Genomic DNA, 71,162 nt, shown 5'->3' with positions numbered 1-71,162 from the left:
TACAGTGCTCACTATTTTTTGTTACAAATATTTGCACTGTAAAAATAGTATGTGGTGAACTGAAAAATACAAGTACTGTAGTGCAATCTCTTTATCGTGAAAGTGCAACTTACAAATGTATTTTTTTGTTACATACCTGCACTTAAAAACAAAACAGTGTAAAACTTTAGAGCCTACAAGTCCACTCAGTCCTACTTCTTGTTCAGCCAATCGCTCAGACAAACAAGTTTATTTACATTTACGGGATAGGATGCTGCCCGCTTATTTATTATGTCACCTGAAAGTGAGACTAGGCATTGGCATGGCACTTTAGTAGCCAGCATTGCAAGGTATTTATTTATGTGCCAGATATGCTAAACATTCGTATGCCCCTTCATGATTCGGCCACCATTCCAGAGGACATGCTTCCATGCTGATGACACTCGTTAAAAAATAATGCATTAATTAAAATTTGTGACTGAACTACTTGGGTAAGAATTGTATGTCTCTTGCTGTGTTTTACCTGCATTCTGCCATATATTTCATGTTCTAGCAGTCTCAGATCATGACCCAGCACATTTGATTTAAGAACACTTTCACTGCAGATTTGACAAAACACAAAGAAGGTGCCAATGTGAGATTTCTAAAGATAGCTACAGCACTCAACCCAAGATTTAAGAATCTGAAGTGCCTTCCAAAATCTGAGAGGGATAAGATGTGGAACATGCTGTCAGAAGTTTTAGAAGAGCAACACTCCAATGTGGAAACTGCAGAATCCGAAACAAGAGAAAGTCAACCTTCTGTTGAAATGATGAAAATTAACGTGTATCACTCTGAGCTGCTTTGGATGGTTATCGAGCAGAACTCGTCATCATGGATGCATGTCCTCTGGAACGGTGGCCAAAGCATGAAGGGACATATGAATGTTTAGCATATCTGGTACGTAAATACCTTTCAACGCCAGCTACCAAAGTGCCATGCCAATGGCTGTTCTCACTTTCAGGTGACACTGTAAATAAGAAGCAGGCAGATTATCTCCCATAAATGTAAACAAATTTGTTTGTCTTAGCAATTGGCTGAAAGGACTTGTAGTCTCTGAAGTTTTACATTGCATTCAAAAACAAAACAGTTGTGTAACAAAACAAAAAATCTACATTTGTAAGGTGCACTACAGTACTTGTATGCGGTATTTGAAAAAACTATTTCTTTTTTACAGTGCAAATATTTGTAATAAAAATAAAGTGAGCACTGTACACTTTGTATTTTGTGTTGTAATTGAAATTATATTTGAAAATGTAAAATTAGAATGTATTAACTGATTAAACGGAAATTAATTTTTTGTAGTTAATCATGTGAATTAACTGTGATTAACTGACTAGCCTATCAACTACAATTGGTTAATAACATAGTAAAAGCCTCCTGATTAATTATTAAAATCACACATTTTAATATCATGTGCTGCAAAGAGCCACTTAAACAGAGGCTCCTGAGCTGCAAGTATTGCTGATTTATACCATTCTGAACATAAGATAGATATAATAGTTTCTGCCAATTTTTGTTGTGCCAGAACAGTGCTTCAGATATGAAATAATGGTGACAGGGGGGCTTGTTTAATCTATTGACTAGAATGAACTTTAGGTTCTGACAGGCAGGGCCTTCAAGCCCTTAATAGTAACTTCTTGGGTTTACTAAGATATAGCACTAAAATTTGGCAAAAGGTAGCCTTAAGGACTTGGAACAGAAGTTATCCTTGATGACAATGGAAGCCACAGGCTTGCTAAATATGGAGAGCCAGGTGAGCCTTACATATTCCGACTAAAGGTGAACTGAATTGGAACTCAGCTAAAAATAGAAAAGTGTTTATACAGTGCGAACACTTAATACTGCTTTAATCACTTTGAAAAGCTGCAGATGAATTAAAATGTTCAATAGATGACTCAGACGATAGCATAGTCATATTTTCTGAAGAAAAATATATTAGAAGAAAAAATTGTTTGTTTGATACATACATTGTTTGCAAGTCACTTCCTTCTTCAGCAGGAGGGTCCCAAGAATGCAAAGCAACCTTCCAGAGTCTGATCTGCTGGTCCCAGGACCTACGGCTATACTTCTTAAATTTATTTGGAGTTCTGGGATGGACCCCTGGTACTCGATGACACCTATTTATTTAGAAAATTGTCATGAAAATTCCACTATAGCTTTTCAAATAATCTTTAAAGTGATTGAATTTGTCTAACACTGGAAGCCTATTAAATCCCATTCTCAGAATATCTTGGGTTGGTTCTAAACCCAGGCAGGTATTTAAGACAGTTAAGCCTCTTGATTATTGTGCGACTCAGGTTTCTCCCTCCTCCACCCCAGGAAGTTTGGTCTATAAACAAATTTAATAAGTAATCAAATGTGAAGAACCAGACATGCACAATGTTTACATATTTATAGTACACCACTGAAACTTACCTTGGAACTTCTTTAATGTATCTGTCATATGCAATTGTGTTTTTTCCATAATTTATCTGTTTTTGCCTTCTCATCAGAACCACTTCATCTGTCTCAAGTTCTACTGCTACAGTGGATTCCTTTGAATCAGAACTAAAGAAAAATATATCTAGATTTGAATTGCATTATGATCTTGTGAGAACCAGAACACACAGCTGCAGCAATCCTCAGACCTGCTGCACTAATTCGGTTTATCTCTGAACTGTTCAGGATTTTGTTGAATTAGCATGTTACAAGGTGAACTTGTTAAAACAAATTACCTCAAGTTGATTATTTACAACAAGAAAATCATGGACATGCAAGGAGTTTAAAAGTAACTATTGCAGGATATTTTTCCTTTGATCTCAAGAGATGAATTTACACTTACCTTCCAGAAGAGGACTTCCTTTCTCTTGCAAATTCATTTATCAAGAGCTTTCTTTTGTATCTAGAAAAGACAGTTTATTCAGTATAAATACTTGTTTAAAATATAAGAAAAATGTATGTTACTTTCATAAATTGTTTCCACTGCATAATTAATGTAACCTCTATTAATGTTCATCTTCACTGCAACATTGGCTGGCTGGCCTTGCCCACATGCTCAGGGTCTAACTGACCGCCGTATTTGGGGTTGGGAAGGAATTTTCACCAGGTCAGATAGACAAAAAAACCCAGGTTCCCTGCCCTTTTCTGCAGCATGGGGCACGGGTCATTTGCATGTTTAAAGTAGTGTAAATGGTGGATTCTCTGTAACTTGAAGTCTTTAAATCATAATTTGAAGACTTCAGTAAATCAACCAGAGGTTAGGAGTCTATTTCAGGAGTGGGTGGGTAAGGTTCTGGGGCCTTCAATGTGCAGGAGGTCAGACTAGAGGATGAGGATAGTGGGTTCCTTCTGACCTTAATCATCAGTGAAGTTCAAATCATAGGTGCACGGTAAGCATTTTTCCATCATGGAAATGGGTCCTTCATCTCTCTCTTGGAATCTGAAGATTCATCTTTCAAAACTCCACCTCAAGTCTTATCACAATAATTACCATGCAAACAGATGAGTAGTGGATGGAATGACATTCAAAGAGAGTCAGTCAATCTCACAGCAAGCCAATCCTGTATCTGCTAGACTGTTGGCAGATCAGTGATGTTGGTCACCTCCTTCAAAAGGACTACATCACATCACTTTTACAGTATTTCTAAGTCTAAGCTGGCCTGGGAACAGAAATCAGAACTTGTCCCTACATATGACAGCCATAAGTGATATTTCATTATTGTACTGCTATAATACCGAAGGTAAAAAAGCAGCTATGACTAGAATCATAGAATATCAGGGTTCGAAGGGATCTCAGGAGGTCATCTAGTCCAATCCCCTGCTCAAAGCAGGACCAATCCCCAATTAAATCATCCCAGCCAGGGCTTTGTCAAGCCTGACCTTAAAAACTTCTAAGGAAGAAGATTCTACCACCTCCCTAGGTAACGCATTCCAGTGTTTCACCACCCTCCTAGTGAAAAAGTTTTTCCTAATATCCAACCTAAACCTCCCCCACTGCAACTTGAGACCATTACTCCTTGTCCTGTCCTCTTCTACCACTGAGAATAGTCTAGAACCATCGTCTCTGGAACCACCTCTCAGGTAGTTGAAAGCAGGTATCAAATCCCCCCTCATTCTTCTCTTCTGCAGACTCAACAATCCCAGTTCCCTCAGCCTCTCCTCATAAGTCATGTGTTCCAGTCCCCTAATCATTTTTGTTGCCCTCTGCTGGACTCTCTCCAATTTATCCACATCCTTCTTGTAGTGTGGGGCCCAAAACTGGACACAGTACTCCAGATGAGGCCTCACCAATGTCGAATAGAGGGGAACGATCACGTCCCTCGATCTGCTCGCTATGCCCCTACTTATACATCCCAAAATGCCATTGGACTTCTTGGCAACAAGGGCACGCTGCTGACTCATATCCAGCTTCTCGTCCACTGTCACCCCTAGGTCCTTTTCCGCAGAACTGCTGCCTAGCCATTTGGTCCCTAGTCTGTAGCTGTGCATTGGGTTCTTCTGTCCTAAGTGCAGGACCCTGGACTTATCCTTATTGAACCTCATCAGATTTCTTTTGGCCCAATCCTCTCTGCAAGAACAGGTCTTCTTTGCAACTCCAATCATATATAACCTATGGTACCTTGCAATTTCTTTATTAACATTGGTCCTCATTTCATCTTCTTCAACTACAGATCCCCAGTCTGAACATCTTGAAAAGGGCCCAGGACCTTCTGGTGTTGTAAAACTGAAAAACAAAATCTCTGCATGAAAACTGGAATGTTATCCCAATTCCCCCACCTAATTAATCTCTAATTTGGTAGCTAATTAAAAGTATTTTCAATAGAACTGCTTACTCATTGTATTCCTTATGTGTATCCAATCATATATACATGCACTAATAAAAAAGTTTCAGGCTAGTTACCATTGCAGAGCTTGTACAGCTTGTGACACTGGATAACCAGGTCATGCGGGAGCATATTCAGGTCAATTCACTTGTGTACAGCAAAGTAATGGTTAGATATAAGCATGTATTCAGATTTTTAAACTTCTTGAAAACTAGTGGAACGTTACTGGTACTGTTTTCATTTATCTATTCCTGTCATAATGTACGTAGTAGCAAACATTTACACAGTAAATACCCTGATAAATAAATTACCCATCAAGGAAATTTTGTAAAATGCTAAAGAAGGACTTAAAGACTTTAACAGAAAATGCTAATTTCAAAGTGAGTGGCCATTATACATATGGTGGGAGGTCAAAAGTCTATGTGCACTTCTCACACCTCGTCTTCAAGGGAAAAGCTCAGGTGATAGACTGTCAGCTTGCTTTTGTGTAAAGGAGCTATAAATATGGATTCAAGAAATGAGCCATCATCTCTGGAACGTTTGGATTCTAACAGGGCAGAATAACTGAACGAGAAGAGGGAGATACCCGGAATTAATCTGGGTAGCCCCAAAAGGCTTTTGGGAAACTGGAAGTTTATTACATCACTGTCACCATTGGAGTTACAAACTGATTTACCTGTTATATTTTACCTGCTTTAACCTCTCAATAACTCTTTTTTCTTAAGCTAATAAACCTATAGTTAGTTTACTACAGAACTGGCTGCCAGCATCGTCTTTGCTCTAAGATCTGGAATATCAACAGATCTGGTGTAAATGGGCTCTTGGGACTGGGAGAAACTGGATCTGGTGTGATTTTAGGTTTTAATAACCTTTTATCACAATGTTCAGTTTGTCTGGATGGCAAGATAGACTGGAGAGGCTAAAGACTGACTCCATGGCAAGACTGGTACAGTGATCCAGGTGTCCACCCTGAGGTAGGCACTCGCTGTAGGCAGTGTGACACAGCTAAGGGGGAAAGATCTGTATTCTGTTATGTTTTTGGCATCAACAAATTGCAGAGCTGATAATGGGACCATGCAAGTGTAATTTAAGGCAATGGGGATGCACAGGTGAGAGAATCTGGCCTGCCAACAGACAAGGCACAAACAAAGCTTGACTTTCAACTGCTAAATTGAGTTTGCAGGGTCATAGGATAAGAAACTTCTTCCTTGTAAACGGAGCACATTCTGAAGCCTTGAAACAGAAGTGGGACACAAACACTGAACTCAATGACAATTCACTTTTCAAAATACCACATTTCAGTAGGTAGATTCTCATTTATAATGCCGGCCTCTGCAGTTAAACAAAAACTACAGATTGTAAGGTAGGGAAGGAAAAAAATAGCATGCTTTATATTACATTAAAAACCACTACAAGCAGCAGATCTGACATTTTGCCTAAACTCTGAGTATATTTCTGGTTACTGCAACTAGGAGGCTGAATAGTCTATCTTTCCTCTAATATGGTGTCCAAAGTTGTGCACAAGACTCCAGGAGTGGTCTGCGGTAAAAATCAGAGATGGGAAAAGTCCTTTTAGACAATCTAGTTCATCACTCTGCTGATGCAAGACTACTTCTTAGAGCACTAGTTCTCACTGTGGCCCTGGGGAGGTAGGGGGATCACAATTTTTTTATTTATTTTTTTTTAAATTCACAGCAGGTCCAGGTTTAGTTAATGAGACCAGGATCCATCTCCCCACACTGATAACCCCACTGGAGAAGGGGACCCACACATACCTGCTTGTGTCCCAAGCAATAGTGGCCACTATGCTGGGGTGTGTGGACCCACTCAGTTCCTCACCAGATAGCACTGTGGTGTCTCCCCAGGGCCTGCGTGGGTCACTCTGGGGTTGGCTAGGTCAGGACTTCTAATGGCCACCTTGTCACTACCACCCCCGCATCCTTGCCAGCCAGCAAGCTGCAGCAGCAGCCGCCGCCGCCTGGATGTTGGCCACTGGTGAAAGACGCTCCCCCTACCCTCTAGAATAGGACCAGCCTGCCACCTCTCCCCCACTGCCCCACTAACCTCTCCACCAACGGATGGGTCCTCAGTGGGGAGGCAAAAGCAGGAATGCCTGCTTCCACCACCCAGCCGTTGGAAAAAATGGGCTAATTTCACAATTCCTGTGCAGCAAAAAAAAAAAAAAAAAAACAATGATTTAAAAACCCAGATTTTTTAATTTAAATCAGATTTTTTTGATAAAATGCTTTTTGAGGAAAAAAGCAATCTAAAGATAGTTTTAATTAAGATACATTATAGCTCAAAGATCTCATCATGGAATAGGGATTATAAATTCTAATTCTATAGTATGAGACAATATATTCAGGTAATGTTTAAGAAAAGTTTTGTAAATGACTTCCAAAAGTTAATGGATTAGGGACCCAATGATATGGGGTTCCACAGGCTTCTGTATAGATTATTTAGGTTAATCTCTCTATTTACCTAATGGGACTCAGTACTCAGTCTAGAAGATACCATCAGAAATGCTTAATTTTGCAGTTCTCAAACTGTGGATGTGTGTCTTCAGAGGTAACATGCTTGTTAACAGCAAAAATGTTTTCAAATAAATAGAGAGGTGAGAAATAACAGACCTCAACTCTATTGTCCCTCTGTAAATATGTGTACACAGAGTCAATCCCTTACCTCTCTCTAAAAGTGCAAAGTTTCAAAAAGTTCAATGAATAGAAGATTGTTGGGTGCAGAATAGACTTGGACAATGAGAAGAAGTCTGGAGATAAATGTGAGAAGCGAGGGACATAGGCTTGTTTTTGTTAAAATATTATATGTTTGCTGTTGAAGAAAAAAATCCAGAATACTTAACAGTTGTTGTTTTAGTTAAATAAAACAAACTGAAATGTCTGTCTGGTGATGTTCTCCTCCTAATACAGCACAGCAAGAAAAGCCTCATAATATTAATGATTAATCTGTTGAACTGGAGATAGTTCACCTTCCAGTGACTTCATAAATATCTGATTCAATTACCTTTGTTAAATGAAATAACCAAACAATCATTCATTTTCTGATATAGCTGTAAAACTAATCTGAAAAGTTTTCAAAATAAATCACTGTTTAAAAATGTATAGTCTGTACCTTCTAAAGATGAAACCTACATCTATCTCTGAGTTGTAAAGAGTGTGTGTTAAGGTTATAACCATGAAGAATGCACTTTTATGTAGAAAACCATGATTAAATCGAGTCTTCCTGACCAGTGATTTAAACCAAATCCACCCTGCCATGCAGTCTGTGAAACCACAATTTTCACAGGGCCCTATCGGTAGGCAATTGGCAGTCTGCAGAGTACTTCTCCGTGACGTACAGAAGTAGTTTCAGGACTTTTCTAATCTTTCCAGGGGCTTTTCCAGGCATCTGAATTTATACCAATACAACCATGCTTGGTGTGTGTATCATGCATGTTGGATTTTTTTTTTTTTTTTTAATATTTTTAGTCACAGAATTGTAGGACTGGAAGGGACCTCGAGAGGTCATCTAGTCCAGTCCCTTGCACTGATGGCAGGACTAATTATCTAGACCATCCCTGACAGGTGTTTGGAGATTTTTGAGAACAGGTTAGACAATGATAGAGATTCCACAACCTCCCTAGACAATTTATTCCAGTGCTTAACCATGCTGACAGTTAGGAATTTTTTTCTAATGCCCAACCTTAAGTGCCCTTTTTGCAATTTAAGCCCAGTGCTTCTTGTCATATCCTCAGAGGTTAAGGAGAACAGTTTTCCTCCCTCCACAAGAGCATTCTTTAATTGACTGTGTCAATTCAACTACACAGTTTACAAAAAAAAAAATAAAATAAAGGAGGATGTAATTTACCTGTCACAGAAAGGCAATATCAACAAAGTGCATTTTCCCCACCTTTGTTTACTTAATGCTTGCTTTTTCATGTAAGCGAGCTCTAGAGCTGCCGCAGCTCACAAAACTGCATCACGATATGAAACTTTGGATCTATGGCATTACAGTATGTTGTCCAGTGCTCTGTCCAGACCAATCTTAAATACTTTAATCAATGAAGCCACAATCTCCCTTTTGACTATTGTAAAACCTAACATACCTCACCATGAGAGCATGTTTTCCAATATGCAGCTCAAATTTACCTTTTCTAATTTTATCCCAATGTTCCTACTTATCAGACCTATTTTGCTGCTCAACTGACGTTTCCCATCCTGGTGGATCAGGGCAAAAAGTAGCAGCATGAACAGGGAACAATGTATGATCTCAAATTGATCCCCTGCATGCACTCTTCCAAAGCTAAAAGTAGCTCCTTGGAAAGCCATCCACACTGCTTCCCTGCTCCTGCAGTAGCCCTAAAGCATCCAGTCCTGGGAACTGCTCCCATGAGCTTTAACTCATGCCACTCCCTCAAGTCCCTCTTCTCTGCTCACTCATCTCAACCATAAGGTCACATGATGCAGATAATTTAGCTTTGAGAGTCTGTGCAAGATGAGCAGATTCAGGCCTTCCAGCGATCAGGGGTGCCGTTAACAAAAAACAGGGCAGAAAAGAACAACCCAGCTATTTATTCATCACAGGAAGTAGCTCCAAGATAAAAAGGTACAAAGTCACTAAGCAATGTTTTTCGCTCCTTGGTTTTTACACCCTACTAGTACTTTAATCCCTGTCTCTCTCTCCCCATGCTCCTCCTCCCCCCCCCCCCCAGGTTACTAGATAGTGATATATCACAGGAGGGTTGGAAAGTGAAAATATACTGGTCAGTTTCACTGTTTCTCATGCACAGGAAGCACAAGCCTGTTTCAGCTGCATACTCTATGAACAAATCCTTTATTAAACATACCTATCCAACCTGTTGTCAGAGGGTCCATACTTGTTTTCATCATCAAAAACGGACGAATCTGCATCATTCTGTTTTCTGCGTTTCCCATCTGCTCCACGTTTCCTTCCTTGAGACCAACGAGCTGGGTGTTGTGGGCTGCTGGGAAATAGGTCAGTCTTTAAAAAGTGAAACTTACATGCTGGCTTTGTAACCTTTTACAGCCACAATGCAACAAAGATTGCAATAATAAGCATACAGGCACCACTTTTACCTTGAACGCAACACCCAGCAGTTCCCTATTTTGTCCCTGAAAGGCTTCTCAACCCGAATCTGCACAGGAACTGCTGTCTTCCTGGAAGGGGATCTAAAAACCTGGGTGTCCCCTCTCTCAAATCTGCATCCCCTCCCCCACTTTTCCCGTACCGGGAGCCTATGCCAAGACCATGTGTTTCTTCGCCCCCTGCCCGACCCTTCCTTCACTTCAAGCGAGCCCGCAGGATACCCGCCCCGACTCCGGGTGGCGCTTCTCTTCATGAGACGTGACACCCCCCGGCCCGCTTTCACCAGCCCGGGGAAATGCCCCGGCCCTGGGCGCCCTCGGCCGCCCGGGTTCGAGGGAGGAGTCACACCAAGCCCGGTCTGTGGACGAGCCCAGGGGCTGCCCCCGAAAACGGAGGCGGGCGGGCGGGCTCGGGGTCACCCGGCCGCGCTGCCTCTCGGCGGGAAGCTTCCCCGCCGCTCTGGGGGGCGGGAAACGGCTCCCCCGCGACGCTGCCGGCAGCGGCGGGACCGGAGACACCTGCCCCCGCCACCGCCCACCTGCTCTCGCCGCCGCCGCCGCGGGGGCTCCTCTGGCGGAAGGACATGGCGCGCTGAGGGCTCGGGGCAGCGCTGGGGCCACAGCCGGTATGCGCGGTGACGGGCCGGGGGGGGGGGGGGGTCGCTGTCGCAGCCTCCTCAAGTCACCCCGCTCGCGCCTCCCGCCGGCACAGACTGACCGGGAAGCTGCGCTCCCGCGCGACACACGCCCCTCGCCCGCCTCCTATTAGAGCGCATGCGCTGGCGGCCAGGGCCCGACCATCGAGGAGAGGGGCGTGAGTTTGTGACGAGAAAGAACCTGCTGTCTCAAGCCGGGAGAGCCCCCTCCCCCCCTTCAGCCCGGGAAGTGATCCTGCCCTGTCAGCGCCGGAGGGGAACATGGAGGTTCGGAACGGGCACAAGTCCTCGCACGGGGGAGGGGGGCATGTTTCTCTATCCCCCCCCCCCCGCCATGAGTGCCCTTGTGGGCTCGTCCTGCAGCTGGCGCCGCGCGCCCGCTCCCTCCTTCCTCTCTGAGGGGCTCCGCGCCCAGGGGCGTGTTGGCGGGAGAATCTGAACCCGGCAGCGGCAGCGCGGAGGGGGTGGTACTGTTGCAGCCCGTGGCGTGGCGGCTGTACATCGCCCGCCGTGCATTAGGGGGTATTGCGTCACGGGGCTCGTGCTACAGCATTTCCTTGCACCCTGCGCGCCGGTCCTGCGTGACACGGCAGAGCGCGCTGTCCATTGTTTTCCTCGGGTGCCACTGCGTTGCCTTGCTGGCGTTTTGTCATACCACCGTGGGTCCCACTGAAACCTATTTTAAAACCCTCCCAGTCCTGCACTGGCCCGTCACTTTCTCACCACCAAGCTGGTGTTTTTCTAAGGGACCATGTAGTAGCCTTGTTCAGCAGTCACAAGAGCTCTCCCCCACAGCGGTCATGGAACCTGCTGGGTTCAAGAGCATTCTGCTCCTTCCCCTGCTTACACAGGTCTCACACACAGCACCCTGTCCGCTGTCTGAATAGCGAGATGGGGAGAATTACACCCCATGGTGTACTCTGGGATACATGCGGTATTTTCTTCTGCTTCTGTCGTGTTGGGAGTGGCACCTTGATGTGTCTATTAAAAGCTAGAAACACTGCCTCTGGAAAGTTAGGTGCTCTCTTTGCATATTTAGCAGTATGGCCAAGATTTGTCATAGCGGCAAAATGGCATAAGGCTAGCTTCGTGCTATCTGAACAGCTTCTATAAGATTTGTTTGATATCCTAATAAAGAGCCTTTATTTGATAGTTAGACTGACCTAAAATGGACAAATATTAACTAACTAGTAATATGACTGGAAAGTCTCTTTTTAAGTTACGTTTACTTGCACAGTTCAGGTTGCACTGATTATACATACTCTGATTGTAAATCTGTTTCTTTTTCAGTGCAAAAATCCCAGGAGTCAAAATTAGTCTTTCAAGATTGGATCTGCTGATTCTCTACAATGTATGACTGAAGTCCTTGTTCTTTAATATTTCTTCTATACACAAAGATAGACTAGATATTTTCAAATATTAAATTAGCACTTTTAAAAACAATTAAAATCTACCTATTTGGCTGTCAACTGGAAACCTGTTCCTTAAAGGCCTGATGCAAAAACCACTGGCATTCTTGGGAGTCTTTCCACTGACATAACTGGTCTCTGGAGGCCAGGGGCCCTAAATCTCATTGTTAGAGTGTTTTGGGCTTTGCTGAAACACACCTAACCTCTAAAACTGATGCATTACCTGTAATATCAGAAAATACTAACTCAGCACCAGATTTTTAGTGGGCTGTAATATTAACATCCTGTATTATGCACTGAGAAAGGACTGTCCGCTTTTTATGGATATAAAGTTATATGATGGAATAGAACAACTAAGTACAAGAAGCAGTGAGGCAAAAAGGCATTCTTTAAAAACAGGAAGTTAAATCCTATTGAGAAAAATAGAAAGGAGCATAAATTCTGGCAAATGAATGTGTAAAAATATAATTAGGAAAGCCAAAAAAGAATTTGAAGAATAGCTAGCCAAAGACTCAAAAAGTAATAGCAAATATTTTTTGTAAGTACATCAGAAGCAGGAAGCCTGCTAAACAACCAGTGGGGCTACTGGATGATCAAGATGCTAAAGAAACACTCAAGGACAATAAGGCCATTGCGGAGAAACTAAATGAATTATTTGCATCAGTCTTCACGGCTGAGGATGTGAAGGAGATTCCTAAACCTGACCCATTCTTTTTAAGTGACAAATGTGAGGAACTGTCCCAAATTGAGGTGTCAATAGAGGAGGTTTTGGAAAAAACTGATAAACTAAACAGTAATAAGTCACCAGGACCAGATGGCATTCACCCAAGAGTTCTGCAGGAACTCAAATGTGAAATTGCCGAACTATTAACTGTAGTCTGTAACCTCTCATTTAAATCAGCTTCTGTACCAAATGACTGGAGGATAGCTAATGTGATGCCAAATTTTGAAAAAGGCTCCAGACATGATCCTGGCAATTACAGGCCAGTAAGCCTAACTTTAGTACCAGGTAAACTGGTTGAAACTATAGTAAAGAACAGAATTGTCAGACACATGGATGAACATGAGTTGTTGGGGTAGAATCAACATGTTTTTTGTAAAGGGAAATCATGCCTCACCAATCTACTAGAATTCTTTGAGGGGGTCAACAAGCAAAGGGGGATCCAGTGGATATAGCATACTTAAATTTTCACAAAGCCTTTGACAAGGTCCTTCACCACAGGCTCGTAAGCAAAGTAAGCTGTCATGGGATAAGAGGGAAGGTCCTCTCATGGATAGGTAACTGGTTAAAAGATAGGAAACAAAGGGTAGGAATAAATGGTCGGTTTTCAGAATGGAGAGGAAATAGTGGTGTCCCCCAGGAGTCTTTACTGGGACCAGTACTATTTAACATATTCATAAATGATCTGGAAAAAGGGTAAACAGTGAGGTAGGAAAATTAGCAGATGATTCAGAACTACTCAAGATGGTTAAGTCCAAAGAAGACGCAAAGAGTTACAAAGGGATCATAGAAGATTAGGTTGGGAAGAGACCTCAGGTGGTCATCTAGTCCAACCCCCTGCTCAAAGCAGGACTAACCCCAACTAAATCATCCCAGCCAGGGCTTTGTCAAGCTGGGCCTTAAAAACGTCTAAGGATGTAGATTCCACCACCTCCCTAGGTAACCCATTCCAGTGCTTCACCACCCTGCTAGTGAAATATAGTTTCTCCTAATATCCAACCTAGACCTCCCCAACTGTAACTTGAGACCATTGTTCCTTGTTCTGTCATCTGCTACCACTGAGAACAGCCTGGCTCCATCCTCTTTAGAACCCCCGTTCAGGTAGTTGAAGTTTGGTATCAAATTCCCCCATCACTCTTCTCTTCTGCAGACTAATTAAGCCCAGTTCCCTCAGCCTCTCCTCGTAAGTCATGTGCCCCAGCCCCCTGATCATTTTCGTTGTGCTCCGCTGGACTCACTCTAATTTGTCCACATCCTTTCTCTAGCGGGGGCCCAAAACTGGACGCAGTACTCCAGATGTGGCCTCACCAGTGCCGAATAGAAGGGAATAATCACTTCCCTCGATTTGCTGGCAATGCTCCTACTAATGCAGCCCAATATGCCATTAGCCTTTTTGGCAACAAGGGCACACTGTTGACTCATATCCAGCTTCTCGTCCACTGTAATTCCCAGGTCCCTTTCTGCAGAACTGCCGCTTAGCCAGTCGGTCCCCAGCCTGTAGCAGTGCATGGGATTCTTCTGTCCTAAGTGCAGAACTCTGCACTTGTCCTTGTTGAACCTCATCAGATTTCTTTTGGACCAATCCTCCAATTTGTCTAGGTCACTCTGGACCCTATCCCTACCCTCCACCGTATCTACCTCGCCTCCCAGCTTAGTGTCATCCGCGAACTTGCTGAGGGTGCAATCCATCCCATCATCCATATCACTAATGAAGATGTTGAACAAAACTGGCCCCAGGACCGATCCCTGGGGCACTCCGCTTGATACTGGTTGCCAACTAGACATCGAGCTGTTGATCACTACCCGTTGAGCCCGACAATCTAGCCAGCTTTCTATCTACCTTATAGCGGATAGAATTAATCCAGTCCATACTTGTTAACTTGCTGTCAAGAATACTGTGGGAGACCTCATCAAAAGCTTTGCTAAAGTCAGGGTATATCACGTCCTCCGCTTTCCCCATATCCACAGAGCCAGTTATCTCATCATAGAAGGCAAACAGGTTGGTCGGACATGACTTGCCCTTGGTGAATTCATGCTGACTGTTCTTGATCACCTTCCTCTCTTCCAAGTGCTTCCAAATGGATTTCTTGAGGACCTGCTCCATGATTTTTCCAGGGACTGAGGAGAGGCTGACTGGTCTGTAGTTCCCGGAGTCTCCTTCTTCCCTTTTTTAAAGATGGGCACTATATTTGCCTTTTTCCAATCATCCAGGACCTCCCCCAACGAGCTTTCCTTGCTTGGAGAAGCACCCATTTTAAATCTGACTCTGTCCTGTGTTTCTGCAGGTGCTGCAAGATGGGGGAGATCCAGGTTGCAGCCCCCAGCCCTGCGCTGTCAGCTTCTATATAGAGAAACAAACTCAATGACCCTTCTGGTAGAAAGCTCGGGAAGTATTGTTCAGTTCAGTAGCCCTTGTCAGGGTTCCTTCCCCACTTTGAACTCTAGAGTACAATGTGGGGACCTGCATTGTTAAGGAAAAGTTAGCACATGTGACTCCATTTTGGTTTGGGGCCCACCATTGTTTAAATGCCAGCACATTATACACCAGGAGGAGTAATCCTTAGATATTGAATCCCTGTGAAAATCCTCCTCCTTGTCTCCAGCCTGCCTTGACTCCCAGTATCTGGTTTTTGTCAGTCTCTAACTCCCTGTCTCTTGGCCTTGATGTGAGGCCTCCCATCCTGATAATAAAAGTTACTGATGCATGGCTTTAGGATCATGCTGTGTAATTAACATAATGGTATAGCACGAGGAATGCACCAAGCAGGGATAGGTGGTAGATAAGACAAGGGTTTGTTTATTGGCTAAGGTTTCTGATGCACGAGGGCAACATGCTTTGCTAAAAGGTATATAACTTTTGTATAATCTGCATTCAGGGTCCCCTCCTGACTAGCAGGGGGGCACCACGCTCGAGCGTAATAAACTTAGTGTCTTTTGGGAACTCTGAAGTTGTGGACTTTGTTTCTGTGCCTCAGCCTAGATTCGAACTGTGCGTGACCTATCAGGTATAATTCGCAGCACTGGTGTGCGTGTCCTATCAGGTATAATTCGCAGCACTGGTGTGCGTGTCCTACCAGGTGTAATTCGTAGCACTTGTGTGCGTGTCCTACCAGGTGTAATTCGTAACAGCATGAAAGACCCCCCTAAGCTTATTTCTACCAGCTTAGGTTAAAACTTCCCCAAGGCACAAAGTCTTTGCCCTTGGATTAGGTAAACGCTGCCACCACCAAGTGATTTAACAAACAAACAATCAGGGAAAGGACCACTTGGAGTTTCTATTTCCTCAAAATATCCCCCCAAGCCTTTACACCCCCTTTCCTGGGGAGGCTTGAGAATAAACAAGATGAGCACAGACCAGCCTTGGATTTTTAAGACCCAAAAAACCCAATCAGATTCTTAAAAAACAGAACTTTATTAGGAGAACAAAAAAGATAAGAGAACAACTCTGTAAGATCAGAATGGAAGATAATCTTACAGGCAGTCAGATTCAAAACATAGAAAATCCCTCTAGGCAAAAATTTAAGTTAAAAAAAGACACAAAAACAGGAATACACATTTCCTCCAGCACAGCAAATTTTACAAGCCAAAACAAAGAAAACCTAACGCATTTTCTAGCTAGATTACTTACTAACTTTACAGGAGTTGGAGGGCTTGCATCTTTGATCTGTTACTGGCAAAGGTATCACACAGACAGACAAATGCCTTCCCCCCTCTCCCAGATTTGAAAGTATCTTGTCCCCTCATTGGTCATTTTGGGTCAGGTGCCAGCCAGGTTACCTGAGCTTCTTAACCCTTTACAGGTAAAAGGATTTTGCCTCCGGTCAGGAGGGATTTTATAGCACTGTATACAGAAAGGTGGTTACCCTTCCCTTTATATTTCTGACAGCCCTTGATTGCTATGTCACAGATTTTCAAATATAGTCTGTTCACTGACTGTCAAGCCTGTGATACAAAATGGATGCTGTAACACGTAAAGAAAGCTACCATCATAAATGTCATTCACAAAACAAAATGGAGTTCATAATTTGATAATTTCTCAAACTGAGTCTGGTACTCCCTTGCTCAGGCATTTACCTATCAACTGGGCTTTACAGCCTTAGCCAGATAGCACGATCCAGTAGATAGCACACAGAAGAGGAAATCAGTGAGACCTAGGGTCTTATCTTGTCTCTGCCACTGATCATCTATCTTACCTTGGGCTAGTCACTTCAACTCCTTGTGCCTCTGTTTCCCTTTTGTCTGTCTTGTCTATTGAGAGTATCAGCTCTTTGGACAGGGACTAGCCTAGCATAGTCGGGTCCTGATCTAGGTTGGGATTGCTACTGTACATGTGATATTAAGAATAGTGTTGCCCCTTTTTGACTTGAGAACTTAGTCAAATTTTGGGGCTCTGGGGATGTTCTAGTTGGGATTAGAAATTGGTCATATTTGGGTATTTCTTTGCAGTTTTTTTAATTTGCAAAGAATGTACAAAGTCCTGTGTCTGCACATGCAGAATCAAAACCAAAAGGAACAGTTTAACATCTTACAGCTTAAAGCCTCTTTAGCTAACAGAGCCAAAGGCCCTCTCTCCAGCTTTTCCCAGGGTCATACTTTGCTCACAGGCTGCTGCTTGGTTCTCTTGTTTTTCCCTTTGCTGTTCTGTCTGTTCTTGTCTGTTTTCAGTTTGTGTGTTGTGTTCTGTCCCACACCCACCTGGTTGTAATACGCAGTGGAACTCTGTGCCCACAAGGTGCTAATTTCTGGGCTGACTCTGAGAATACAAGAACTGGGGGTCACCAAATGAAATTAATAGGCAGCAGGTTTAAAACAAACAAAAGGAAGCATTTCTTCACTCAACACATAGTCAACCCATCAAACTCTTTGCCAGAGGATGTTGTGAAGGCCAAGACAATAACAGGGTTCAAAAAAGAACTAGGTAAATTCATGGAGGATAGGTCCATCAATGGCTATTAGCCAGGATGGGCAAGGATGGTGTCTTTAGCTTCTGTTTGCCAGAAGCTGGGAATGGGTGACAGGGGATGGATCACTTGATGATTACCTGTTCTGTTCATTCCCTCTAGGGCATCTGGCATTAGCCACTGTTAGAAGACAGGATCCTGGGCTAGATGGACCATTCGTCTGACCCAGTATGGCCATTCTTATGTAATATACAATGGAAAACTTAGTTTAAGATATACTATGTATTAGCCTTTCACATGATTTTCAGATATCTTTGCTAGTTAACACATATCAGAAAAGATTAATCTGTAAAGGAACAAGTTCTCGAGTAAACCACATAATAGTGCTATATGTTTAACTTGAAGATTTGTTCCTTTACAGACTAATCTTTTCTATTTGATACTGCAGAGAAGTGATAATGAATTAGAGAATTTTCATTATGGTCTATTGCTGTAAAAGCTGGATTGTGATGTCATTGCAGAATGAAGGGAAGTGAGCACACAGGAAAGCCACTATTGAAACTATGTTGTCAATAGAGAATTAAAAAATTCTCCTTCTTAGTAATAAGGTTAAAATGTACACTCTATTGATGTGTAGTTGAATGGATTATAAATAATTTGACTTCCTAGTCCAAAGGATAGAAATACAGTGGATTCAAGTAAAGGTAAAAAACAGTACTGTATTGACAGCACCATTCGGGCTATTACCCATAAGAACAGGCTCTGCAGAAAGCCTGCCCAGCTTCCCCTGCTTGTCATGGATGAGATTAATGTAGTGAGTTCCAATCCAGACCACAGACTGGCCTACTAATTGCCTCACTGGAGTAGTAGTACTGGGAGAGATTAAATTTTTCATTCTCCAATTTTATTTTTTTAGTCATCTTTAAATACACACTTTGACAACAGCATGTTTTACTGCCATGCAGGAGAGGAATTAAGGAGAAATTTCTTGTTGAAATCTATAATTTTGTTTGCTCAGCAGTAGCAACACCCAGCTACTTAAGCTGCTGTTGACTCATGTTAAGGGTCATGCACTGTGAGATCTTCTCATTTCAGGCATTGGGATAAATGCACAGGAACTGAGAAAAATATTGACCACAGAATAAAGGAATAGTCACAGGAACAGAATATTTATCTGGCTAGACTGGCCAGAAGTTTGGAGTAAACAGTTAGTTCATAGGCATCCCCAATCCACAAACAAAATATAGTAGGAAATTTAAGTAATTAAGAACTTGCCTTACTATTTTATATTTGCCTCATTATTTTATCTTTAGCACCCCCACTTCTCTGGTCTGAATACATTGTAAGGGGTATATGGTCTTCTGATGTGATAAAGCTGACAAATTTTAAACTCCAAATAAAATACGGTACTCTTATACCTCAATTTCCCTCCAAAAGTAGCCATAGACTGTTATATTTGGTTTGATAGTCTGGCTAAGCACTAGACTTGTGCTACTTCTCCTGCCACTAAAATAAGTTCACCTGTACGGTGAAATACAGTAATTGTTTTATATCACATTGCTTCCAGCATTAAATGAAGAATTCCTTCTCCAATTAAAACCAGAAGCGATTAGCAGCTCATTTTGGGTAATTTAAGTCAAACACAAACTCAAACTCTTCAATCAAATAATCATTTCTGTAAGATGCTCCAACGTGTAGGCTGCACTTCATACCTCTCCAGGTTGTAGTCTGGATGTCTGTACCAGCTTTTGCCATCATCAGACATGAAGGAAAAGAATCATTCTGTTTTCTGCATTTCCATACTGGGGAAGGGGTACTGCAAATTTCTGTAATCCACATTTGTTACATTTATTTCTTTTGCACTTTCCATTGATCATTTGAGGTATGTGATCTGGGTTTATTTTGTAGACCTTTTTCATGTGCATTTACTATCTATGCCATTTAGGAGTTTTCTACCTACTTACAGCATGAAACTCAAAAAATAGCTGGGGAAATACTGAAGAATATTTTGTGTTATTTTCTACCCACTTAACTGTTTTTGAACAGGATCATTTCGTGGCCATGAAAAAAATTTGTTAACTCAGTTCATTTGCTGGTATACAACTGTCTACATCAGAGAACTCACCATCACCAGACTTGGCTTGCAAGCTAAACTACTCTCAAACCTGCAGGCAGTCACTTTAGCGTCAGAATTAAGGCACGCTAATGGACTATGCAAGGAACCTTACGACCAGTGTCCATCCTGTTCTGTGGGGGAAGTAGGGAGGAAGAGTACTATTTATCCAAGGCTGTCACTCTTGCTCATTAAAGGTGCCATACATTTGGCAGTTAAGATTCAAGGGGTACACACCCCCTAGAATTTTACTACAGAAAGATACAACTATCCAAAATGCTTCCCTTATCGATGGTTAATTATACTGATGTTTAATACTGGTATTGTGTCACATTCAATACTTTATACTAAAAGAGGAGAGCACATGCTGCAATGTGTCTAAGCACAGAGTTAAAAAATCGGGCAGTTATGGCCTGCATTCCTTCCTATATTAAACTGCTTACTAATACAAACTGATGACAGCAGCCTGTTTTGGATTGTTGCAGTAAATCCAACAGGAATTATATTTCTTCAGTGTTTGTATTGATTTTCATATAAATTTCTTTTCTGCTTTTCATCAGACATTGAAGAATCAGGGCCATCCCCATGTCTGCAGTTCCATTCCTGAGAACTGCCTGAAGGTACTGCACTACTGAAAAACAAAAACCAGTAATTAGGAAACGACATGAGTACTTGCCTGTCAGCTTTGCCCAACACGCTACTGGAATTGCAATAACAACTAGCTCCCATTATAATTCCCGAGACTGAGGGAGTGGTAATGACAAAAAATGGTACGCAGATTACAGCACTGCTGCGGAAGTGATTTACAAAATACAGCGGCAGAAATGAAAAAGACACAATCCTGATCATACTTCTCTCAATTAACTAGCTCAATTCCAACAAATATTTGGAAAGGCTGGCTTTATTAGCCAACATCTTATACAGAGACTCAAACTTCAAAGTTCTTAATAGTGGAAAAAAGCCCAAAAGAAATTCTTCACCCCAAGAAATATAACAGTTCATTCACTTCAGTAGCAATTACCATTGATCAGTCTGGATAAAGAGATCAGCATCAACATCTCAGTGATCGTTCTAAATGTCTCCTAAAATTCTCTTATAAATAAATAAGAAGGGCGGAGGGCAAAATAGTTCAGAAGTTCCCATGGCCTGACTCATGTGGAGAAGAGGGGCACTTTACCATCAAGGCCCAATGCTGGGGAAAGGCAATCACCAATTCAACAAAGCTTCCATGAACTTGCAATCTTCCCCAGAAAAGCAGAGGAACTTTATCTTGCTGCCACTGGGGCAGAGACACACGGAAATGGAGCTAGCTACTGTGGGGGAGCAAAGGCTTCATTCCCCGAGTGATTAGCTGGGAAAAAGTCTAGGGTTAAGTGTTGGGAAAAGTTTTAAAATTGTGAGAAAAGTAGACAATGAAACAAGATGCCAAAGGAGATTGTAGAAGATCCCTTCTAGGAAGTAGTCAAGACTTGGACTAGCTCTCTGCCCCCTCCAGGCATACTTTACTATGCCCCTTTCAGAAGTCTGATTTGTCTTTCTGTTTTTCACTTGTGAGCCTTGTCTGAAGCCAGAGCCCTGGGCAGCAGTGCTAAAGCATGTAACTTAGCTTTGCGGAGCCCCTTGTGGCATGAGACCCAGGGCAACTGGACTGCTTGCCATCCCTTAACGCCGGCCCTGCATTTGCGACCCTTCTAAACCCGTCCTGTAACTCCCCTGGAATTGCAACCCCCTGGCTGAGAACCACTGCTTTAGGGAAAATAAGACCAACCCTGCTGTGAAGCAGTAGATTAGAGAGAGTGCAAATTGTGTGATCTATACGCATGTTGGCTGCAGATCTCATTTTTCTTCAGCAGGTGGGTCCCAAGCATGCAAAACTATCTTCCACAGTCTGATCTGCTGGTACCAGAATCCCCGGCTGTACTTTTCTTAGATGTGTTGGGAGTCCTAGGATGAACTCCTGGTATTGGTTGGTTGCTATATATACACACACAATAATGTTAAAATTTTCACCCTGCAAACATGTTTTAAATGCGTTAACTTACCCAAGCATCAATAACCTATTAAATCACATTCTCATTAAACCTTTATGGCTTAACTGAAATATGCTAAAATTGATCCACCACTAGTAGTGTCAGAAATATGAAATAGGATAGGAGCACATGGTTAACAGTTCGTATTAGCACCGCATCATACAAGAAGTTATTATAAAGATTGTTACACTTCCTGCAGCATGGTGTCCTTTAAATGGGGTGGGGGATTTCAGAAGACTACCAAGATGCTGTGGACAGTGGTGTTGGCAATTCAGTAGGTGGCATGCTTACCAATGAGTCAGCATTGAACAAGTGCTCCAAGAATGGTGTTAGGAAACATTGTGAAGCTGGATGGGACGTCTTTCATGTAAGATCTAGAACTGGAAAACTGCCCACTGATGATCATTGGGGAGCCAAAGGCACTCTTTAACCTTTTCTCCACTACAAAAATAAAAACCATGTTTAAACATGGCTGTAGCCACATCATGTTAGAGTAGGATTCATGCATAGGGAAGAAAAGGTTTAAAAAGGAACTAGATAAATTCATGGAGGATAGGTCCAGCGATGATCTGCCAAAATCTTAACAACGGGTTCCCTCCTCACCCCACGAGGGGGTCATTGCCCACCCCCGCCCCCTGGGACTCCTGCCCCATCCAGCCCCCCTGCATTCCTTGACCCCCCCCCAGGACCCCTGCCCCATCCACTCCCCTCCCTGTCCCCTGACTGCCCCCAGAAATGGGCAGGAGGGTCTCGTGGGTCACCATAGTGGGTGCCCACCCCACCCCTAAGAGCCAGAGGGACCTGCCGGGGGGCGAGGTGGGGAGTCCCGGCGGTGCTTACCTGGGGCAGCTCCCAGGAAGCATCCGGCAGGTCCCTCTGGCTCCTAGGGGTGGGGGAGCGTAGCTAGTGGGGGAGCAGGGGGAGCGACCAGTCCCCCCACTGATCACATCAAAAGTGGCCCCTTAGGCGCCAACTCCATGGGTGCTCTGGGCTGGAGCACCCACGGGGAAAATTTGGTGGGTGCATAGCACCCACCGGCAGCTCCCCGACCCGCGCCTGGCCCCAGCTCACCTCACCTCTGCTCCGCCTCCGCTTCCTCCCTTGAACGTGCCGCCCCGCTCTGCTTCTCCACCCCCCCCCCGGCTTCCCGCGAATCAGCTGTTCCCCTGCGCACACACCCCCAGGTTACCTGCTGCGGCACGGGCGGCCGTCCTCGCGCCCCTCCCGCCCCAGCTCCTCCGCCTCCCTGGGCCTGAGTGCGAAGCCGCCGCCTGCTTCTCAGCCCGCCCCGGCTTCCCGCGCGAACAGCTGATTCATGAGAAGCCTGGGCGGGAGAAGCAGAGCAGGGTGGCGCATTCAGCGGAGGAGGCGGAGGCGGAGCAGAGTTGAGCTGGGGGTGTGGCGGGGAGCTGCCAGTGGGTGCTCTGCACCCACCAAATTTTCCCCTTGGGTGCTCCAGTGCTGGGGCACCCATGGAGTCAGCGCCTAAGGTGCCACTTTTGGCCGGTTGTTAAATTTAGAAGCCCTTTTAGAACCGGTTGTCCCTCACGGAACAACTGGTTCTAAAAGGGCTTCTAAATTTAATGGATCACTTGATGATTATCTGTTCTGTTCATTCCTTCTGGGGCAGCTGGCATTGGCCACTGTCTGAAGACAGGATACTGGACTAGCTGGACCGTTCATCTGACCCAGTATGGCCATTCTTATGTTCTTACCTCAAGAAAACAAACTTTGTAAAGGCATGTTATTAACTTGTTTAACTCTACTAGCTACCAAGGCTAAAGCATGATGATGTTTTATTCCTGTATGACTGGATACAAAAAAAACCCACCTTCATAACGTTTGGCCATAACAATGTTGATTATGGTTATTTTTATAAAGAGCTATTTGTAAAGAATAGGGGAGATGAACTTCAGTGTCCTGTCCAAATTTCATCTGATATTTTTTTTCTGCCTATACAGCTTACCCAGCACATTTTACTGAATATGACATTCTTCACTTCCTGCCCTCAAACTATCAAGTAGCATTGCTGTGCTCAGTTAAACAAATGCCAGATTTCACCCTGGAGCTAGCTGCCTTTCCATAGCCGAAATGATCTCGTCTGTACAGTTTGTAAAGCACTTTGAGACCCTTTGGGAGAAAAGGTTTCATATGAAGCCGTGCCCATCATCATATTGTGGAAAACTTTCAGGTTATTTACAGTACCTCTCAGAGGATTTGTATAGTAATCTTTTCTGCCTGGTGTCCCAAGGAACTAAGGTAATACACAGAAATATTTGTTTAACCGGAAGGTTTGCTCTTTTCCAGCCTTACTCCTCTTATTGATCCTGCAGTGGCAACAATACATTACAGACAAGTGGGACTTATAATACATGATACAATTGTGTTGCAGGATCAGAAGAGAGCAGCAGCAGTAAGATGTCACCCATGCACAAAACACCTGCATTTCCACGTGTTCCTGCTTACTGGTTTCTGAGCTCTTCCGCTGATTGTTTACATAGAGGACGGGGCTGACTGGAAATCCACATTTGGATGGCATGACTTACAGGCTCTGGTTCCTCCTTTTGCTAGGTTAACAAACAGAAAGGAGCAAAAGAATTAGGGCTTAATCTATTGTGGTATCTACACTGAGCTTGTCTACATTTCAGTGCTAAACCCTGTTCAGCCTCCAGTCAGCTAACGTGATTGCTGACAATCATGTTCTGACACAATTGTATACTGCAGGCCAGGCCTGCTAGAACAGAAGAGTCACAGGAAGCGGGATCGAGCACAAAAATATTAAAAATCTTCATTATTAGCAAAATAGACAATAAAATGTTCTTTCTCCAGCCAAATTTGCTTATGTGGAGAATTTCTCTTTAGGTTTGCTATTTGAACACAGTTCTTAGTCAAGGATTTATTCATAAAACGTATCAAATCAACCTAATGGAAAAAAGCAAGCAGTGCACTGAACTGAATGCATGAGTTGCAAATATTCACCTAACAGGGATTTGAAATGCACACAAGTTATTTTGGAATTTCTTTAACGTGTCTGTGATATGCAAGTGTGTTGTTTCCAAAAGTGATCTGTTTTATTCTTCTCATCAGAATAATTTCATCCATTTCCTTTTCCTCTGATCTAGTAGAGTCATTTAAAACAGACCTAGAAAAAGAGTTAGAAATCTTTTTTTTTTCAAATGGTGCCAGAAGTCTGATGTTTAGGTGCTAGAACTATGGACATTGTTTGGGGCACTGGGCTAAATCTTCTTTCATTTTCACCTGTGTAGACTAGGAGAATTGAAGCACATGGAGCTACACAGTGAAAAACTAAAATGAGAAGAGTCAGGCCCTCTCCATTTTTATCAAATTTATTGGTTAAGTGATTGTTTAGTTAACATGTTTTTGCCATTTGCAGTAGTATGGACATCTTAATATCAGAAATTTATGATTAGATCCAAAATAAGGAAACCAAGTAATAGCTAATTCTAGCATGCGTGCATAACCTCCTTCTTGAAATACAAGTTTTTGGGCTCAATATGGGGGTAACTGGGCAAAATGTACATGAGATATACAAGAGGTCAGACTACATGATCTAATGGTCCCTTCTGGCCTTAAACTCTATGGATCTATGAAAAGAGAAAGGAAAGAGTTCCTTTTTGTATTGGAAAATACTTCTGGAAAATATGAAAAGTTTACTCTACATAGAGGTTATGCAATTTAGTGTTTACAAGCAAGAGCAATTAGGTGGATGGTGTCAGCAGCTTCTGAAGTACTGAACAGGATTTTTTAGCTCTTCAAGTTTCCTTTTAGACTTGGGAAGAAAGGCTGGGCATTTGGTTTCGGCCATGCTAAGTGTAGCCTGATGGTGAGAAATCTGGAAGGAGATGTTGGAGAGGCAGGATAATACAGAGGTGTTTACGAGTCTTCACTAGTGCATGTAAAGTGCCTGAAAATCATGAGACAGAAGGCACTAGAAATGCAAAGTATTATTATTAAATAATCACACAGCACTTACTTGGCAATTTTTTTATTAATTGGTGTCCTTATTGTTTTGCCTTCCTCAGTTGTACTTCCCCAGTCTGAGCAATTTGAAAGGGGCCTAGAGCCTGCGGATGTTGAAAAACTGAAAAATAATTAAGCCTCCACACTGACATTTGTTCCTCAATTTCCCCTGCTAATTTATCACTTAACTGACAGCAACCTAGCCTATATTTGACACCCCAGCTTCATGGCAGTGTCAGGTAGTACAGAACTTGATATTACTTCAAGTCAAAGTGATGGTATCCAGGCTCCTTACTGCATCTTGTCATTTTCAAAACTGAGCAGCCAAGCAAACATAGACTAAGGAGAGAGAGGAAGGTTTCTTTATGAAACAGTGTTCTCACCATTTGAGCAAATTTAATTGTTAACAGAATACCAGTTATGTTTCATACTTTTCCTGAATTTCTTTTCAGAGTTGGAGGCTGTATGATTTGTCATCTAAAGCAAAATAATGGGAGCTGGGAAATTTCTACTTCAGTAAGTGGTTGAGCCACTAACATCCCTGTGACCTTGTAGAAACTCACCCAACTCCCTAATGTTTAAATCAAACAAACTGAAAACTGGGTAGTGTTGCAATAGGTTAGGACAGTAGGAGGCCATGTGTCCTAACTAGACCTGTTCACCTTTGTTGTGTTAGTACCTCATAAATGCCATCCATGCCTGTGTCCTTTAGTGTTATACATTATAACCATATCCTCTCAAGTCCTTGTATTTCAATACATTACAGTTGGTGTTGGTAGTAATACAGTTAAAGTTGCTCAAGTTACGTATAACAGAATGATTCTGAGTGGGTGTACAAATAGAGTCCTCCTAAACTATTTCACATCTCTTTCAACTCCTCCTACCTCTCAAGATTTGCAGGAAGGTCTCTAGTTTGACCTGTGACACAATATTCAAATAATTAGGATATTCTTAATGTGGAAACTGCTCTCCAAGACATTAGTACCTCTACTAGCATAATCTTGATTTTCCTATCTTCTCCTCAGTAATAATCCAAGAGACCCTTTTATTATCTTTGTTGCCCACTTTGATACCCACTTTTCAGTTCAGTAAATTTCATGTACCATGGTCCTCAAAACTGTACAAAATACTCCTAGCCTTTTGTTCAGCAATATCATTCATGCTCTCTTCCAGGTTGCATTCCACTTATTTGCATACATTCCAGCACTTTGTTTGCTTTTGTTTCTGCTGCCAGACACCAGGAAGTATATGCTTATCTCCACCATTTCCCTATACCCGCTCTTTTAAAATTTGCAACAGTAAAAACACAGAACACTTTGGAAACTAGTTACCACATCTGATCTCATTTTGAGTTGTCACCAGTGAATGACAATAAATACTTACTACCAGATTGTGCTATCACTGAATGGGTTGAACACGTTAACAAAGAAAGAGGTTTCTATTTACACGCAATGTGACTGTCCACACTCATGGCAAGGGACATATTGACAAAGTACAGAATTTAAAACATATGGCTTCCCATTACTGCAGAAGAAACTTTTCAGGATTCCAGCAATTACAGTTTCCTCAGTTACTATCTCATCAAGTAATTTTTTTTCCTTTTAAAATAAAGTGTTTGCTGATTTTATTACATTAACTTAACCTATTATGTAGCCAGACTGAAAGCTGTACTCCCGTATAATAGAAGTCAAATAGATAGATCATCTTTTGCTGGTTTGACACTATTAGATTAAATGTTTTATAATAAAAAGTTCAAGGCTACAAATTCAGAAAGTTGTATTCTTATTTAAAGGAAAAAAGGGACAATGGCACCTCATTGTGTGTTGTTTCAATGTCAAGCACTGAATCTGTAGAATCTTCAGATGCCCCTACATGCAGTCTATGCCATACTGGTATTCATCAGACATAAGGAATCTGAATCATTTCTGTCTTTGCAACCAACAAACTGGAGGTTGTAAACTGCTGAAAAGTTTGAAAAATAAAATAAAAAGTCTTCCATTAGCAATCAAGTTAAATGTCACTGCAACTTCAACCTACCAAAATGCAACTAAAGTGGCAGCACTACTTGAAGGTTATCATCAGTCAAAATTCCCAAATAAGGTAAGATTTGGTATAAAGATTTTTTTAATAGAGGGCTGTAGCACTGTTTAAATGATCTGAACAATGTAACTACAGCTCTAGGGAAATACCATTCTAAGGCTATGTCTACACTACACAGCTTTTAATGTCTAACAAATGTCTAGACATTAAATAGTCACACTATGGTAGTGGCACAAACTAGTGTAACTAATGCCTGAATTTTCAGAAATGCATGCCCAACACTACTGTGCATGGAAACTGGGGATTTGCATGTAAATATACAATACCTACTGTACGGATATTGTGTGTGCACAAGGGAATGTAGAAGTGCACACACACTTTTTAGGATTTCCACCTTCAATCTGTCTCCAGGAAATTATTATTCTATAAATAAATATTTTATTTTACAAAATGAGTTTGGCTATTTTTAAAGATGAACAGTAAGAAGAACTGTTCTAAATATTGCTTTTATGCTTACACATGTTAACGGGACAGGGTGGATGGAACATACTTTTAAAGTGATTCTTCAATGCAAGTTATTACTTTCCGTGGAAGAGAGAAAAAGGACCTTATTTCACCATATACTTCTCAGGCCATCGACCTGATGAAACCACAAAAATGGATGTCCATTTCTACACTATATCACTTAGTCTCCATTAAAGTATGCAAGTCAATTAAAAAGTTAGGGGCGTTGTGTAGTAAGAGGCCATTGGCCCATTGTTCATTTTCTACTAGCTCTAAAGGTAAAGCTCATTGAGGTTTGAAAACACTCGGTTCTCTAGTCTAACATATCCAATAAGATGTCTGCAGAACTTAGAGACATGTTGGACTCATTCAAACAATCTAAACTTCAGAAGTTGTTGGTTTTAGGAATTTATGTCAATTAGTATTCATGACATTACAAAAACCACTTTATTTAGTAAATATTAGTGAGTCTTCTAAGACAGGGGATCTCACAACAAATTTTTGATGGCCTCAGAGTGTGGCCACCAACTCTTCCTGGTGGCTGGTCTGACAAATTTTCCTAAAATACTTAATTAACGTTAGGAAAAACAAATAAATAAGCACATATGCATGCCCAAATCATTGTAATTTATTTATGTAGGGTTTTTTCCCCCTGCAGACTCAATAATAAAAACAATGTACAGTTGTATTTTGGTGTCTCAGCCCCCGCTGCCATCCCCAGCCCCCCACAGATCCCTCCCCAGGCTCCCAATCACCCCCCTGCTCCCCTGGACCTCACATCCCAGGCTCATCCCACTCCATGCCTCTTGACCACGGTGTCTGGTAAGGCCAGCACTGCTGAAGTGCCATTGCCCTGGGCTGAAGCCCAGAGCGGGAGCCCTATGGCTGGAGCCAAGGAAGGGTCCAAGGGGGCCTGAAGCTTCACCAGCCGGCACGGGGGAGTGAAGCCCAGAGCCCCCGAGCTGAAGATTGGCAGGGGGAGGGGCCAAAGCATGGAGCCCACTGTCAGAGCTCCAGGGCTCAAGGAGGGGCTGAAGCCCACTTTTGGCTGAACCAGAGGAGGGGGCTGAAGCCCACCTCTGGAGTCCTGCAGCTGAAGGGGGAAAAATGTGGGCTGAAGCCCTCCCCTGGAGCATCTGGACACTGCAGGGATGCACTTCTGTTTGACCCCTCCCCCATCTCTGCCCAGGAGGCTGTCATGGCCACAGGAAAACACTCAGGTGACCGCATGTGGCCACAGTGGCCGCATTTGAGAAACACTGTACTTCTGTAGATACAGCACTACCCTTAAAAGATGCAAGAATATTTTACATTTATGTGTATTAGTGCATTTGGTATACTACAATATTATAAAGTGTTACTAAGCTCTATTCTTATGACACAAAGATCCACTGAAATTAAAACTTCCAGTCACCTCAAAGAGAGGCTTTTTATAGTTAAAAAAGTAAAGAAATATATAGTGAATCTACTGGGCAAGCTGCTCAGATAGGAAAGCTTGTATTAAAAAGACATACTGGCAATCATCTTATTTTTACTTTATTAAAAAAATACTCTGCAGTTCTATAGTGCTTTTCATCCAAGGATCTCAAATTCCTTATGAATTAAGCTTCATAACACCTCTCCAGTAAAAGATTATTATTCCAAGTGGGAAAACAGACATAGAAATTGAGTGACTGTCAGTGAGAAAGCCACGGTCAGACTACCCATTTCCCTGCTGCGCCTACTCCATTAAAGACCACACCTCCTTACCATTGTGTTATGCAAACTTGATTAAAATAAATACTAAATTATCTTTATTTGCAAAAATTATTACAGAAGGGAAATGCACGCACCTATCTGAGAGCAGAATTCAGCCCACTAAGACTGTGTAATGTAGGCTGAAAGAATACTGTAAATGTCACTTCAAAATAACCTCCCCACAAACTCATACTCACTTGAGCATGCATCATGTATTTTAAATTATTAGTGTCTTGCTTTTATTTTTTTTCAGACTTAGCACAAGCCTGAAGCTAAGGAATTCAATTGGATTCTGGACAAATAAAAAAAAACAACTGATGTCAGTTAGCAATTTTTTATGAAAGAGATTCAGATCCACATGGCCAGCCTCTGTATCAAGTTTCGATTCCATACGATCTGAAACAGCTGAGATATGAAACCCAGGAAAATCATCATTAATTAATTAATATATAGTATAAAGAGTTGCCAGTATTTCATAGTAAAGAGTGCATGCCTAACAGCATGCTCAAGTGAGTACTTTCCCCAAATACAAGTAATCTGGTAGTTTATATATATAAAAATTAAAACAAAAAAGAGGCCTATTTGTCATTTCTAAGTGTCCTTAAACCCTGTCCACAATACAAGTTTTAACCATATTTGTAACCAGTTCTTGACATGCCTGGCTTGTGTCTACACACCACACAGGCTGTGGCTACACCAAAGTTTAAATGAAATCTCCCACTATTGCAGCTCATTGCTTGTATTATTACTATGCTTGGCAGAACTGACTATTTTTAAAAAAATAATTTTGGCAGATAATATAGAGGTTTATTTTTAAGCATTTGTTTAGATTTGTATTTATTTAAATTTTCATCTTTGCAGGAAATTGTTAGGGGTGGGTGGGGGGTGAGAAGAGGGTGGTGGTGGTCCAGACAATAATTATTTAATGACAGTAGATGTTGAGATGCAAAAAGTTAAAGCTACCTAAATGGCATCCCTGCTTCAGCTCCGCTAAGCCAGCATTGCAACACGCTTTATACACATTGAGGTGGGACTCTAATAAGTTCTCAAGCAGCATTTTTCTCATTTTGCCTATCTATAAATTTCAGTTAGTATTGCCGGAAATATTATTTCATCAGTTTGTGCATGTCTGGTGAAATCAACGTTTCCTGACATTTACCAATAAAAATCTAATTCTTCAAAGCATAATTGTTACCAATGGTGGGAGCTCGAGTGTAGAGTGGCTGCTATAATTTTTTACACTACGCCATCTACTTCTGCTCAAAGTGGTCCTACATGACCTACAGTGATTCAAATGCTGGCAACCACTAGCACCTTGTCTATACTCCCACTGCTACTACCTACCCCTTGTGGAGCTGCATCAGTGGGAGGTTTTAAGGAAAGTGCCAGAGTAGACAAGGCCACACAGTTGACGCACTAGTAATACGGTCTTGTCCGCACCAGGAAAATCTCTCTGCTTTTCTGCACTGGTGCAGCTCCATTGTGGAAGCTGTGGTATAGGAAAGCACCAGCATTTTTACCACTGTGTTGTCTAACCCACACTCTGTCTATACCTGAAATAGCCAGCATGGCGACACGTCCTTATCCAGTCCTGACACCCCATTCATTTGGAAAAGCAGTTGCCGAGGAAAAAGCTACAGGTTTTGACACAGCCGAACATTCTTTTGGATTACTCAGATAATTGAGAGGATTGCTGCTCTCCGTCCAAATATGGATAAGTCATGCTTAACATTAGCATTAGCTGGAGAGTGCTGAGACTCCGAACAGGGAAAAAGTAGCTCTAGCTATAAGATGCTCTACACAGCACCAGCAGCACTTCAGATTAATGAACTAAATTAACCACCCTTTTTGACTGACCTTCCTTGTATACTAAATATATCTGGAAACAAACTATTTTCTATTCTTCTTTGCGCTAAACTCCCTGCAGAAGTTACAGCGTAATTTCCTAGATCTCTATAGTAGTTGATCTGTGGGCCTGTTTTGGTGGAAAGGAAAAACACAACACTGAGACGTCTGTTTTGAGGAAAGCCCACAAAAATTAAAATGGACTTTACAAATGGATTCAAGATGAAGAAAGGTAGGCTGCAATTTGAGCCAACTATCCTTAGCAATAGCAACTTGCTTAGTACATCTTATTATAAAGGAAAATTAGCCCTTAGCTAAAGAATCATTAAACACCCATGCTTAATCCTGTAACTAAAATAGCACTTAAGATATAGCTAGTTTACCAGGATTTCACCTATGATGTAAGGGAAGCAAATGGGCCACTCTTATTGGTTTAAAGTGCATCCAACTGTTTGGAAATGAAAAGCAAACCCCCCCCCAAAACTCAACAATCTAAAATTTTAACTACGATGTTAGTGAATAAAAATGGAGAACACATTTTGAGGAGTGGGAAGAAAAGGAAAAGAAAATGTTGGGTTACCATTTTCAGGGCTTTGAAGAAGAAAACTCCAGAGCTTTTACCTCTTCAGAAGCAGAAGAGCAAGAAACAAATCTAATGGGGCTCGCATCCAACCCTGCTGTGAATACATTCAGATTTCAAAAGGTAAACTGTACCAAGATATTATTCATTGTATTATGCAAACATCTAAAATGCAAAACTTTGCTCGGCAGGTTGGACAAGGCACTTGGCTTGATAGCCAGGTCTCTGGGTGCTGCTGATCCTGCCGGCTGGCAAACCATTTCCCCATGCAAGTCAGGCACCACATAGGACGACAGTAGCATTGCTGGCATTCTCCTTCGTTTGGCTCTTGGCAATTTTTAACAAGCTTGATGTTTGCATTAGTCTGCATACACCCTATACATGGCTCCAGCTCCTATAGAAAGAGAAAAAGGGTAAAAAAGCATAACCGTATAGAAAATTATTGCTCTTCAATAACATTTACAAAGGTACTTGAAATGTAATGTTTGTTATGTAGTCTCCTTCCCCCAAAAGGAAGGAAGATATATTGGGTGAAATCCTAACTCCAATGAAGTTAATGGGTGTTTTTCAAGACGGCCAGGATTTCACCCCCTGGGAGTTTTCCAGCAAATTTTGTATAACTGAAAAGGACAGACTATCTGGGCATTAATCCACAGTTAGTCATGTTGGGTGTGCACCTGCAGCCCCCTTGAGAAGGTGCAGGCTGGAAGAACAGTTTTTAATGGTTTTATTAACAATAATATTTTGCATCGCCACTGGGCTTTCCAGCCCAGACCCTCAAAGCATTTACGTGGTCCAGCAGATAGGGCACTAAACTGGGAGGATTACACCTGAGTTCTGCTCTCAGCTTTTTCAATCATTAGTGTGGCCCTCGGCAAGTCACTTAACCACTCAGTGCCTCACTTTGCTCATCTGTAAAATGGCCTTTATTATACTTACCATACTTTGTACAGCACTTTACTCTATAAATGAAAAGTGCCAAGTACTATTTACAATCAAATTAGCCTCATAATTCCCCTTCAAGATATTATCTACATTTTACAGAGGGGGAAAGCTCAGGCACAGAGGGATTCAGTACATTGGTTAGAGTCACGCAGAAAGTCAGTCTCAAAGCTAGGGAGATATCCTAGATCTCCCAATTCCCATTTCTGTGTTTTAACTCCCAAATCATCACCTCTCTTTTTCAATGTAGACCATTACTTATGGTATCAGTCAGTATCAAACCAAAACCCATAAGCACAAGTACTTTATACCTAAAGATACCACAAGCTAAAAGGACTGAAATAAAGTGATTCTCTCTCAACCCAATAACTGTACAGTTCTGAGCCTGAAGGTTTGTTTCCATTGACACTTGGTCCTTATTATTACCGAAGAAAAGATTCAAAATATTATTTATAATGAAAATAAGATCCAGATTAGGAATCATTTCAATACATTAAAGGATAATAGCCCAGATCAATAAAGATGTTTAGGCACCTAATTTCCATTGATTTCAAAGGACATTGCGTATTTAAAAACCTTTAAGGATCTGGGCCCAGATCTAAAGTAACTTAGCTCTCCAGAAATACAAGATGTAAGGTGTGAGCTAGCTAAGGCAAATTGTCAAGACAGGGTATGCGCATCAATTTCAATTATTAATAGGAGTTGTGACTCTAGCTCTCTAGACAACACATGGAAATGTAACTCCATCATTTCCAAATTCCCCAGGTAAAATCCTAGCGTTGACATTACATTAAAATAAAACTCCTTATTATGATATTTCCCATCCTCCCCCAAACTTAATCCATCAATGGCTTCTCTTGGAGCAAACACCAGAAAAAACAGCCAGGTTTACTTTACTAAATATTTACTGAATTGTAAGATAACCACTACGCAAACACAGTAATCATAGATTTGACTAATCCAGAAACTACAATTATTATAATGTCAAGTGATTAGAAACTCCTACCTGATTGCTGGGAACAGGGTATGTCTGATTAATTTCCACCAGAGATGTAAAGGTTTCCAGAAACAAGTCACTGAGGCTCTGATGGATCACAACGTTAGCTGCATTACGGATCGGAGCATGAAGTTTCTCTCGTAGTTCCCCATACTCTGAGGAGTTCAACCTAAAGAAAGGATGGAACAGAATGTCACCTCATCATCCATTTAAGTAAGAAGAGAAAATTTATCTTGCTTGCTACTTTGAAGCATAACATGAAAGAAGTGAATACCTAGAAAAGTTGTGTAGAGTGGTGCAGTCTGGTATCTAGTCAGAATAAATACACTTTGGGCTTTTTTTTTTTTAATAGGTAGTAAAAGGAAAAACTTTATTTTCCTTTTCCACAGGTCAAGACAAACCCTGAAACCCTAAACTCGTTCACTCTTTTTTTAATTGTTGTGGTTGGTTCATGCGGGACCATATTTTCAAAACTGGCTTCTCGTCTTGAGTGCCTAACTTGAGACACCTTTGGCTTGTTTCTTCAGAGATGCTGTGCACCAACACTGCCACTGATTTCAGATGGAGTTGCAGGTGTATGACACCTTGGAAAATCATGGCCAAGTTCAGTCAAGCTGGGGTTCCAAAAATTGGGACACCACAACCCTGAAGCCACTTCTGAAAATGTTGGTCTTAAGCATGCATGAAAGGGGTTAGTCTGACAATACTGAAGGGTGAAGCCATCCCTTTAACTACAGGGCAGATATAACCTGGATAGTGTGTGCTTTTCACACTGGCCATTATCATGCCTCAACCAGACCGAGATGCACGGCTACTAGGGCCAAGAGTGTAGTTTGGACTTCATGCCCATTCAAGTCCTTGGCTTCTTTGCCAAGACTGCCAATAGGGGCCATACAAGAGATGAATTAAAATATTACATAAAACCAAAATAAACCTTGTTCATCAGTAAGTGGAAACCAACTTACTGAGTCTCTGCAGGATTTACATATGTTACCTTGTCCAGTCCCTCCCCCGCCCCATTTGCACTCACTCATTTACATCACGTCTAAATTCTAGTTTGTAAGCTCTCTGGGGCAGATATCAGTTTAGTTATTGCTCCTTTCAGGCACATATCACATAGCTAGGTGCAATATAAATAAATAAATTAGGGCTGTCGATTAACTGCAGTTAATTCACGCGATTAACTAAAAAAAGAATCGTGATTAATCGCAGTTTTACTCGCACCGTTAAACAATAGAATACCAATTGAAATGTATTAAATATTTTGGACGTTTTCCTACATTTTCATACATATTGTGTTCTGTGTTGATTGAAAACAAAGTGTATATTATTTTAAAAATAATAAAAGAAATAGTATTTTTCAATTCACCTCATACAAGTACTGTAGTGCAAGCTCTTTGTCATGAAAGTGCAACTTAAAAATGTAGATTTTTGTTACATAACTGCACTCAAAAACAAAAAACAATGTAAAATTTCAGAGCCTACAAATCCACTCAGTCCTACTTCTTGTTCAGCCAATTGCTAAGACAAACAAGTTTGTTTACATTTACAGGAGATAATGCTGCCCTCTTCTTATTTACAATGTCACCAGAAAGTGAGAACAGGCATTTGCATGGCACTTTTGTAGCCAGCATTGCAAGGTATTTATGTGCCAGATATGTTAAACATGCCCCTTCATACTTCGGCCACCATTCCAGAGCACACGCTTCCATACTGATGATGCTCATTAAAAAAATAATGCGTTAATTAAATTTGTGACTGAACTCCTTGGGGGAGAATTGTATGTCCCCTGCTCTGTTTTACCTGCATTCTGCCATATATTTCATGTTATAGCAGTCTCGGATGACGACCTAGCACATGTTGTTCATGTTCAGAACACTTTCACTGCAGATCTGACAAAACGCAAAGAAGGTACCAATGTCAGATTTCTAAAAATAGCTACAGCACTCGACCCAAGGTTTAAGAATCTGAAGTACCTTCCAAATTCTGAGAGCGACGAGGTGTGGAACGTGCTTTCAGAAATCTTAAAACGCCACTCCGATGTGGAAACTACAGAACTTGAACCACCAAAAAAGAAAATCAACCTTCTGCTGGTTGCATCTGATTCAAATAATGAAAATGAATATGCGTCAGGCTGCACTGTTTTGGATTGTTATCAAGCAGAACCTGTCATCAACATGGACCCATATCACCTGGAATGGTGGTTGAAGCATGCGCATCTGGCACGTAAATATCTTGCGACACCGGCTACAACAGTGCCATGGGAATGCCTGTTCTCACTTTCGGATGACATTGTAAACAAGAAGCAGGCAGTATTATCTCCTGCAAATTTATACAAATGTGTTTGTCTGAGTGATTGGCTGAACAAGAAGTAGGACTGAGTGGCCTTGCAAGCTCTAAAATTTTACATTGTTTTATTTTTGAATGCTTTTTTTTGCACATTTGTAAGTTCAACTTTAATGGTAAAGAGATTGCACTACAGTACTTGTATTGGGTGAATTGAAAAATACTATTTCTTTTGTTTTTTACAGTGCAAATACTTGTAATAAAAAATAAATATAAAGTGAGCACTGTACACTTTGTATTCTGTGTTGTAATTGAAATCAATATATTTGAAAATATGGAAAACACCCATAAATATTTAAATAAATGGTATTGTTATTAGCAGTTCAATTATTAATTGCGATTACTTCTTTTAATCGCTTGACAGCCCTAAAATAAATAAATAAAGTGTGTTAATAGTGCCAACCATTGTACTGCTTTGTATGTAGCATTATGGGTAACACAACTGAGATTTCATGTTTCACATAGGCTATACCTACAACCATTAGATGGTAACAACTCTGTGTCACTATTGTCCAGCAACATTGATCGGGTCCACATTAGGTTATTTTTGCTAAAGTTTCCCACTCTTGCTACCACCAGTTCAGCGCCGGAGGTGGTAGCCACAGTGGCAATGCTAGTTAAGATACGGCTCCTGGTGGCCCCCATTGTTTTAAGCACTGCTCAGCACAGGTCACCACAACATGGGGCATAAAACCTGTTGCAGAGGGTAACTTGTCTATAGTAGGGCTCTCATATGTGCTATCACTGGTGGAACTGAACCTGCGGCAGCAAAAGTGAGAAACTGTAGCAAAAATGTCCTAATATAGACAAGGCCATAGAGGTAAAGGCTCTTCATCCTATTGCTAATTCTCTGAGCTACCCATGTTCTTTAACTGTGATTTTCCTTTCTAAACCTGCTCTTCCCCCATTTTGAAGCAGCACAGGGATACAGCAATTTTGCTTTAAATAGTGATGGCACACAGGAAAATCAGGATGTGAAAGGCAATTACTGCTGGGTCTTTCTAGGAAACAGAAGCCTCTAACACAAACCCCCTACATTGGGAGAGTAATTTCAGGAGCATGATAAGATCTTATTTGGCAAGTTCCAGAGTAGCAGCCGTGTTAGTCTATATTCGCAAAAAGAAAAGGAGGACTTGTGGGACCTTAGAGACTAACCAATTTATTTGAGCATAAGCTTTCGTGAGCTACAGCTCACTTCTGTAGCTCACGAAAGCTCATGCTCAAATAAATTGGTTAGTCTCTAAGGTGCCACAAGTCCTCCTTTTCTATTTTTGGCAAGTGCAGTTTGCAGGGACACAACTAGCTGTTTGGTTCTGTCACAGCCAGAACTGATAAAGAATACTCATCCATTACTGGAAAGAAATCTTTCAAGGCTAAGGCTAAGCTGATTTAACAGATCAAACTCTTGTCTACAGCCATATACTGTAGTCTCTAGTACTCAGCTTTTCAGCCTTTACAAGTTAAGCTTTCACACTGATCATATGTATCTGAAAACAACACATCTTGTTTTGACTACATCTTAACTTCAGTAGACTGAGAATTATTTTGATAGGTAATTTAACCTACGATAAGGTAAAATTAATCCTGCCCCAGCAGAGGGGGCTGGACTAACGGAGCCCTACAGTTCTATTATATTTTAACGTAGGGCTGCAATCACACTGAATATTACTCTGTTCAAGTTACAATATGTAGGAGTCTGCAAAAAATAAAAAAGGAAAAGGAACAGTTCAGGAGGACTGCACCTAGGAGATACTTTAAAAGAGACATTCCTGGGATAACATACATATTTGTAATGTGTGTCACCACTGCCCATGGCTGAATGGAATCACATCTGCTCAAGTGTTTGTGATGCTATCTTCTGGTGGCTGCAGACTACAGAGTGGTTAAATGCCCTAACCCCCAATGTTTTCGGAAAGCTCAGTGGGAGAATCAGCTGCACCTGGGAGAAGTCTGAGAAGGGTTTAATGGGCAGGAAGTGAAGTGAACTGGAGTACTGGAGAGCGGAGTACTGGAGAGCAAACTAGTGGTGCACAGAGCTTCAGCAGCACACAGGTGCAGGAAGCCTTGCAGTGGTTGGAGAAGCACAAAAGGTGGGATACTAGGAGCAGAAAGGGAAGCCCAAGTGTTGTTTAGAACCGCTGGCCAGCTGCAAGATGGTAGAAACTGGAGCTGGGCGTGAGGGTCAACGGAGAGATGTGTAAGAGAAACTGAAAAAAAAAATCACCTGTATGAGAAAGGCATGATACAGCCCTTTGGAGAGCTACTCCAGTACACTACTAAATGAAGAATTATAGCTAAAGGTAATATTGCTGATAGCAAGTAGAGGTATTCTTTCAGTGCAAATGGTCGAGGCCTGTGTGTTCAGGGCAGAAGGTCCTAGGTTCTCATGTTGAACGTGTGTGATATATGGGGCCTTGTTCACACAAGTCAATTTTTACAAAAACTTTCCACTGTTGCTAACAATGGTGCAACTCAGCCTGTGGGTATGTACCTATACTGCACACAGGGGGAAGGGGAAATGTTGACATATGTCCTATTATGACTTAGTTATGTTACATCTACATTATACCTATGGAGATTTGCTATTTCTGCATTTTCTTATTACAAGAACTTTCTGACTTTATAAAAAATATTCTTGGTACTAGTTTATTTAGCAAAAGGAAGGCCCTGATATTTCTTTGGAAAAAATTACCAAGGTAAGTGTCTGATTCTTAACAGTGGATGTGACTTTACTATTGCCTCATTAAAACACAATTGAAATAATCAGCTAATGAATAATCTTTATGTCACCACCTTCAAAGCCCTACACACATTTGACCCTCCCTACTTATACCTTTGTCAAGGATTGCACTGGGCTCCTCCCTTCCCCCCACAATCTCCACAGTTCTGCAAATGTTCCAGCTCTGTCAGTTTTTCACAATCACCCTTGTGCCTTCTTCCATGCTTCCTATGACCTCCCTGAGCTACCCTGCAAGGGTCCTGCCTGGTCCACTTTTAAATCTCTCTTAGATACACCTCTGTCATGCAGTAAGTCAAGTTGATTTGTATATAGGTTGTCCATTACTGTGGCCTTTTCCTTAAACTCTTTCTACTTAACCGTCCTTATACTAAGCTCCTAGAAGTAGGGACCATCTGTTTTCAGTGTCTGGCAGATGCCACTGTAAATAAATAACACACTGAAATTGATGGATTAGTATCTTAGATCAGGCCTGAATATATCTGCTATTCTAGTTTAGACTTCAGAGCCCTCTGACACTTACGATTTAATCTGTCAGTCATATCCACAGGCTGTCCCACAGACTAGAAACTTACAGATTCAGCCATGTAAATGGACACTGTCAGCTACCTTTTCAAATATATAGTTTTAAATATCCTTTTAGAAGCATGAATAAAAACAAACTACAGGGCGTTGTTTGTTTACTCCTTTGTGAGACAGCATTACTAAGGATGTCAGCATCACTAAAAATAGCCTTTGTTAACTACATTTTGCTGCAGAACTGTAGATTTATCTAGCTCCTACATAAACAGTGACTTGAAAAACAAAAACAGCAATTGAGAGGAACACAGAAAACAGAAAATAGGCATTTAAAATCCAGAGAACATTCACTAAGAACATAAGAATGGCCATACTGGGTCAGACCAATGGTCCATCTAGCCCAGAATCCTGTCTTCCGACAGTGGCCAATGCCAGGTACCCCAGAGGGAATGAACAGATCAGATAGTCATCAAGTGATCCATCCCCTGCCCCCTTTCCCAGCTTTTGGCAAACAGAGGCTAGGGACACCATCCCTGTCCATCCTGGCTAACAGCCATTGATGGACTTATCCTCCATGAACTTCTCTAGTTCTGTTTTGAACCGTTAGTGTCTTGGCCTTCACAGCATCTTCTGGCTAGGAGTTCCACAGGTTGACTGCGTGTTATGTGAAGAAATACTTCCTTTTGTTTTAAACCTGCTGTCTATTGATTTCATTTGGTGACCCATAGTTCTTGTGTTATGAGGAGTAAATAACACTTCCTTATTTACTTCACACCAGTTATGATTTTATAGACTTCCATTACATCCCCCATTAGTCATTTCTTTTCCAAGCTGAAAAGTCCCAGTCTTATTATTCTCTCCTTATATGGAAACTAGCAGGATTTTAAATTTAAATAAGGTGAAATTTGGGGCCAAAGCTACTTGTCCACTTCTCTTTAAAATTAGGTTTGTTTGCAATAGGTCACTGTGAAAACACAACCACAGCTTGTAAAGGTACGTATGTCTCAAAGGAAGATGGAAATCATGGTCAATTTTGCTAGAGTCATTGATTTTTATCACAATTTTGACGGGAGATTTTCCCTTGTTCCCTCTTCTCCCCCATCCCTCACCCATAGCTCTTCTAAGTGGCTTCGCTCTCCCTCTTTAACCTGCTCTGGGAATGAGTAACTTGTTCCTCTGACTGTCCAATATGCCTTCATTGCCTTACAGAGTAGCAATCTCCCTGAATAGCATTTTTCCCTGCACTTTACAGGGCTACACACAACTTTCTCTGTTGGCGGCGAAGGGGAGGTGTCAACACCCTAAAAGTTTTGGGATCTGTCACAGCAGCAGCAGATATGACACATGCGCTTCCCTATCCATCATCAAATGGCATATACTATACACGGCATAACACTGCAAGGTTAATTTGTTTTACCGGATATCAAAAGCTTTCACATAGGGATTAATACTGGCAACACGGATGGTGAGGAACTGCACAGGCATGTTTGAATCAGGTGATAGTTCGTGTTGTCTGGAATCTGTCACTGTCAGATGAATGTCCTGCTGTTGGGCAACATGTAAACTGTAAGTGGTCACTTTAATCACCCAGGTGTCCGTAACAATCACCCTTGCTCCTGGTGCTCCAGTAGCAAACTTGTCAATCCTCCTGAATTCTGTATTGATGGAAGAAGCCACTGCCCGCCAACCAGACTGTGGAAGAGCATGAAAGGCAAGTGTCCGAGCTAAAGGATGGTTATCCCAGCCATTCCGTGACCAGTAATATGCCAGGATGCCAGTGACTGTTGGAGCAAGAACAGCCAGCAAGAAGAATATTTCCCAGCCTTCTGAGGCCTGGTAAAAATAGAAAAGCTGCTTCTCTGGTGCTGCAAAGCACATGCCAATGTAATAACCTGCAAAGAAAGATATTTACTTTCAGAAGACAATAGAATATATTCACACCAATTGATCTTATAGTTCATCTGGCGGGTGTGCTCAACTCTGGGTGACTTTTTTTTTTTAGGGTGGTGACTTCAATTTCAACTTTCCTAGCCTGAGTCTTTAGAAGGCATTTATTTTTACACAAGTTATACAGTTAGTAAAGGGAGGTCATTACAGTTTGCTGAGTAAACAAACCCATATCCCTATATAACATATAGTCAAACATAGCCAACTGAGAGTTACCGAGAATAAAAGTAAAGTGGTATGTATATAATATGCAGGTCCCAGAGATGGAATTAACCCCATTATTTAAAGTTTGACAGTTTGGGGTTTTTTTTAAACTTTATAATAAATGGCACTGCACTACCACCCTGAACTGCCTTTCTGTGCTTGCTTCCTTCCCTCTCTGGGGTTAGTTAATCCTGCCAGAGTAGGTCTTCTGATGACAACAACAGACAGAGAGAGTTTCTCGGACAGTGGTGCTGATTGGTTCAGTTTCACAATTCACATGCAGATGTAATTTCATACCTGTGAGTTACAAGATTTCTCCTCCCAAAATGGATTACTTTGTTTAACACTACAGCTCAAGTATTATTTATGTTCACTTACACTGCTTTATTAGAGTGGTGTAGAGACACAGGGCACCATGGTTGGGGTGAATGCAAGACTGTCTTTATTTTCTGTTTACACAGAATTTTACCTCCCTACAACATGCTCCCTAGGGGCCACCCTCAATAGCGGCTCTAAGCGTTCACATCTAATGCCCCAAGCAGAACCTCGCTATTTGCACCATTTTCTGGGAAACCCATTATTGATTACTTCATAATTTGCAGAATCTGACAATCAGTTAGTTAAAAGGTGCTATATCTTACAGTATTTTTTCACTGACATGTAGTTTTGTTTTATTTATAATATTCTGTAATGTCTGAGTAAATATTCTAATAGTGAATTTTTGTAAAACAATGAATTCTTAGTAATACCAGATCTCACTAGAGCTGATATTAGATCTCCACTCATAGGCAGGGCAAGACCATTGTTATTTTGGTGCAAATTAATGAGGCTCTGATGCATATGAAGGAGCTGCTTCACCTCACAAGTACTTCAGATGTGTTTGTGGATTTGCAAAAGAGACAGAAGCATGTAAAGACACTGAAGCCATGGACAATCCCTCAACCTTCAAGATCTAGGTCTTGCCTTCCTTCAGCTCACACAGCCACACCCACGTCAAGGGGACACAATAGAGCGCATTTTTCAAACTCAGTGCAGACAAGGCTACATTCAGTAAAGAAGTGGGGATGCAAATCACAGCAAGTGAAAGAGATGAGAAGGGGAAACCACACTGTCAGAAGACTGACTAAATGATGACAGACCAGGGTCCAGGCTTTCTGCACAGTCACTGCTAACTGAAGGTGCAACGGGACAGTCTGACAGCAGAGACTGTACAAATACCTATTTTAATTTGCTGTCACCTTCTTCCTCCTTCTCCATCCCCTCAGTTCTTACCACACGACCTAGGTATTATCCCCCCACCCCCTTCACCACAGCTCCCTGGCCATTTCCCTCCATCCCCTCTCCTCAAGCTATACTCCCCCATTCTCCATAGTTCCTTGATCTCATCCAACCCCCTAACCGTTCTCCTGCCTGACCATTCTCCCACCCTTCCCTACAGCCCCCTCGCTATCCTTTCCCACTCCCTTTCCTTCCTCCCCCTTGCTACTCTCCCCCAGCACTTTCCCCCTCCTTCCACCAACCCCTCGCCCGCTACTCTTCCCCACCATCATCCCGTTCCTCCCCCCCCCGGCCACTCTGCCCACAGCCCCCCCCAGCCACTCTGGCCCCAGTCCTTCCCCACAGCCCCCCTCCCCCCCCCGGCCACTCTGGCCCCAGCCCTTCCCCACAGCCCCCCTTCCCCCCCCCGGCCACTCTGGCCCCAGCCCTTCTTCCCCCCCCCCCGGCCACTCTGGCCCCAGCCCTTCCCCACAGCCCCCCTTCCCCCCCCGGCCACTCTGGCCCCAGCCCTTCCCCACAGCCCCCCTTCCCCCCCCCCGGCCACTCTGGCCCCAGCCCTTCCCCACAGCCCTCCTTCCCCCCCCCCGCCACTCTGGCCCCAGCCCTTCCCCACAGCCCCCCTTCCCCCCCCCCCCCGGCCACTCTGGCCCCAGCCCTTCCCCACAGCCCCCCTTCCCCCCCCCGGCCACTCTGGCCCCAGCCCTTCCCCACAGCCCCCCTCCCCCCCCCCGGCCACTCTGGCCCCAGCCCTTCCCCACAGCTCCCCCCCCCGCCACTCTGGCCCCAGCCCTTCCCCACAGCTCCCCCCCCCGGCCACTCTGGCCCCAGCCCTTCCCCACAGCCCCCCCCCCCCCCGGCCACTCTGGCCCCAGCCCTTCCCCACAGCCCCCCTTCCCCCCCCCGCCACTCTGGCCCCAGCCCTTCCCCACAGCCCTCCTTCCCCCCCCCCGGCCACTCTGGCCCCAGCCCTTCCCCACAGCCCCCCCCCCCCCGGCCACTCTGGCCCCAGCCCTTCCCCACAGCCCCCCCCCCCCCGCCACTCTGGCCCCAGCCCTTCCCCACAGCCCCCCCCCCCCCCGCCACTCTGGCCCCAGCCCTTCCCCACAGCCCCCCCCCCCCGGCCACTCTGGCCCCAGCCCTTCCCCACAGCCCCCCCCCCCCCCGGCCACTCTGGCCCCAGCCCTTCCCCACAGCCCCCCTTCCCCCCCCCCGGCCACTCTGCCCACAGCCCCCCTTCGCCCCCGCCTCAGCTGCTTCCCCCAGCCCCGCTCCCTCCGTGCCCCAGGCCCCGCTCACCGAGCGGCAGCAGGCCGTGGGCCAGCATGGTGCCGGTGCTCCTCCGCAGGTGGTAGTGGACGAAGGCCGCGTCCTCGCTGCCCAGCCAGCCGGCCAGCAGGTTCTGCACGGTGAGCCCGGCCGAGCGGAACTCGTTGGGGGTGAACACGAAGCAGACGGCGAACACCAGGTAGGCCAGCGTGAAGGTCACGGCGGGGCTGTCCATGGCCCGCTCCGCTCCAGAGGCGGCTCCGAGTCCGCCTGTGCCCGCCCGGCCCGGCCCGGCCCGGCCGCCGCGCAGGGCCCTGGGAGAGGAAGTTGTGCGGCGGGACAGAAAGCGGCGATCCCCGGCGCGGCCTCCGCCCAGCGGGAGACCAGCCCCCAGCGGAGCCGGCTCGGGACCCTCCTGCGAGCGGGGGCGCTACAGCGGGCTGCAGGGCACGGAGAGGCCCCGGGGGCGTGTGTGCCTGGCCCCGGGCCGCGAGCAGCCTTCCCGGCCCGCCGCCGACTCCCGCTCGGCTTTCGGGTGCAACTCTCCGGTTCCCAGCCCCTGTGACGCGAGCCCTGAGCACGTAACCGACTCCGGAGCGAGGTATCCGAAGTCCTCCCACAAGCAGCGGGCTGCTGGGCTTTGAGGTCCAAAAAACTTCATGACAGTCGGTCCCTCGGTTTTTCACAAAGAGCCGTGGCCATTTCACACAAGGGGCCTGACCTGCGTGCCCCGGTTACTACCCGGGCTGTTGTAATTCCCTGCTAGCCTGCGGCCTGTGGCTGAGTCAGTGCCTCTACTGAGAAGCCCGCAGCCTGAGCTCTGCTCCCAGGGGCTAGACAAGGGACTGACCTCAGGGGATCGATCCTGATACGGATTCCCCTGGGCTTGGTCAAGTTACACAAACCGGCATTTTCCAACTTGGGCACCTAACTTTAGGCAACCAAATCTAGAGATGCTAACCATTGCTAGTATTATACCAATAAAGTAAAAACCAGCAGGATCTTCTTAAAGGGGAAAAGGCAAAATGCCACATTTATTGTGAATACAGAAAGAATCATAGTCAGCAGTTAGTTATAGCTATAACATTCCATTCAATCTCATATTTAGTCACACATTCATTCATACACACTCTCACAGGTTCTGCAAGGTTGTTATCCTAGTTACCAGCCTTAGAGTTGCTCATGCCGAGCCACTGGCCAGGTGGCCTGGACATGAGGAGGGAGCAGGGCCTTGTCAGATGCTCATCTGATGCTCCTGGAAGTTGGTTTGCAGAATCAGACCCCAAAGTTCTCACTTTCTAGAGTCCATTTTTTGTAGGAATTCCTTCCTATACCAGTCTATGGGAATTGCTTCATAATGCTGTTGCTGAATCAATCAGTAGATGTCACAATCCTGAGGGCTCTGTGCTGCCAGATGTTATCTTGTTCTTTGGTTCTCCCATTCTTGAGGCTGTTGGGTGGATTCCAGTCTGCCCTCCCGGCTTATGCTTAAATAAATTTGTTAGTCTCTAAGGTGCCACAAGGACTCCTTGTTGTTTTTGCTGATACAGACTAACACAGCTACCACTCTGAAACCTTTACAGAACAGTGTTCAGAGTAGCAGACGTGTTACTCTGTATCCGCAAAAAGAAAAGGAGGACTTGTGGCACCTTAGAGACTAACAAATTTATTTGAGCATAAGCTTTCGTGAGCTACAGCTCACTTCAGCGGATGCATTTAGTGGAAAATACAGTGGGGAGATCTATTTACACAGAGAACATGAAACAATGGGTGTTACCATACACACTGTAACGAGAGTGATCAGGTAAGATGAGCTATTACCAGCCGGAGAGTGGGGGGGGGGCGGGGAGAGGGAGAGCCTTTTGTAGTGATAATCAAGGTGGGCCATTTCCAGCAGTTGACAAGAAGTCTGAGGAACAGCGGGGCGGGGGGAGGGCAGGGAATAAACATGGGGAAATAGTTTTACTTTGTGTAACGACCCATCCACTCCCAGTCTTTATTCAAGCCTCAGTCATGCTGAAACTGTGGAAAAGCAGCATCACTTGCCCCATAACCTCAGCCGTGCAGAACACAATGCCATCCACAGCCTCAGAAACAACTCTGAGATCCTAATCAAAAACGCTGACAAAGGAGGAGCTATCGTCATCATGAATAGGTCGGAATATGAACTAGAGGCTGCTAGGCAGCTCTCCAACACCACTTTCTACAAGCCATTACCCTCTGATCCCACTGAGGGTTACCAAAAGAAGCTACAGCATTTGCTCAAGAAACTCCCTGAAAAAGCACAAGAACAAATCCGCACAGACACACCCCTGGAACTCCGACCAGGGGTATTCTATCTGCTACCCAAGATCCATAAACCTGGAAATCCTGGATGCCCCATCATCTCAGGAATTGCCACCCTGACAGCAGGATTGTCTGGCTATGTAGACTCCCTCCTCAGGCCCTACGCTACCAGCAGTCACAGCTATTTTCGAGACACCACTGACTTCCTGAGGAAACTACAATCCATCGGTGATCTTCCTGAAAACACCATCCTAGCCACTATCGATGTAGAAGCCCTCTACACCAACATTCCACACAAAGATGGACTACAAGCCATCAGGAACAGTATCACTGATAATGTCACGACAAACCTGGTGGCTGAACTTTGTAACTTTGTCCTCACCCATAACTATTTCACATTTGGGGACTATATATACCTTCAAATCAGCGGCACTGCCATGGGTACCCACATGGCGCCACAGTATGCCAACATTTTTATGGTTGACTTAGAACAATGCTTCCTCAGCTCTCGTCCCCTAATGTCCCTACTCTACTTGCGCTACATTGATGACATCTTCATCATCTGGACCCATGGAAAAGAAGCCCTTGAGGAATTCCACCATGATTTCAACAATTTCCATCCCACCATCAACCTCAGCCTGGACCAGTCCACACAAGAAATCCACTTCCTGGACACTACAGTGCTAATAAACGATGGTCACATAAACACCACCCTATACCGGAAACCTACTGACCGCTATTCCTACCTACATGCCTCCAGCTTTCATCCAGAATACACCACACGATCAGTTGTCTACAGCCAAGCTCTACGATACAACCGCATTTGCTCCAACCCCTCAGACAGAGACAAACACCTACAAGATCTCTGTCAAGCGTTCTTACAACTACAGTACCCACCTGCTGAAGTGAAGAAACAGATTGACAGAGCCAGAAGAGTACCCAGAAGTCACCTACTACAGGACAGGCGCAACAAAGAAAATAACAGAATGCCACTAGCCATCACCTTTAGCCCCCAACTAAAACCTCTCCAATGCATCATCAAGGATCTACAACCTATCCTGAAGGACGACCCATCACTCTCACAGATCTTGGGAGACAGGCCAGTCCTTGCTTACAGACAGCCCCCCAACCTGATTACTCACCAGCAACCACACACCACACAACAAAAACACTAACCCAGGAACCTATCCTTGCAACAAAGCCCGTTGCCAACTGTGTCCACATATCTATTCAGGGGTCACCATCATAGGGCCTAATCACATCAGCCACACTATCAGAGGCTCGTTCACCTGCACATCTACCAATGTGATATATGGCATCATGTGCCAGCAATGCCCCTCTGCCATGTACATTGGTCAAACTGGACAGTCTCTACGTAAAAGAATAAATGGACACAAATCAGACGTCAAGAATTATAACATTCAAAACCAGTCGGAGAACACTTCAATCTCTTTGGTAACTCCATTACAGACCTAAAAGTGGCAATTCTTCAACAAATGGAATTAATTTGCAAACTGGATATAATTAACTTTGGCTTGAATAAAAACTGGGAGTGGATTGGTCATTACACAAAGTAAAACTATTTTCCCATGTTTATTCTCTGCCACTTCCTCAGACGTTCTTGTCAACTGCTGGAAATGGCCTACCTTGATTATCACTACAAAAGGTTCCCCCTCCTTCCCCCACTCTCCTGCTGGTAATAGCTCATCTTACCTGATCACTCTTGTTACAGTGTTTGGTAACACCCATTGTTTCATGTTCTCTGTGTATATAAATCTCCCCACTGTATTTTCCACTGAATGCATCCAATGAAGTGAGCTGTAGCTCACGAAAGCTTATGCTCAAATAAATTTGTTAGTCTCTATGGTGCCACAAGTCCTCCTTTTCTCTTTACAGAACAGAGCCGCAGGTGTGGAGCTCAGCCTTCTATAGGCCTCTTCACTTCTGACTGTTAAATAGAGACCTGATCCTGCACTGAATTCTGCATGGGCAGACTCTTATGCCTGTCTGAGGTCAATGGTGCTTCATCAAGTGCAGAAGTCCACCTGTGAAGAGCTCATTCCAGAATTGAGGTCTAGGTGTTTTCATAGCTTCCACCAATGCACCATATAAAAATCCAGTTGAGGCTTCAAATTCAGAGCCTTGCCTTGTAATTTCATCCCATATCCTTATGTGGCCTTGTGATCACTAGGCTTAATTTTTGTAAAATTTCCCCTTTGCAGAGTGGTTTATGGCATAAACACAGAGAAGTTAGATAAACAAGTAAAGTTATCTTGCTAGAAGTTTGCAACTTAACACTACTTTATTTCTTAGAATTCAGAATGATAACACACAAGAACGAAAGAGAGACAAAGCTGTTCCCTAAGACAGAGAGGCACAACTCACCTTCCCCTTGTTCTTTTCAGACTGACTATGGTACTGCTCCCCATCCCAGATGACTAAGGTACCTAGCCTGCAAGTGGACCTGGAACTTCCTCCCTCCACACACACTCTTAAAGTGATAGCTTGCATGTCCAGATTATTCACACAAGTAAGGGTTATTCATAAGAACAGTCCTATTGGGTCAGACCAATGGTCCATCTAGCCCAGGATCCTTTCTTCTGACAGTGGCCAGCACCAGATGCTTCAGAGGGAATGAACAGAACAGCGCAGTTTTGAGTCCAGTCCCATCTTCTCGCAGTTGGTGCTTTAGGGATACCCGGAGCATGGGGTTGCCTCCCTGACCATCTTGGCTAATTGCCATTGATGGACCTATGCTCCATGAATTTATCTAATGCTTTTTTGAACCCACTTACTTTTGGCTTTCACAACATCCTATGGCATTGAGGGTCACAGGTTGACTGTGAGATTCATGTGAGTAAGAATTGCAGGATTGGGCCTTATGTTAGTCATTTCAAAAGTATTTTATTCAGTTATTTCCAGAGCAATGTTTTATGTCATTGTTGTTAACATTTACATTTTTCAGAATTAAATAAGTTTTTTGTAGCATTGGCTTGGTGTTTTATAAATACCAGAGGTCCTTATCCTGCAAAAGGGACCCACTTGTGCAGACCCCTTGCTCACACAAAGTCCTATGCATGTCCAGGGACTGAATCCCTGGTTGATGCAGGTGCAGTGATCCACCTACAACTTATTATGGCATTTGTGCCCATGTGAGCATAAGAATCCTTGCAGCATTGGGACTTGAAATAGATAATTTCAGTATTTATATTGCAGTAAGATTTTAAAATAATATTTGTGTAGGATTAAAGTAATTATTTGCCCAAGTTAAATTTTGTTTGTAATACAGACAGTTGTGGGGCTGTTTCAGTGACCTATGCTCTTTATTAGTAAATATACAGCATGTTTCTTGTAGGAAACATTTATTTGAAGCAGAATATATTTAGGTCTCTCATTAGCTTTCCTGAGCTCACAAACATCAGCCCCTGAAGCCAGTGGGGAGAATTTGGTGCTTAGCCAGCGGGAGCGAGATGAAAAGATTCTCGTGTTCCACCCTCATCCCTAGAAAACTACATTTCCCAGCATGCCGCACGCACCATCGCTTAGTTCTGGGGAGCTTTTATCGGCTGGGTGCCCCTCCTCCAGCCCCCTCTCTGATTGGTCTGTTCATACCGAGGTCACCTCTGACTTGATTGGCTCCTGGCCTGTCATTGGCAGAGTCGAGCTAACGTTGACATTTGAAATCCTGAGGCGAGGGCCGCGGCTGCGGCGAGTGGGCTCGGCTGGTTGCTTGCCGGTGACGGGGAGAGCGGCTGCGGGGCGAAGAGGGGAGACACCCGGGCAGCCGAGCGCACAGGCAGGGCCTCAGGCCTGGAACTCGCCGGCAGGTAGCAGCCCCCCCCACCCCCAGCTGCGGGGAAGCTGGCGGGGTGGTGTGGGGGGGCGCTGAGGTGTCGGGGAGGGGAGGGGTTTGTGGGTTCCCCGCTGAGGGAGTCTGGGGTGTGGTGCGGGGCCGGGGGGGGGGGGACTAATGCGACTCCCTGGGCCGGGTGGATTTGGCTCGTGCACTGACGCGACGGTGAGGGTGTCCTGACAATACGGCGGGGGGGGGGGGGGGCGTTCGTCTGTCGGCCTCTAAGCCTCCCAATCTCCCGTCGCCCCCTCTTCTCCCTCTGTCTAGTCTAAGCCGATGAAGCGAGCTGCAGCTCTCGAAAGTTTATGCTCAAATAACTTTGTTAGTCTCTGAGGTGCCCCAGGCCCTCCTTTTCTCTTTGCGAATACAGACTCGCACGGCTGCTACTCTGCAATCTCTCTAGGCTGTTCTCCCTTCCCCCTTGCTGCAGCTCAGTGGCCACGTCTGTGGCTGCCCGGTGTGGGAGCCGCTGCTCCATTCCTGGCTCTGCTGGTAACCGAATGTCTTGGTGATTCACCAGAAAAAGGCCCTCTTTTGTTCCCCTGAAATGCGTGACAGGGGCATGGGGGAGGGGCAGGGGGTTTAATCATCAGCTGACTTGGCAGTGGCATGACCGGGATCTCCTCTGCTCCCTGGTGAGGCTGTGTCACCCTCAGACCTTTCCTTTGAGTTATGTGTTACTTTCGCAGACTTGCCTGTGGGGCTGTAACTTACTAAACAGGATGCCTTTTTGTGGCTGGGAAGTCTGAGTAAAATCAGCCTGGCAATCATGTCTTCTAGTTGTAAATAAAAATTGATTTTCATTTACATTTGCTACTAACTTAAATGCTGGTATTTTTTTTTTAACATAGCTATGGTCATCCCAATGACTAGGCTCTTACTGAGTGCTAAATCTAAGAGCTCAATATTGCAAAAAAATAAAATGTAGGTTTAAAAAAATGTGGTATGTTTTACACATGTGCCCAAGGAATCTTTAAATATCCATGTTAATATGACCGTGATTCTCAACCTATTTATCATTGTGGGCTGCATATCCAGCTCTCTATGTGTTATGTGGACCACATCCACACAATATATATTACGTGTATGGCCCCGAGGATGTCATATGGGCTGTAGCTGTGTGCTGATTGGGCCCCAAGTGGTCCATGGGTTGAGAACCACAGTTCTATGAACTGAACATAGACAACATGCACATGCCAGTATAGAACACTGGCCATGCAAAGCACTGAAGCTACCTGTTCTTCATGTCCTGTGTTCTGCTGAAGAACTGAAGGCATTATTCATAATGCTCCACACTAGTCTCTTCTCTCTACGCTGAATATTCAATGCAAACTTTAAGTATGCACAACTGTGTGAGTATTTGGGTACGCTGTTGCCATGATCTTAAAGTTTGACATATATGCCAAAATGAATTACTACTAAACAGTTTTTAGCTGCGCATCTTCTAATTTCAGGTTTTGTGCATTCTGAGGCATACAGAGAAACCTGAGTTGACCTTTTTATCTAATGATAGTGACAGTTCTGCATATGCAATTGCAGATTGGCACCAATGCACTTAATTATATCCTTCACTAAAACCTAAAGCAATTAAATGTTAAATAGTTGAGATTTATATATTTATCAGGTGGAAAACTCAGTGATGGCTTTCACATACTAACTCAATCACATTTACACATGACCATTCTTATGCGGTTGTACCTCATGGTATACTAATATTTATGCAAATGGATCAAGTTATAGTTAATTGCTGTGAAAACTAATTTGTGTTCTCAACCAAATCTTACATTAAAGTAGTCTATTCTCTGCAACACTACTTCAGATATCAAGTATTTACAATGACTTTGTTTCAGAAAGTAGAAATGGTTGCAGTGGTTGCTAATGTATGGAAATCTAGATATATGTGGTGTGTGCGTGTATAGTATCTTTAACTCGATGTTGGATCCCTATTGTGCACATCATATGTCTTTTTAGTGGTCTTATTAACTTTTCCAGCATGAGCAAAGGCAGCTACATTGAATAAGTGAAGAAGTCTCTGAATGGTCCTTGTTGTGTAAAGAGATCTGGTATTAAAAGAATGCTGTCAACTTAAATCTTATCTTATACTTTCTATTTTATTCACTGACTACTTAGAATATTACAACTACAACTCTAAAAATTCAGTTCACTGCTGCTCACAGGTTTGTGTGCATGTTAACGCCCCCTCCCCCCTTTGGCTTGGACAAAAAGCAGTGAGGTTAACTTCCCTTGAAGATTCTCAGAGCTGTAATTTGGGGGCAAAGTTTCAGTTGACACTGTCCCTTTAAAACAAGATGAGGACTAAAAAAAATAGCAGACATGCTTTAAATCCTGCTAAACTTTCTTGCATACCTTTCCATTTTTAAAAAACCCTCATAGATAGTTCTTAAACATTCAAGAGTAATACTAGGCATCTGTAATTATTATCACAATCATACCTACAAAAAGACAGACAAATGAAAAGTGTCTGTCAGAAATCGCCAGAGTTAGAGTCCAGTGCCAGCATTAAAAACATTAGGATTTTTATAATAATTTTTGAATACTTGCTTTCACTGTGCTCTAAACTTCTCTATCTTTTGTCCTTGATATAAAACCCACTGAAAAGTAAGCATACTATAAATTGTGCTCCCCTAGATCACTCGTAAAACAAATCAGCCTACAAAGTCTGATGAGCTGTATATAAGCTCCTTTTAATGTTGACAGTAACGTTGCATGGAAAAATTATATTCCCTATAAAGCTCTTCTGGTTCTCATGCTAAAATGTTATATATATTATTTATGTAAATAGGACCCTATGGTTCTATGTGCCTTATTATGTCTGCTTGAACTGTTGAGTCACAATTTATATTTGAGGGGGATGAATAACTGACATCCTGAGAAAGTGGGAGGAAATGCATATTATGCTTATGTCCTCCGTACCATTTCAGAACATTAACTATTAAAAACTCTGTTCAAATAAGGAGATTCTGGAAGCTTAATCATGATGCATTATAAATAAAATGTAGGAATTTTGCAGGCATTCTGTTTCCCCTGCAAAAACTGTGGCTACGCATAGCTTGAATGTCATGACAACTGCATGACTGCACATACCTGTCAGGTTTGGGGGAGGGGAGGGAAGAGAAGAGAACTTGTGACCACTTTGTGTTTAAAAGCAGAGTTGCTGATGTAATATTGTATGTATCTGCTTTTTCAATGTATTGTAGTATGTTAACTTGCATAAGGATTTAGAATAGTTGTAAAACTCAGTTCTGTGGCTGTTACAGTCTTTCTTCACTAGCATGCCAGGCTGACTGTTAAGAGGCCAATTATCTGAAAGCACAGCTGTCTGTCAACACCCTCTCATTCACGTTGTGGGCATGTAAATGTGTTTATTTTCTAGAATGAGTCTGCAGATTTTAAATGGCGAAAACATCAGTGATGATCTAACAGCAGAAAGCTGTTCCTTCCTTTTCCCGCCACCAGAGTCCACAGGGAGACCTTCTATCCTTCGTCCATCACAGAAAGAAAATCTGCCACCAAAAAGTGTAGCAAAAGCTATGAAGGTATGTCTGCATTTATGTTAGCCTCTTCCTTCTCACGCTTTCAGGGCCTCGCTCTTAAGAGAAAAAATCATGTATGTATTGTTGGGGGCTTAAAAATATTCAATCAGAAACTACTTTTTTTTCACCTCAAAGGTAACTTTTCAAACTCCTATGAGGGATCCTCAGACTCACAGAATCCTGAGTCCTAGTATGGAAAACAAACTTGATGCTACTTTCACACTAGACGATTGTACTGAAGTTCTAGGAGACCTTCATCTGTCTGAATCCAGCAGTGCTGCGTGAGTAATACACTTAGTGTTCTTGCAAATAATTAAGGCTATTAAGAGTGACTGGTTTGTGAATGCAATATATGTTGAGGACGACTATCTCCCATTAGAAATTTGTCTGCATAATCAACTCTGACACTTTCATACTTATCAACAAGTTCTAAATTGTACAAGTAAAGCAATCTGGTGCTGCAATTAAAAATGATACAGGGGAGCCTACATAGCTGGAGCAAAAATACCCTAGTAATTATAATAGTACTACAATAGTAATTCCCGTGTTCTAGTCCCAATGCTTTCACTGATACTGGTCAAAGGAGTCTGACTAGAGGCAATGCTTGAGTTATACCTATAAAACAATGCTGGGAAGACAAGCCCTTAGACTACACCATTGTAATACATGTACATGACTAAGATTTTTTTCAGTGGTACTCACTTATAAGTAGGGCTCTTGATTTAATTGCAGTTAACTCACACGATTAACTCAAAAAAATTAATCGCGATTAATTGTAGTTTTAATCACATTGTTAAACAATAGAATACCTGTTGAAATTTATTAAATATTTTGATGTTTTTCTACATTTTCAAGTATATTGATTTCAGTTACAACACAGAATACAAAGTGTGCAGTGCTCACTTTATATTACAAATATTTGCACTGTAAAAATGAGAAACAAAAGAAATGGTATTTTTCAATTCACCTCATACAAGTACTTTAGTGCTTTCTCTTTATTGTGAAAGTGCAACTTACAAATGTAGAATTTTTTTTGTTACTTAACTGCACTCGAAAACAAAATAATGTAAAACTTCAGAGCCTACAAATCCACTTAGTCCTACTTCTTGTTCAGCCAATCGCTCAGACAAACAAGTTTGTTTACATGTGCAGGAGGCAATGCTGCCCGCTTCTTGTTTACAGTGTCACTTGAAAGTAAGAACAGGTATTCACATGGCACTGTTGTAGCCAGCATTGCAAGATATTTACGTGCCGGATGCACTAAAGATCCATATGTCCCTTCGTGCTTCAGCCACGATTCCAGAGGACATGTGCCCATGATGATGATGGGTTCTGCTCAATAACAATCCAAAGCAATGCCAACCAACACATGTTCATTTTCATTATCTGAGTCAGATGCCACTAGCAGAAGGTTGATTTTCTTTTTTGATGGTTCAGGTTCTGTAGTTTCTGCATCGGAGTGTTGCTCTTTTAAGACTTCTGAAAGCATGCTCTACACCTTGTCCCTCTCAGATTTTGGAAGGCACTTCAGATTCTTAAAACCTTGGGTCGAGTGCTGTAGCTATCTTTAGAAATCTCACATTAGTACCTTCTTTGCATTTTGTTAAATCTGCAGTGAAAGTGTTCTTAAAACAAAGAACATGCTGGGTCATCATCTGAGACTGCTCTAACATGAAATAGATGTCAGAATGTTCAGTCACAAATTTAATGCATACGTTATTTTTTTAACAAGCATCATCAGCATTGAAGCATATCTGCCAGAATGGTGCCCAGAGCATGAAGGGGCATATGCTAAACATTCATATCTGGCACGTAAATACCTTGCAATGCTGGCTACAACAGTGCTATGTGAATGCCTGTTCTCACTTACAGGTGACATTGTAAATAAGAAGCGGGCAGCATTATCTCCTGCAAATTGTAACCAAACTTGTTTTGTGTGAGCAATTGGTTGAAGTAGGATGGAGTGGACTTTGTTTTATTTTTTGCAGTTATTTTTTGTATATAATTCTACATTTGTAAGTTCAACTTTCATGTTAGAGATTGTACTACAGTACTTGTCTGAGGTGAATTGAAAAATACTGTTTCTTTTTTACAGTGCAAATATTTGAAATAAAAATAATATAAAGTGAGCACAGTACACTTTGTGTTCTGTGTTTTGTAATTGAAATCAATATATTTGAAAATGTGGAAAACATCCAAAAATATTTAAATAATCTATTGTTTAACCGCGTGATTAATTGTGATTAATTTGTTTAATCGCTTATAAACCCTACTTGTATGGCATTTTTTGTTCTTTTTTCAGAAAATTACTATCTCCAAGCTGGCTAAAAAAGAACTGGGTAATCTTTGACTAGTGGTCAAATTCTGATCTCAAACCCACGCAGCCTCTCTGAACTGAACAGCAGTATTTGATTCTAGATCTTTAGGCATGGTCACTAATTTCTTAGTTGTAATTCATATGTCAACTAAACTTCTTGCTCCTATGTCTCTAAATGTCAGGGTCTGACATGTAGGGATTAAGTGACTTTTACAATGGCAAAGTGGAACATTTATTGATGGTGTTGTACAGTCATGATTCAGGCACAAGTAACAGCATCTCAAGAGCTACTGCTTTTGTTAGAATAATAGAATATCAGAGTTGGAAAGGACCTCAGCAGGTCATCTAGTCCGTTCCCCTGCTGTTGTATATCTCCTCTCCCTTTCTCCATGCTACAATGAGAACGCTTGTGTTGCTGCAGTCTAGTATTGTGTTGTGGTAAGGAGTATGAGGACTTATTTTAGGACTAAGAGGAAGAAAGTACTGCAGACGGAAACTTTCAAAGAACAGCACTGTGGTGCATAGTTCTCAGGCTCTTATTGGTTAAGTACTGAAAGAGGATGGGAGGGGTCTGATTACTTAGACAACAAGTCTTGCAGAGAAGAGACTCACAGGGTGGGGAGATCGTAGTGAACTGTATCCTTTCTTGCTTCCAACTTTGTCATGCTGGAACTTTAACTGGTTGGCTTTTAATTATGTTTTGCTGTATAGCTTTTGTGTGTGTGGCATTCATATAACTTTTTGTACTCTTTTGCAAAAGAGGCAAAACAATGGGAGGAAATACTTTTTCAGGAAGTAATGTCTTAATGCTCTATCATGTGTACATGAGCTACAAATAAGCAAACTTGAGCTCAGGGGTGACTTGGGAACATAACATTAGAATGTGTCTGTCGTGATTATGCATAATCTTTCTATAATCTATTCACTTACAGCAGTCAGTCATTTCTTTCTCCCCCCACCCCCTGTGTTCTTCCTTGCCTCTCTGTTTTTAGTAAGTCTTAGCATTCAACTTCTGTATTCAGAGCAGTCTATGCAATTCTGGCATACATGTTTCATAGATGGCGGGGGAGGGAAGGGAGTGTTCACAGACAGCCAAAAAAAAAAAAATCAGCAGTGACCAGAGAAAGCAAAGGATGGAATGGAAGAAGTGAGTCATGTTATAACTTGATACATTATGTTGATGGTCACTCCCATTCCTATAAACCCTGTGTGAATATCTACAGTAGTCCAGGAATCTGTACCATTATCTGAATCTAAGTTCTGTAGGGGTTTTCAGTACTACTGGTTCTTTACTATTGCAGTACATATTCAGCCTATCCAGAGAGTTATGCCCTGAATTTCAGCCTCCCTTGTAAAGCATTCCTATGTGGGGTTGAGGAGAAAAGGAAGGGGACTCAGCAGTGTGTTTCTATATGAGCACAATGTGGTGGAGGAGAACTGACTTCTTTAAGAGAGGTTTTGTTGGCTTTTCTCTAATCCCTGAACAGTAAGATACCAGGGTGGTAGGCTCTTTAGAAAGCAGACAAATTCTCTTGCTTTTATGGTGATCTCAGCCTTCTTATGTCCAACTCTTTTGGTGTAGCATAAAGCTTTGCAAACTCCAGCATATGAGTTTGAAAACTGTTTTTTTAAATGGTGTCTTAAAATGGCTAATTATAAATTAACACTGACTTTATTTTTGTGTAACAGAAATCAACATGTAACAGAATTTGACACTAAAATTACTAGAGAAGATGCACAAATGCAGGAGGAAGCCAGTGTTGTTCCTTATCCAGATGATGAGATGCCAGTGAAAAGCTGTGGTACATACAGCATTGATTTTGATAACTTAAACAACATCAATCCATTCCAGAGTTCCTCTCAGATGCAGAATTCTCCTGAGAGCCTAAAAAAGTCTCCTATATTGTCTAGCAACCCTGAAAAGGTTTCTGAGAAAAATGATACAAATTCTCTGTCACTGGATGATACCCTTCCTGTTACTTCCCCACCTACTGCTGCAGTGTCTGAGAGTACAAATCTAAATGCAGACACCCTTATTGGTGTGACAAAAGAGACTGTTTTCATGGATGTCGTGGTGTCTGGTAATGAATCCAAACCAATTCCTAATGACACTGAACTGGATATAAAGCCCACTTCTGGTGAAGTCAGCAAAACCAATTCTTCCAACGGATCAACACAAACACAGAATTCTCCACCACCTGTACAAGGGTCCTACACCTTTGATCCTAACAGCTCTGATACAACACATCCTTTCGAAACTAGGGAATCAAAGCTACAGAATTCTCCAGTAGCAGAAAGAACTTCAACAAAAGAGTCAAAACCTGAAGAAGAGGCTAGCTTCTCCAAAGCCGAATCTGTGAAACTAGAATTTGACTTCACTGATAACACAGCTAGTAAAAGGCCACCTCCAAGGAAACTAGGTAAAAGACCTGGAATTAAGCCTCCTTCCAAGAAAACCGCTATAGCTCTAGGGAAAACATTGGAGAACTCTGAGGCAAAAAGCAAGAGTAAAACAGAAAGTGATATTCCTGTTTCCAGTGCATCTTATAACTTTGACTGGGACAAATTTGATGATCCAAACTTTAATCCATTTGGAGGAGGTTCCAAAGTTTCTAGCTCACCCAAATGCCCTAAACCCAACACCGAAAAAGCTAATCAGCAAGAGGAACAGGATAACACCTTACCAAAAAGGGAATCTCTTCCACCAGAGCAGCTTAACAGAATTGTTGTTGCAGATGAGACTGCTGAAGAAATAGTGCCTGAAGCTCAGTAAGTAAATCTTTAATTGAACTTGTAGAACTGCCTCAAAGACTTTTTTTCAGGGCAAGATGATGCCAAAAATTTGTGGGTGCAGAAATCTGTACAGTTCTGAGAAATCTGTGCTGGTGCCTCTGAACAGAATTTTTCTGTTGACAGTCAACAAATTTTAAAAATACTTCTCTCTGTCCTTGCTTCAAAAAATAAAAGATAAGAGCATCAGATCTGTGTGCCTGCTCTCCCTTCAACATTGCCCTGCCCCTCCTTCAAAATAAACATATCTACCCTGTTTCCCATTCACTGATCTGTCACATTCCTTCCATTGTAGATGTTAAAGCTTGGAGAGCTACCAGATAATGGCTGGTTCAGTAGCAGGGAGCGGAACAAACTGGACAATTGTTCTGTTTTACACTCTTAGCCTAAAATCAATTCTCACTTCACCTCTGGTACCTAACCCTAATGTTCTTGGGGTGCAGGACAAGAGCTAGCAAGGAAGAAATGACCCTCTTGTTCATCCTATTATTCTATAGTAGGGAGTTCACACTGCTTTCTGGTTGTGAACACGGTCTGTAATATAAATGCTTCTCACAAAATCTGGAGCTGCAGGAAAAAGTAGTAATATCAAGGGACTGGAGCTTTCTTCCCCTAGTTAATTTTAGGGTGTAGGGTGTTGAGTTTTGAAGTCCAGTTTTAACCACTACATGCCAACGACTTTACTATGGAACATATTGGAAACAACTAGCTGTTTATCCAGAATAGACTCTATTTCATTTCATTTGATAAGAATGAGTAATACGTGTTCACTCTCCTGGTCAAGCATACAGAGCCACCTATTACTGTTAAACTTAGGGTAAATATTAAATTTACACTACCATCAGCTAAAGTTTTGGACTGCTACAGTGAGGCTTTATGGAGTGCCTATAAAAATGTTACTACGGATATTAGACCATTGTTAAGGGGAGGGTGGGAACCCTATGAGTTCTGGGGTTTAACTCCAACAGAGCTGTTTTCACAGAAGTAGAAACTCCTTTAAATCTAATCTCCCTGTTTTTTGTTAATGGAAAAGGCTGTTTGGCCATTCTGTGACAGTCATGACTTTCTATGCATCCATGATAGCATTCTAGCTTTCATGGGAGAAGTATGTAAATTCATTGTCTTACCTGCTGATTTTTTGTTAATGGAGAGCTTGTTGCCATTTAGAGACCACTATATTAGCTGTGGGCTGAGGGGGGAGGCAAGCTGTCAAACAAGCTTCCTCTGCCTAAATGACTCTTAGCCAGGTCTAGGAACATGTTTAGACCTTACAACTGACTAGATTACAATGACTTTAACCGTTTGTTTAGTAGCTTCCCTGAAGAAAAACTGAGTGAAAATGAAGACAAATTTGTAGTTCAAGCAGAAATTGAAGAGGAATCTTCAAGAGAACTAACTATGGTAATGTGTATCTATATTTAAGATATCCAGTTCTAGGTAAAACCATTATGTTAAAGCAGTTTTCTATTTCTAATAAAGTTGCTGTTCTCCCCTTCTTGCATGCCTTTCAGTCTAAAACTGTAACTCTTACAGATCCTCAGACTTCTTTAGTGAAAACAAAGTTTATTTTAAAAACCAATGAAAGAGGGGTTGGGCCCTGTCTGTACCAAATACCAAATCCATAAACTCAGCCTGACATAACTGAAGGGATCAAATCAGTATCACGGAATATCTGAAATATCTTGATTTTAGTTGACAGCATAAAGTGCTCAGGCTAAAAACTTAAATCAAGGGTGGGGAATCTGATAAAATGCAGTTCTGCTTGATGAGGATTAACACAATGTGTTGGGTTAACAAATTCCTGCTGCTGTTGCAGTCTTCCCCATGGATTCTGTTTCAGCAACCCTTTTAACTGTTGTGTAACAAACTGATTTAACCATCACTAACGTTTTTAAGTGCCATAAATGCACTATGCCAGTCATACTCCCAATGTTCCATATTACAAACTAAGTGTGTGTATGCCTTCCAGGAGAAAAAAACAAGCTCAAATACCTCACCAGTTGATGCCCACAGTCAAGATAACTTGCCTTTATTTGGCAGTGGAACATCCCCTTTGGCTGACCAAGAACATGAAGCCGATTGCAAGAAAACTGAAATGGCAGTTGATATAAATGATCCAACAGTAGTCACTGAGTCTGAAGAGTACTTCAGACCCTCAACAGAAGGTAAGAGCAGTTGCTCTTAGCAAGGCGCTGCAACAGAACTGGACACACATGCTGTTAAAACAGCTCTGTATGCTGTTTTTCTGCTACTTCAGTTTAAGTTACAGGAACATACATCTCATTACCAATTCTAGTTTTTAATGTTTCATCCTGCCTACCTTTAAAGGGACAATTCTTAAATTCAGACCAGTAACTTTTCCTAAGATTATTGAAACTGACAGAAGTTTAAAGAGGACTTTTTACACTTAACACTTGAAAGCATTGTTTACGGTCAGTTTCCCTCTAATAGTTTTCTTTGACTGTTTGCTTCTTGCAAGTACTACCCAATAGCTATTTTTAAAGTTGAAGGAGGGGGGAGAGGAGTAACTTTAAAGCCACCAAAACTGGCAGGGTTGTCGGAGCTGGTGGAGTATCCAAAAATACTCTTTCCTTTTCCTTCCCCCTTCAAAAACTGACTAGATTTCCTGTTGACATTGTCCCGTCAAGCAATAGTCACTAAATAACCAGGTGCCAAATCCAGTTACAATCCAAACAATACCACCTCGCCTGTTTTGGTGACAATGATACAGTTTCTAATGGGTTTCACTTGGCTGGTTGTAACATTAGAAAAGCACTTTTATGTTGAATTATTCTTTTCAGGTCATAAAACCACACATTACCAAAGTGCCCACTATACAAAACACAAATCTATTGAACAATCTTGATACTACATTTACTTCATACAAACCCATAGGACCCACCCTGTCCTTGTTATGGTACAAATGGCTTTTCTGCATTTTCATACCTTAAACAGAGAAATCAAGTGCAGAATTGCAATTTTATTAAAAAATAAAAACTTCTATAGTATGCTGCATAATTCAAAAGATTGTTTATGCTCAAAACTAGAGGGCTAGGTCTATCATTGCACATTAAGTTTACTGGTTCCCCTTTTACAATCTATCACAAACCTCTTAATACTTGGGTTGGTGGATCATTTTGGAAAACGATGACTATGGTAATAGCAGCTGTGTGTAAATCTGCATAGATTGAACTGTCAATGATATACTAAAAGGACAGAGCTCATAGAAGAGCAGTGTGTCCATTCTTGAGGATACCTCCATGTTAAACTTAAAGATGTGCACTAGCTTTTCAACTACATCAAGACACTTGAATCGTGTTAACTCCTTCCGTCCCCAAATAAATAAACCTGAGTTTTAAGAAGAGCAGTGGGGTTGTGGGGTTTTTTTGTTTTATTTTTTTTAAATGCGAACTCTTTCCCTTCTAGGCTAAAGTTCAGGGTTCTTTTCTCCTGCTAATAACTTAATCTAACTGGGGACAGTAGTTTCTCTTTGCTTTCCATCAGTTTCATATCAATGTCACTTTCCATCCTGCTCTATTAACAACTGTATGACTGTATTAAATCATTTTTATTAATATATTTGCCCTTTCCAGTTCTAGGAATGGGCATAGAAATAGACTACCTGGAACAATTCGGTACATCCTCAGTAAGTATCTGATATTTAAGCAGTTAAACTTGTTGGCTCAAGAGTTAGGGGTGGGGAGAGAACAATAAGATCTAATCCTTTCTCCTCTAGGTTGTAGGTTCAAATGTGGCCCAGTTGGGTGTAGCAGTTTTATGTACCATCTCATGAGTAGATAGAGACAATGGGTTGAGCTCAGTCTTTCTCATGATCCCCCTATAATTAGCTGCTGTCCTTGTTGGTAGTCTAGCCAAGGCTGAGGTTTGACTAAGCCTATCTTCTGGAGAGAACACACCACTTGAAGTTTCTGAGTTGGCTATACTACAAAGTAACATATCCTTCAATGTGAGTAATATCTCCCCTATCTCTCCCCAGTTTAAAGAGTCTGCTTTGAGGAAGCAGTCATTGTATTTGAAGTTTGACCCTCTACTGAGAGACAGCCCCAAAAAGCTGGCCCCTGGAACAATAAACTCATGTGTAGTCAATGCACCATTTCAAAGTGGGTAAGTGTAGATTTTAATCTAAATTATAGCACATAAATTTGGTTTTGAACACTCTCATTTTAACTGTTTTTGTTTTTTTTAGTCCTCTTTCTGACTTCAGTAGACTGCCTTTGGAAACCCCAAAGCCTGCAGTGAAATCTCTTCAAAATGAAGAAAAGCCTAAAGGACTGGATCTTCTGGGAACTTTCCCAGCTCCAGTAAGTAAATCATAAACATGTCAATTTTCATGTTAGTGGATTTTTGGATGAGTTCTTCGAGTGGGAAGAATAAACAACCTTTATCAACTTCTTGCCTGCTTAGTGTTCCTGCACTGCTGTGGGTTAGTGTTGGTGTTACAATTGCCAGTACCCTCAAACAGGACGTATGCATTCACTGGGTGAATGGCATTACAAGTGTTGCCAAGAGACTTTAAATGGCTTAATACATATAGGTTGTCTGAGTTTTAAAATGACAAAGGAGCTGTGATGATGTATTGAATCTGGGGTACACTTGAGGATATTATGAATATCCATTTTGTAATGAGTTATGCCAGATATGCCATGTAAGGTATCTGCAAAAATGTTATAATTTGCCAGATCTGATGATCTGATGTATGTGTTTATTATGAGTTCTAGATATGTATGTCTGTATTTCAAACTTGTGCTATGCTTCTGGGTGACACCCCCAGACAGTTTGGTATCTGTACTGCCTAGTCTGCTTGATGGCCAATTAAGGACCATCAGCTGTACAACTGACCCATTGAGAGAAGGTATGGGGATACACCTTATGAATCAACAAGGCATGAAGGGCATGCCTAAGGACAGAAAAGGCTTCCAAGCCATGTGCTGGGCAGTTTGTTTGAAACAAAGGAAGCACAAGCCACATGGCAAAAGACTGTAAAAAGGCAGCTGCATGTTCTCCATTTTGGCTTCAATCCTGCTTCTTACCTCTGGAGGAACTTTGCTACAAACTGAAACTCTGAATAAAGGACTGAATGACCCATCCACGCTGTGGATGTATTCCAGAGGGACTTTCAAGCCAGCAAAATCACCAATACTGCTAGGAGCCTGATATACATCTCTCTTCTGGTCCTTCCCCCACTTACAATAAACCTTTAGGTTTAGACACTAAATCATAGAATATCAGGGTTGGAAGGGACCTCAGGAGGTCATCTAGTCCAACCCCCTGCTCAAAGCAGGACCAATCCCCAATTTTTGCCCCAGATCCTTAAATGGCCCCCTCAAGGATTGAGCTCACAACCCTGGGTTTAGCAGGCCAATGCTCAAACCACTGAGCTATCCCTCCCCCATAAAGGACTGACCAGCAGCTTGGTATTTTGGGTAAGATCCAAATTGTACTGATCTGGTAACGTGGCTGGCCCTTTGGGGTCAGAAGAACATTTTTTGTATATGTGAGTAGTTTTAAAACTAAACTTCTCACTGTACTGGGACTAGGTGCTGACTGGGAGCCAGAGAACTGGAATGAAATAAGAGGGCTGTGTGATTTCCTTTTTGCTTCTTGATAACTAGTGGGGAATCAGAAGCATGGTTTGTGACTGGTTGAGGAGATAAACTTCAGTGTTTCCCACCAGTCTTGGGAGTATCTGCTCTCCCTTTTGCAGCCTGCCCTGCCCTTGGCATTTCCAGTGAGGGCTTCCACAGGTCACATTGGCATAGTCTTGGCAGGATCCACAGAACCAGATTATTTGGGTTTTTGATCAGAACCCCATGATATTCCAAATTGGAAATTTAAAACTGAATGTTAAAGTTAGTTAGCTGGCCAGTCCTGTACAACTAGCCCTGCTGGCCACACCTCAAAGATGGGATATGGAGATTAGTTAGTGGAACCAGCTGTATATGAGGAGCCGATTCCTTTATAAAAAGCAGCAGGAAGCTTCAGAAAGGGGAGTGCTCAGGGAGAGAGACAACAGTAAAATGGAAGTCAGAGACTGCTAGGAGTGAGCAAGTTCCAGCATGAAATCCTGAGCCGTAGGGAAAAGGGCTTCAGGTAGGGAACACCTAGGAGACACCCTCAGCAGGAAATGCAGATTGCAGCCTTGATGGAGGTTTGAGGACTTTGTTTTATTATTATTTTTGATTACTCTGATAAAACAATCCCCAAGGAGGGTTGTGCTGAACCATAGAATTTGTTTAGGTAGCTTGATTGAGTGTGATGGCTCTGTTAGTAGAGCCAGGTACCTGCAGAGTAATCTCAGGCCATGAAGGGGTGCTCAAGAGGCAGTTGGCCTATTCACAAGATCTTCATATTTAAAATAGTTTCTAGCCCCAATACTGGGTATTAAAACTAACTTTTTTTTAATGTTTAAGTGAACTGTTATCATTGGTGAGGAGGCTTCTATCAAGCTTGTTTTGACATCAGAGTCACTGTCCTATAATTGTGCTATATAATAACATTTTTGTTGGCGCTTTTGTTTTACTCTGGCAATTAAAAACAAATCTCCAAAAGTGTCTTCCACACCCTGAATTTCTCTTCCTAGTATCTTCCACACTATGTCTTCCTAGAGAGCAGTTAAATGTTACAATCTCAACATATTTAATTTTTGGCTTAAAATTAGGCTAAGATATTGTGTGTCTGAGTACAGAAATTCAGGATAAAGAGGAAATTCCAGCACTAAGCACTGGTCCTTTGGGGGAAACGGGGGAAATCTCGCTTGCTTACCATAACCTTAAGCTAAATTCTTACAAAACTTTGTGTGATGAGAAGCATTTTTGTGCATGATCCTTTAGATTAAACTTGATTAAATGGTTCTCTGATGCCTAATAGCATTGATCATATCTCTGAAAATTGGCGCTATTAATGATCTACAGTGTTTCTGATGTTAAACACTAAAACAGGCTTGCTCTTGGATAGTGGGCTCCTAGACTGGTGTTATTGCATGTTGCCTTTCAGTCCCTAGAGGCAGCTCAGATTCCCATTTCAGTCAAAGCATTCTTTTTTCATACAGCTGAACCCATGTAAGGTGAGAAATGGGTTTTCACTGTAGTTCCTCTGCTTCTTGAATAAGCAGCACTCTGTGCCAAATTCTACAATTAAATGTAAAGTTTTAAACTTGGCTGTCCTTGTATAACTCTTTATGTGGATGAAGGTCTGTTTGCCTAGCAGTAATGCTTAACTTGCTGTGGGGGGAGCTGTTTCTTTGTCTGCTGTTCATGAATAGGCAAATAGTGCAGTGCGCTGCATCTCAATATAGCTATAGTATTACCACATCTCTTTATCAAGCTAGAAAAATGACTAAGCAGTTTATAGGGATAGCTTTGGGGTTAAAATAACTTGCAATAATCTGAATAGATTCTAGTGTAGCTGATGTGGTAGCCACTCAAACTTTTTGTTTTTCTTCTCCGCAAAGGATACAGTTCCTCTAATTCCAGATATCTCAACCAGTAACGCTTCACCGCTCTCTCCTTTTGGTGTGCCAACCAACACTGCAGTTGACGCTATTATAGAAGTGCTGAAATATAGCCAAAAAGATATGGATGCAGCTGTTGAAACAGTTAAACTAGAGGTAAGAAGAAAGCTTAAAAAGCCTTGAGGAATGTAGCACTTACTTTGAAAAGGCGTGTCATTATAACTTGTGTTATACCAATAAAATAAAAACCAGCAGGATCATCTTAAAGGGGAAAAGGCAAAATGCCACATTTATTGTGAATACAGAAAGAATCATAGTAAGCAGTTAGTTATAGCTATAACAATCCATTCAATTTCATATTTATTCATACACACTCTCACAGGTTCTGCAAGGTTATCCTAGTTACCAGCCTTAGAGTTGCTCATGCCAAGCCACTGGCCAGGTGGCCTGGATATGAGGAGGGAGCAGGGCCTTGTCAGATGCTCATCTGATGCTGCTGGAAGTTGGTTTGCAGAATCAGACCCCAAAGTTCTCACTTTCTAGAGTCCATTTTTATAGGAATTTCTTCCTATGCCAGTCTACGGGAATTGCTTCATCATGCTGTTGCTGAATCAATCAGCAGATGTCACAATCCTGACGGCTCCGTGCTGCCAGATGTTATCTTGTTCTTTGGTTCTCCCATTCTTGAGGCTGTTGGGTGGATTCCAGTCTGCCCTCTGGGGGTCCTCTGTTTATTTCCATTTGATGCCTTCTTCCGCCGATGGACACTGGATTCTTAGGCTGGCACCTCCCTGATCATTCCGTTATTATCCCCACCAAGCATCCATCCACATACATCCTCTATCTCTATTTTAATCACAATTGTTAACAAAGTGAGATGAATACAACAAAAGGGCGGAAAGTCTCTAGGTGCTGTTTCTGTTAGAGTATTGCTTTGAGTCTCTGAGTAGTTGTTGTTACAAAGAATTGCTTTGAGAACAGACTCTGTCTTAGAATGTACTAACACAATTAGAAGCTTGCAAGTTTCATACACAGAGGAAGAGAAACAGTACCAAAAATCAAGAGACCTCTTAATTAGTAATACCCTGGAATTTAAACTATGGGGAATCAAACTCATTTGTGATTTTAATACAGAACTTCTTTAATATGATCCAACACATGCAAGCATTCCCCTCTTTGAGTTACTCAGTAAATACTGGGCATCTATTTCAACACTTGTTATCCCACTACCCCCACCCCCCTTTTCAGGTTTTGAAGTACAGTAACTCCCCACGTAACGTCATCTCGCTTCACGTTGTTTCGATCTTACTTCCCTGCTCGATTACAGAACATGCTCCATTTAAAGTTGTGGTTAAGGGTGGGGGCTTCGTGCAAGGGGTGGAGTGGGCAGGCCGAGGGTTGAGCCCCCCCGCCCCTGGTGCTTGCAGAGTAGGGGAAACTGCCGCTGCTGCTGTTCAATGTGCTTCTAGCCTACAGCACCTTCAGCCTCCTTGCCTGCCTCGTTGTCTCCAGTGCCAGTGGGCTGTGCCTGTGTGGGGTAAGGTGGGGGCACCTCCCAACTATAGTACTGTACTGTGACAAGAACAAGAAATGATGGATGCCCTGAAAAGACCATTCTTGATGAGTTTCTCTGAAGGAGGAAGACTTTTTTTTAAAAAAAAATAATTTTTTTTAAATTATTTTTAAAATGCCCTATAGTGACAACACGAGGGGAAGAATCTTATCTTTTCAAATCAGTTTCTTCTAATCTGGAGCAACAAACACAAATATAACTTCATGGTTATTGCATGGCTTCACTACAGGACAGAGTCATGTTTGTCTGGGGGCCTTAACTGTGCTTCTTATAACTTAAAAGAGAGCCAACCATTTTAAACTAAGCCTGAATTTCCTGGGGTTATAATGCTTGCTACTAGGATAGTTCCTACATAGCTAATGTGTTTTTTCTCAACTGTAACTCCATCTTAATATAACTTGTCTGAAAATGTAAGGTTATCCTTGTTCCCTCCAAATTTGTGTGAACACAGATTGATTCAACCTGCAAATTAACATTGACTTGAATAGATTAAAAGAGTTGGCTGCATTCTGAGAGAGTCAATAGTTTAATACCGCGAACAGTGTGGGAGTAAGATGCCTATATCACAAATTAGGGGAAGTCTACTTGGAAAAAACCAGTCTGTGATCAATGTATGAAGAAATAGTAAACTTAGTCTTGCTGTGTGATGCAACAAACACCAGTGCTGTGTGTACAGGGATAGCATGGGAAGGTCACTTGTAATCTGCTTTAAAACAATTTTTTGTGTGAATCTTTTTGATTGAGAAGTGTTGAATATTACAATGAACTATGAGACTAGTGATAACACTACATCACCCAGTCTACTGGTCTGTCTCTGACTAGTACTAGAGCTTTCTGCCATAACTGACACTTATGAAATAGTGTCCATAGGGAAAATTTTATCTTCTGTCAACACCTCTTTAAGATACCCTTCAGGTTGTTGTGAATGTCCGTTTATCTCAATCCCTGTTAAGTAAATGTAGAACTTTTTTTTTTTTTAAGGTTCAAGAAAAGCAAATGGAAGTTTTAGAATGGAAAAAGAAGTATGACAGGCTTTATATGGAATACCTGGAAATGGGGTTAGTGCCTGCTAATTATACAGCTTGATTTATTGCTTTTGATTGCTTTCTCTAATGTATATTCAATATTGTTTTTTTAGAAAAATTGTTGCAGAGTTTGAAGGTACAATAACCCAAATGATGGGTAAGTATACTGAATAAATGGAACACTGCTTGAGATGGGCTTTTGCTTAGACCTGAAGGGCTCACTAAATATATAGCTGGCTTTGACACAAGAATATCTAGTACTTTAGTCATGCTGTCAATACTGCATTACATGTTACACTTGTATCATACTGAATCCTTGGAACAGAGATCAGAGCTAGACAAATTAATGTGTTTATGGACAGATTTCTAAAGTAGAATGTGCACAGTTGTATGCATCTTAATTACACAACTGGGGTACTTACATGTTTGCTTGACTTGTACAGACACATGCACGTAGCAAGGTAGGTGCCTGATTTGTACCTAACTGAGGCATGCACAGTAATGGCCACAATATGGCTCGTAGCTGTTCAATTCTAGATGGTCCATTGATGTTACAAGTTCCAGTTGCTTACTAAGCAATTCAACAGTTTGCTACTAAATGAGAACAATAATCTGTTCCACTTCTGTAGATCACACACAGCCATATCACTTCTGACCAAATGTCAGTGGAACCCTCTGGTGAACACTTCTTGTTTCTACTGTTCTAAACTGCAAAGGCAACGATTAACATGTCAGCCAAAAGCTTGCATCTTGAGTCCATAAGAATATGAGAACGGCCATACTAGGGCAGACCAATGGTCCATCTAACCTAGTTTCTTGTCTTCCGACAGTGGCCAATGACAGATGCTTCAGATGGAGCAAACAGTACAGGGCAATCAAGTGATCCAGTCCCAGTAACTGTCAGTCAGGCCTAGGGAAAACCAAAGCATGGTTACATCCCTGACTGTCTATTGATGTACCTATACTCCATGAAATTATCTAATTCTTTTTTTAATCCAGTTATAGTTTTGGCCTTTGCAACATCCCTGGCAATGAGTTTCACAGGCTGACTGTGCATTGTGTGAAGAAGTATTTGTTCATATTTGTCTTAAACCTGCTGTCTATTTCACTGGGTGACCCCTCATTCTTGTGTTACATGAAGTGGTAAATAACACTTCCTTATTCACTTTCTCCATACCATTCAAGATTTTATTGACCTCTGTCATACCCCCTCCACTCCTTAGTCATCTCTTTTCTAAGATGAATAGTCCCAGTCTTTTTAATCTCTCCTCAGATGGAAGCTGTTCCATACCTCTAATAATTTTTGTTGCCCTTTTCCATTTCTTATATCTTTTTTGAGATGGAATGACCAGAATTGCACACAGTGTTTATGGTGTGGGTATACCATGGATTTATATAGTAGCATTATGATATTTTGTCGTCTTATCAATCCATTTCCTAATCGTTCCTAACGTTGTTAGCTTTTTTTTTTGACTGCCACTGCACATTGAGCAGAAGTTTTCAGAGAACAATCCATAATGACCCCAAGATTTTTCTTGAGTTGTAATGGCTAATTTAGACCTCACCATTTTGTATGTATAGATTGGATTATATTTTCCAATGTGCAATACTTTGC

At 42.3% G+C, this 71,162-nt stretch overlaps 3 protein-coding genes and 1 long non-coding RNA gene across 15 annotated transcripts in view; 1 reads left to right on the top strand and 3 right to left on the bottom strand.

Annotated features, from left to right (window-relative positions):
• SLBP (stem-loop histone mRNA binding protein) overlaps positions 1–10,632 on the bottom strand; it is a 20,131-nt gene extending 9,499 nt beyond the window's left edge. Inside the window, exons 1-6 of one of the 5 annotated variants that reach the window (XM_073342765.1) lie at positions 10,465–10,614; positions 9,667–9,801; positions 4,619–4,723; positions 2,843–2,902; positions 2,437–2,568; positions 1,989–2,138 (exon numbers count right to left, since the gene is read on the bottom strand). In XM_073342765.1, the coding sequence (XP_073198866.1) occupies positions 1,989–2,138; positions 2,437–2,568; positions 2,843–2,902; positions 4,619–4,723; positions 9,667–9,801; positions 10,465–10,511 (629 nt within the window). In that variant the 5' untranslated portion in view covers positions 10,512–10,614. Of the gene's footprint in view, positions 1–1,988; positions 2,139–2,436; positions 2,569–2,842; positions 4,724–9,666; positions 9,805–9,916; positions 10,433–10,464 lie in introns of those variants that run through there. The other 4 variants (XM_073342764.1, XR_012158752.1, XR_012158751.1 and 1 more) reach the window with 4 other exon arrangements.
• A 5,472-nt stretch (positions 10,633–16,104) lies between these two features.
• Positions 16,105–22,189, bottom strand: LOC140910827 (uncharacterized). 2 transcript variants are annotated; one of them, XR_012158749.1, is made up of 2 exons: positions 22,047–22,189; positions 16,105–21,699 (listed from the first exon to the last, which is right to left on the bottom strand). It is a non-coding gene; the product is annotated as an uncharacterized lncRNA (long non-coding RNA). The 2 variants fall into 2 exon arrangements; XR_012158750.1 differs by having other exon boundaries at positions 16,105–20,356.
• A 7,861-nt stretch (positions 22,190–30,050) lies between these two features.
• TMEM129 (transmembrane protein 129, E3 ubiquitin ligase) lies at positions 30,051–45,499 on the bottom strand. Of its 2 annotated transcripts, XM_073342761.1 has the most exons (4): positions 44,709–45,496; positions 41,401–41,875; positions 34,391–34,550; positions 30,051–32,836 (listed from the first exon to the last, which is right to left on the bottom strand). In XM_073342761.1, exons 1-4 carry the CDS (start codon positions 44,911–44,913, stop codon positions 32,588–32,590), a joined length of 1,089 nt encoding a protein of 362 aa, XP_073198862.1. In that variant the 5' UTR covers positions 44,914–45,496; the 3' UTR covers positions 30,051–32,587. The 2 variants fall into 2 exon arrangements, with proteins under 2 accessions (XP_073198862.1, XP_073198863.1); XM_073342762.1 differs by lacking the exons at positions 30,051–32,836; positions 34,391–34,550 and adding an exon at positions 37,957–38,934 and having other exon boundaries at positions 44,709–45,499.
• Positions 45,500–50,636: 5,137 nt separating this feature from the next.
• The window catches only part of TACC3 (transforming acidic coiled-coil containing protein 3), a 24,953-nt gene continuing 4,427 nt past the window's right edge, over positions 50,637–71,162 (top strand). The window contains exons 1-12 of one of the 6 annotated variants that reach the window (XM_073342758.1): positions 50,637–50,791; positions 54,212–54,374; positions 54,507–54,652; positions 58,378–59,457; positions 60,789–60,879; positions 61,448–61,643; positions 63,072–63,124; positions 63,476–63,603; positions 63,686–63,800; positions 66,950–67,105; positions 69,504–69,580; positions 69,661–69,704. In XM_073342758.1, coding sequence (XP_073198859.1) covers positions 54,213–54,374; positions 54,507–54,652; positions 58,378–59,457; positions 60,789–60,879; positions 61,448–61,643; positions 63,072–63,124; positions 63,476–63,603; positions 63,686–63,800; positions 66,950–67,105; positions 69,504–69,580; positions 69,661–69,704 — 2,248 coding nt within the window. In that variant the 5' untranslated portion in view covers positions 50,637–50,791; position 54,212. Of the gene's footprint in view, positions 50,792–52,223; positions 54,375–54,506; positions 54,653–57,266; positions 57,370–57,731; positions 57,836–58,377; positions 59,458–60,788; positions 60,880–61,447; positions 61,644–63,071; positions 63,125–63,475; positions 63,604–63,685; positions 63,801–66,949; positions 67,106–69,503; positions 69,581–69,660; positions 69,705–71,162 lie in introns of those variants that run through there. The other 5 variants (XM_073342757.1, XM_073342755.1, XR_012158748.1 and 2 more) reach the window with 5 other exon arrangements.

Source organism: Lepidochelys kempii, chromosome 4 (assembly GCF_965140265.1).
Source record: "Lepidochelys kempii isolate rLepKem1 chromosome 4, rLepKem1.hap2, whole genome shotgun sequence".
Lineage (NCBI taxonomy): Eukaryota > Metazoa > Chordata > Testudines > Cheloniidae > Lepidochelys > Lepidochelys kempii.
This window is presented reverse-complemented; position numbering and strand designations above follow the sequence as displayed.

Bases quoted from the DNA above. Each gene is read 5' to 3' on its own strand.
- TMEM129 (XM_073342761.1), bottom strand. From the start codon at position 44,913: ATGGACAGCCCCGCCGTGACCTTCACGCTGGCCTACCTGGTGTTCGCC. The intron at 41,876-44,708 runs GTGAGCGGGGCC...CTTTCTTTGCAG, and splicing joins CCACGGCCTGCTGCCGCTCG to GTTATTACATTGGCATGTGC. The intron at 32,837-34,390 runs GTAGGAGTTTCT...CTCTTTCTATAG, and splicing joins ACCCTGTTCCCAGCAATCAG to GAGCTGGAGCCATGTATAGG.